Genomic DNA, 72089 nt, shown 5'->3' on the forward strand with positions numbered 1-72089 from the left:
TTTTTTTAAAGACCATCGCCATATGCGACATTGGTGATGAAGCTTAAAGGTATGTCACAAACATGAAGCATCATAAAAAACTCATTGGAATGATCAATGATGATGGACATTTTTTGACCGTCACCAAAAGTAACCAAAAAGGGAATTGGTGAGGGTCAATAAAAGATCATCACTAGAAGTGTCACCAAAGAGAGAATTAGTGATGGGCCTTTAACAAACCTCACCAAAAGTGTTACCAAAGAGAGAATTAGTGATGGACCTTTGATGACCCTCACCAAAATTGTCATTGAAAATGGATTTGGTGACAAACTTTAAAGGACCATCACTATATACACTTACAACAATGCTTTTTAAAGACCGTCACCATATGCGACATTGGTGACGAACCTTAAAGGTTTGTCACAGGAATGAACCTCACCAATGACCTTTCTTCTTGTAGTGTATGTATAGGAAATTCCTCCCTATGTTGCTTGCGAAGTACACATTCTTCACATTCAACATGATCATTCTTCAAAACAGGAAGACCTTCAACCATTGTGTTATTTTGAAGTAGCATTAAATCATTGTGATTTAGATGTCCATACCTTTGATGCCATAAAACTACTGTTGATATTGTTTTAGATGTCAACACTGGATGAATTTTCCTAGTCACATCTAACTTATACAAGCCTCCAACTCTGGTACCTGTGGAAATAACCTTGTAGTGATCTTGAATATCTTTCACTACACACTGTGATTTAACAATGTCCACCTTCAAATGTTGGTCAGAAATAGTGGAAACATAAATTTAATTCCTTTTTATACGAGGAACATACATCACATTATGGATTTGTCTGTCTTTCCCATTAGGAAAATTCACACCTATTACTCCATAACCTTGAACTTTAAGTGATCTGTTATCTTATAGATAAACATATGCTCCATCAATTTTTCATAATATTCATCAAACCAATCCTTGTTACAAGACATATGGAGTGATGCACCAGAATCAATGAACCAATCATTCACATCATCATTTTCCAAAGATAATGCAGCATAAAAAAAAAACAATTTAGGATTTGTAAATGCATCACTGGTTGAGGTGTCTTTGTCCACAAAATTTCCATTATGCCATCTGTTTCTTTGCCTAGACTCAATATATTTCCTTTTATAAATATCTTTAGAATGATGCATAGGTTTTCCACAATAATAACAATCATCATTTCTCTTATCATGGGCTGGAAATTTAGATTGTGTCATACCTTTATGTTTTTCTTGAAGCTTGCCTCCTTTGTTCTTGTCCCATGGCTTACCTTTGTATGGATGTTTACCCTTGGATACCAATGCCAAATATGAACTACTAGAGCCCAAATTAAATATCTTCATCCTCTCCTCCTCTTGTAGAAGAATTTGTGTCAATTCATCAAATGTAGGGGGCTTCTCTCTAGCTAAAAGACTTGAAATTAAAATTTGATAATCTTGCACTAAGCCATTTAATCTGATGGTGACTAAGTTAGTACTAGACACCTTTTGAACAATATCTCCTAACTTATCACTTAAATCTTTGACTTGAGATATGAAATTACTTATATTTTCATTTTTTTCCATTTTTAGAGATAAAAGCTTAGTATTCAAAAATAAGATCTAGTTTGTATTTGTTGTTTCATACAAACCCTTTAGCATATGCCATGTTTCCTTTGATGTCTTGCAATCTCTGATGTGAGGAATAATGTTGTCCTTTATAGACATACGCAACAACACTTTTTCTTTTGTCTCTCATTTCTCCCAATTTGGAATAGAAGCTAAAACAGTGGGTTTGGGCTCATCCCCACTCACAATGGACCACAAACTATAACCTTCTAAAATAGTCAGCAACATGAATTTCCAATTCACATAATTTCCTCCATCAAGTTTGGCGGATTCATTCAAATGAGTGTCAGCTAACAAATTTGACATGATGGAAAAAAAACATTTCTCCAATCAACAAAATGAAATCAAATCCACCAAATCTAAAACTAGATGCACTAAATTTCACCAATTCCTGGAAAAATTTCACCACACATGCAGCATAAAAATCTTTACTAACTCCTTTTCACTACTAAAAATTTCCACCAACACTCCCTTTTTTTTAACACCTTTCACCACTTTAAATAAAAAAAAACAAATAATTGAAAACCTTATCACTCCTTATGATAATCTTCACATTAAAAACAAACACCCCCTTTTTAAATTTTTCTCACCACTTAAAATAAAAGCAAATATTTTAAAAACCTTATATCTCCATAAATTAAAAAAACAAACTCACTTGGTGTTTCTTTGTTTTAAATACTTCAAAGGTGGAAACCTTTTAACTCAACGTACACCGTTATTTTAAAAAGAAAGTCAAACCTTTTAAAAATAATGGAAAGAACTCTGGAAAATTGAATCACCTCCACGTTGGATCAAAATTCTTTACTTCAATGCATGATTCGGGTTGGAGCCACGTCTAAATGTGCAAATCTACTTGCAGATATGGTTGCAGTGTTCAGCTGAAACAACATAGACACTTTGCAGAGTGTTTGGTCAATTTAGTGTGTCCTAAATTGCTATTTAAAATGTCAATCCGGGAGTCGTAAACTGCTGAAGTGAAGTGCACCGTATATGCAATATAACCAATTTCTTAGTTCTTTGTTGTTTTTGAGTTTTTGGTTTGTTTTTGGGTTTATCTTCTGTCGATTTCCTAGTGTGAGATGGCGAAATTGAAAGTCAAGTATGGATGGTAATGGTGATTTCTACAATGATTTTTCAAACTTTAAAGTTCTCAAAAAGAAGGTTTCAAACTAACTGTAATGAAATCAATTCCCAAAAGAAAATAAAAATGTACCAAAACAGTGAACTAGTGACAATGGCCCAGTATCCTTACTGCTATATGAAAAGAAAATAAAACCTGAACTCAAAGCAACTCAAAGACTGAAAGAAAAGCAAACTAAATCACACTACTTCAACCCACATTCTGACCCTTCACCTTTCGACTCACTCCGGCTATAGGAAGTAATCATAAACAAGCTGAGTAATATGATATCTAAATTGCAGGAAATAAAATTGCATAAAATGAAACTAAGATTTAACTACTCATTCATATTTCAATTCCTGAAAATGACATAAGTAATTTAATCACTATCTTGCAGGAAAGTAAACTAAATCATACTACATCAACTAATATTCTGATTCCTCACTAATTGAGTCGCTTGGCTATAGGAAGGAAATCATAAACAGATGAGTAATATGATATCTAAGTTGCAGAAAAGTAAATAAGAAAAGCAAAACTGGAAGAAATGATAATGTTGGAATTAAAAATCAGTAAATGAATTAGCAGAAAGGACAAGATGATCTCATGTCAGTAGTCATTAAAACTATGTAATTTGCTCGAGCTGCCTACAAGAACCTGAAAGAGAAAATACTGATCAGCTAGCAATCATGAGAAAGCATAAAAGAAAAGATGAACAACAGTTAGTTATAAACATCAGGAAATATATACACAAGCAATTGATTATAAAAGTAGTAACATAATGAAAGAAAGCGAGAAACTATATAGTAGATACAGAGCTTTGGTGTATAGGGACCCTCTGCAACCTCAGCGAATCAATACTTAGTCACAAATTGAACTCAAGAATGATGTTTTCTCATATATTAAAGTGCAGTAAAAACGTAGAAATAGAGCATGGTACAGTGAGGCTCGTAAACACAGTCAAGATTACATATCAAAGCTAACTATCAATCGTATACTAATGCGTTATTTATAAGTGAAAATGCTATAATTGATTCCTAGATTCTACACTACCAAACAGACACGTAAATCTCCACGGCCTGAGATCTAGCGGTATGGTAATCATGATAGATAAATCCATGGAGTGGTGGCTGCTTGATTCGGTTCACGGATTGATCCACAGGTGTTAGCATACCTCAGGAAATTGAGGATCTTGCCACGCAAAACTTCACGTGGGCAAAACAGAGCCGTGCCACCGCAAAACTCTTGGTTTGACCACTCCTTTGACCGTCTTTGACCATGGCTGTTTGTGAGTGATTCGGCTGAACCAAGGGGACACGCTCCATGTACAAGCCATTTGCAGCTTGCCCATGTGGCCGGATTCTCCATTGGACACCTGTAACATAGTCTTTAACAAAATGGATGCGGAAACTTGAGCTGGCTACGGAAAGTGACAAGTTTCTGCAGCTGATTGAACGAAAATCTAAATCAAACAGCAGTCACAAACATTGTTAGGAAACCATTTTATAAGCTCTTTTTAGACTAATATGCAATGATTTGATAGCTTGGTGGATCAAGTAAATGGAAAAGAAGGCTGAAAAGGTATATAGGGAAGATGCAGGTTTGGGACTCAACACAGAGCACTCAACACAAGAGGCTTGTCGATTGCTTCTTCACAAAACTAGTGATCTCTCACAAGCTTTTGGACAACTCTTTCACATGTTGAGGTAGCTGCTGAAGCAACAAACTAGCTTGAAAATAATATAAGCCCCAACAATCACAACAACACTTGCAATATTCGTAGCAGCTCCTTCACAGCAACACAATCCCTGAAAGCCACACCGTCTGTAGACACTTTTCACAACTGCAGACTCTCTTCACTACTGCAACTCTCTGAGGAGGAGAACACTTAACACAACACACAACCGCCCTCAGGCTTTGATACCATATCAGAGAATACAATCAACACTCAAAGCTTGCACATTTCATTACTAAACGTTGCAATTTATATACATCTTCAGCCACAGATTGAACAATAACTGCGTCGAATGAGATTTATTACCTGCTGACTATAGCTGACTATGCTGACTATTGAATAGTGAGTGGTTTCGTCTGAACAGTGGCCGACACCATCGTGAGCTGTCGTGATTAATATCCTGACACAAACCTCCATCCACCTAAATATATACTCAACTAATTAATATATGAAAAATGGAAAATGTGATAGTTTGACTAATATCAACCCCATCTAATACTATTGTGGTTGTGTTAGTTCATAACTAAAATAACTTGATCGTGTTAGTTTACAAATAAATTGAGTGAAATGAAATTATAACCATGATTAACTAGTTCACCTTGCAATTGCAGAAACCAACTAACAACAAGTCAACTACTTCCAGAATTTGAAATTGTGTTCGGCATAAAATACAATGAGGAAGAGTTAAATGGAAAAAATTCCTAAGACTAGAATTTTGACAAATTAATAAGCGAGGGAAATAAAAACAATAATCATAGGGCTATCTTTACTACTTGGTTACCTTTCATAGATATCACCGTCATAGTATCCGAATCAATGGAGTGAATTACTACCACGCTAGATTTTGTCAGAGATAAGAATTTTAAAATTTTATTAGCTAAACAGTTTTATAATTTGTAAAGATATATATATATATATATATATATATATATATATATATATATATATATATATATATATATATATATATATATATATATATATATATATATATATATATATATATATGTATATATATATATATATAGGTTAGATCTATTTTAACTTCGAATCTACTAAGGGTTAAGAGGATCAAATCTCTTGAGATGTGAACATCTTTTAGAATAAAAAGAGATCTGATGTCTCTATGTACTTGGTAGATACAGAATTAAGATGGATCTAGGGTGCTATAATATATATGTTGTTGACATTAAAATATTTTATTTATAATTATGTTCTTCACATTAAATATTAAAACACGCCTCCTCATATTTTTTTTCTTGTATGAATACATTTAAACATGTTTATTATTAACCTTTCTAAAATATTACAGATCAAATCCATATTAACCATTGAAATAATTACAAATATCCCTCATACATTGAGTTAGAAAGAGTTATTAATGGAATTAGAATTGTCTTAATCTTCCTCTCTATATGTGTTTCATGTTAAAATATTTTACTCGACGTGCCTACTAAAATATTTAAATTTTTATTCGTTATTAATATTTTCAAAATATTGTATATCAACTCCATATTAAAAATAAAAATAAATTACAAATTGTAATATTCCTCCATGTGTGTAACGTTGCTTTGGTTTAGACTGAATTATATTAGTAGGAATAGTGGAAAATTCATGTAGTACATTGAATTTCTTATTCAAATAACTAATTTTATTGATAAATAAATAGATGAGAGTGAAAGTACTTGGGAATGAAACGTCTAAATATGAGATTGGGATAAATCTTCCATGATAAATATTCTAGATAGGATCTAATGGTTGGGAGAGAAAATCCATTTAATCACTTCGCTGGGGAAAGATGTTAAGTGTGGATAAGCAAAAATCGTCGCGGAAGAGAAAAGAGAACTTTTAACTTAAAGCATAGGCAAGTGGACATTGAGGACCCGTTGATGTGAAAACACACCCCCATTTTTAACTCATTTATTTTAAATAATGGGGAACTTTTCGTAAATTTTGGCTAAATCGCCTTTTAATGTTTTATTTTGGTTAAGTGTCCAACAATTTTGTTAAATTTTTATTTCCCTCAGATTCTTCTTTTTATTACTTCATTGTATTCACCCTTTCACATGCTTTCCATCAGTTCTTGTTTCATCTCATTTAGATGCACGGTTTGCAAATGGCGCTCATCCGAAGTTTGATAATTTTTACCACATAGAAAATGTATATTATTTTAATTTTTGTAAATTAATTGTAAATATTTATTTTTAGTTAATTTTTAATAATTAATTCATTTTTCACTAACGGCCCTACAAAATCGTTGCAACCAAATTGTAGAACTATTAAAATTGTGCGTTATCAGATTTCTAAAGTTAATTTAAATTTAAATTTTAATAAATGTCTCGAGATCTGAAATCCCAAAAAACTCAAGTGGTCGTAGTTTTTTAATGTTAATGAGACCTTAATATCAAGTGGTTGTATTTTATACAAGGAGAAAGGGTCCCACTTCAAGTGGCCCTCCTCCCCCCTTCACACCATATCCTCATCACCTCGGAACATTGGAATATCGTAACTTTTAAAAAAACAAAACCTTTGATGCTCCGATGGCTCAACACCTCTGATATAATAATACTCCCTCTCTCCTCGAGACCTTTTAAAATATGAGAGCTTCTGTTTATCGTAACCTTCGGTCCCTCATTCCTCCCAATCCTCCGATGCCCGATATCTCGACTCCTCCAATACACCTTATGCCTCACTCCTTCACTCCTTATCCCTCCACGTTCCCTTATAACTACCACTCCGCCTTATGCCTCCACTTTATTATATAATAATGCCTCCTTATGCCTCCCACTTATCCACCATGGCTCATATGCTAAGCCAAAGGCCACTGGGCCCATTCACTTGGGACCAATAGCCACTTGACAAGTGTCTTAATTATTTTCATTACAATATAATATTTAATTAAATAAATTATTTTTTTAATTAATCTGTGATTAAATTAATTAGTTTAAAGTTTTTTGTATTAATTAATTCTATAATTGTAATTTAATTGTATATATTTAATTAATGAAATAATTGTAGCTAATTAACGTAATTAATTAGAATTAATAATTTAGTTTAGATTAAAAATTTTAATTAAAAATTCCTAATTTTAGCCACAAATATTTTCCACAGTGTTGATATTTTTGACACTTCATCTTCGGAGAGGCATATTTGGAGATTTACTTAACCAAATCAGGCTTGCAATAGGTCGTTGGAAAACTAAGACATAGGAGAATAATATGGGATGGTCAATTTTAGTAGATTCAATCATTTAATAATCCATAAATTTAGTGGAAGACTAAGTGGTGAATTTGTAATCAAGAATTAGTTTTTCAATTTTGATTTGGGAAAATTTCATTGGAATGGAGAAACTGCTATCAATAATTTATTCCTAGCATTATTCAAAAGCTACTAAGATCTAATAGAAGCAATCACATCTTGAAATCTTTGTGGATTTTATGTATTTTTAATTTGTTGAGAAGTTGTTTTGTTTTCTATTTTGTGCACCAAATTAGTTTGAATTTCTGAATTTCAATTGGTTTGTGGCAAGAGAGTAGTTGAGGAGATGAGGAAGAGAAGATTTGGAACAATTGAATTGCTCTAGCAAGAAAGGAAAAATAATTGTGGCCAATCAAATTTGTGGAGCAAATTTATTCTTCAAACAATTATGTCATTTTCTTTTTCATTTGTAATTATAAAAATGATTTTTAGAGAATGGTTAAAGGGGGGTTCTATATCTAAAACTTGGGTAGAAAATTCTCTGCATAGAGGGATTTTTGCACTACTGTAGGGGGCAATTTTTTTGTAGAGAATTAACTAGTTTGAACCTGACTTGTGGATATTAAAACAGATGTATTTCAGCTCTGAAATTTTCATGCTATCATAAAAATTTCTGACAATTTCATGTACTCAAAGGATTTGATAATATATTTAATTCTTGTACACTACTGTCAGAGATAGAGGTTGATTGGTGGTCCGCATTTAATAAAAATTGAGACAATTTTGGATCTAGATAAGTCTGTGTTTTCTAAGATTTTCACTATTGTAAATTCATTTAATGATGATAATGATGATGATGATGATGATGATGATGATGGTTAACGTCCGCTGAGACCAAACAATGATCTATCAGACCAAAATAAACAAATTATTTATTTTTATTTAAGATTTTATTCCTATGCTCGAAAAGCTTGGAGAGAAGCCTCCCGAGCTCACTATAATTTTGACATTGTAAAAGGCTAGGAAGGTCAGTATTGTAACAAAGATTGTGATATTGAGATTTAATGTGGTTGTATGCAGGGCACTCTAAGAGGAAGTGGTTTTCATCCTCGATGCTCCTATTCCCACAAATATGGCAAATCCTTTCCAACCATGGCGTTTTAGGAACTGCCCAATGACCTGTTTCACTATGGAGCTCATGAGAATTTGTTCTAATCTTTGCTATATTAATTTTCTTCTTTGAGCTAGTTAAAATAGAGAGATACTTTTGATATTCAAGGGTGGGGTTGATGACCTTCTTATAATAACTTAATTTTCTTTTAGACGCTAAATCTTTCTCACACCACAATTTTTCTTTGAACTTAGAAGTAACAATATCTTTAATGTTATTTATGTTTTGCAAAGCATCATTCTCATTGATCTTGTTTTAATCATTTTAAAGTTGTCTTTTAATGAAGGATCTAATTGTTTTTAAGTTTAATTACGAATTCAAATAGATAAATAGAACTTACTTGTTAACTATTTAGAAAATTCTTATCAAGTTTATCTTGGTTTTAATAATGATTGTTTTATGAGAACTATTTCCTTAATGCAGTCATATATTTTTTTAGTTTGAATTCATTTTATTTGAAATTAGATTTATGTGCGCTAGAGATCTAATGACTATTCATCAGATAGCTGAATACATATACTTGCTTGAACTAGTAATATGTCTTGGAACTATTTCTTTGGCTTATTGACTTCATTTTTACTCGAAATTCAAAGTTGGTTTCAAATCCCCTTTTTACCTTGCTCTTGGTTGAGAGGGGGACTAATCCTTCTTTCAATCAGGATAGATTTAGGATTTATTTTTTGTTAATTATAGTAGATTTTCATTTAATTTTAATTATTTCATTCTAGAAGTCCTTTTACACAAGGGGAATACTTTAGAGTGGCCCAGATGAGTCAGTAATTTAGCTTAAGGATCACTTTCTTGCACGAGCTCTGCAAGAGGGAAAATATGATGTCTCTTCTATTTTAGCAAGTATTAGATATATTATAAGCCAACTTAAAAAGAGGGAGGGTAACTGGACCCAACTGAACCAGTCAAAATCTCCATTCCAAATGGAAAATGAGTTGTTTTAAGTTCCTGACCAGGTGGTATCCCTTATAATGTTGACATGGTCATTTTGGGTCATCGACATTTTTTGATGCTAGAAGGAGGGCCTAAATAAATTATATCTCTGATGATTTTGTGCTTAAGATTTTATCTTATTACTATGGCCCCATGTAAAAGACCTCCTTGGAGTTGCTTTATTGGACCTCATCCAACAACTACTCCGATAAAAGCAGTCGAGACCCTGTCTAAGGTAAAGTATAATGGTAAGACATCTTCTTTTAGTCATCTCCTTCAATTTATTTTAAGTTCCAGTAATTTAAATATTGATGGGGATAATATTTGCAGAATATTTACTCTTACCTTGACAGGTCTTGCTAAAGACTGGTGCTTACCACTTCCAGTTTCCTCCATACATAGTTGGGATGAATTTTCGAAGATTTTCCTTCATTTTTTTCAGGAATATGATTACGAAAATGTGTGTGATCAGTTAGAATAATTGCATAGGATGGAAGGTGAGACTTTGGATATGTTTTATACTAGATTTAAATTAATTTTAATGCAATTTAGGTCCAAATATTCGCCTCCTAAATTCCAATTAGTTGGATGTTTCAAACATTTAGTGTCTTTTCCCTATAATAACTATGAAGAACCAGGAAGCATATCCATTTTTGATGATGATTCAATTTCTCAAAATGACAACTCTGATTCTTCACAAATTGAAATTACAAATGCTAATCATGATGCACAAACTATTGCAATTAATTTACAATCTACTAATAATATCCACAAAAGTGTATAGTTCATTGGATGTCTATAACACATGTTCTACAAGGTATATTTTTCAAATTTTATAAGATTTGTTTTAATTTTATTATGTTATGGAAACCACAATTCTGTAGGCATTCCATTAGTCAAATGGAAATGGCATAAGATCACCCCGTCGAAAAAATCTTGGTAGTTAGGGGGCTAAAAATGTTTACTATTCTGATCAAGTGTTAGTGATTCATAGTCTCTAGTGTCTTGTACATAATTCCTCCCTTTAGGGAAGAATGTTGAAGGCAAAATATCATCCATTCAAAGAAATTTTAGGTAGGAGTGGAAATCTTCAGAGGGCTCTATTGTCTAGAAATATTTCATCCTAGCATTCCCCTTAATAGGATCATGGATGGCTTGGCACATAGGTGATGGTTGAAAGGTTCGATTTGGGGTAGATCCTTGGGTAGGGTTTGGGGATGAGTATTGTCTCTCATATGCCCTTCTCGCACAAGTCCATCCAGTTGGGATCTCTTTTTCCTCTGATATCAAAGCTCAATATCCCCAGCTGTGGGATCATCGGGGTTAGAAATTCATAGACTTTAAGAGCTATTGGGACTTGAATCTAATGAACGAGAGTCATATATTATTCCTCTTACATACAATTTTACCAATTTTTATATGAAATTGAGGACAAGTTGGTGTGGAATAAAAATATAAGTAGTGATGAATTCATTGCAAAACTCAGATACTCTTCCTACATGGAATCTCTACTCGTGGGGAATATTAGATGGTGGTGGAGCTCTCTATGGAAACTCTATGTGCTAGGAAAAGAAAGATCTCCCTATCGTTAGTGCCCAAAAAATAATCTTGTCACTTGGGATAATGTTTTGAAAAGAGGATGGATCAACTGAATCATTATCCATTGTCCAAAGCATTTGAAGAATGTATCACTCAATTATTTATTTATTTTTCCATATTCATCACAATTTGTAGTGAAGGTGATCACAAAGCTTGTGATCAGAGTCTGCTAGGCACAATCCTTATTACTATATTGTATGAAGGTATGAGAGGAGGATCACATAGCTAAATAGTTTAATGGTTTTCCATGTTTATTTACTAACATTATATGGTGGGAAAGGAGAACAAGTGTTTTCAAATTCTTTGATGTTTTGGTGGATGTTACCATGGACATTTTCAAACCTCCACATATAATTCAAGATTGACCCAACAAAAAAAGGAGGCAAGGAATCTAGTTCCACTATCTATCAATCATGGAATTCCATGGGGATATTTCAATGGTGTAATGTAGGGTCATCTTTTGTTCTATGTAGTCAAAATTGTAGTGTACATAAACAGATCTCATTACTTAGATATCATATATGCTCCTAGGGGTAGGACTAATAACCATGTTGAGTTAATTTCATTGAGAAATCTTATCTCAGTAGTCACTCTAAAAATATTAATATGCTATAAATCATGGGAGATTCCAAATTATTTATTGATTAGACCAATAAGAAAGTTCAAGTGGATAATGTATTCCTACAATCTCTTTTGCTAAATGTACAAGAGGTAATCAATTCATTTGAATGATTATCTTTCCAACATATACTTAGAGACCTGAAATCCAAAGTAGATGCTCTTTCAAAAGAAGCACTAGAGTTACCTATAAGATCTTCATGATCAGTGAGTATCTAGATGGAAAGGAGCATCAATTTATAGATTTCTGATTATAAATACTAGTCTAATTTTTAGTTTTCCTCTTTATTGAAAATTATGTATGGAATACAATATAATTTATAAGATGTTATGAATAAAGTTTTCGATAAAACCAGTAGAAAAAATCATTTCATTTGAATCTTTAAACAATAAACAAATAATAATCTACAACAATATATAACATATATATTGATCACAAATATATACTTCTTTATATATATATATATATATATATATATATATATATAGATATATATAATGAATCATAATAATGATATTAAAACAATTAATCCAATACAAAATAGGTCAAAAAAATATCATAATAAAACATCTCTCACATATTTTTCGTGAGCGACTGTCAGGCCAGGTAGTAACTCCTCAAAGCAATTCATATATTTCATTTGGGTTGGCTTTTATTATATACATGAGGTAGATATTGTTCATTTCATCTCCTAGTGACTATTCATATTCTCAATTATTTATTTACATCAATTTTAGTTATTCACCCAATCCTGATGATTAGGTGTCAACATTCCCCCCCTTAATTTGAAGGGATGTTCGTGAGTCCAAGCATCATTCTGAATCTTTCAAGCTTTTCTCTTCCAAGAACTTTGGTGAAGACATCTGCAATTTGCTCATTCGTGGAACAATGGTGGAGATGGATTGTTTTGGCCTCAACATGATGTCGAATCAAATGGTATTTAGTATTAATGTGCTTCATTCAATCATGGAACTTTGGGTTCTTGGCCAACTTTATTTCAGAGGTATTGTCAATCATGAGTGGAGTTGATTTTACTTGTTTTACCTGCAAATCTTCAAGAATTTTCCTGAGCCACACAATTTCTTTTGTTGCCTCAGCTGTTGCCACGTATTCTGCTTCTATTGTGGAATCTGTTGGAACTAATTGTTTGTGTGATCTCCAGGAGATAGCTCCTGATCCAAGACTCATAGAATATCCTAAAGTAGATACTCGAGTTTATTTGTCTCCATCGAAGTCTGAATCAGAGTATCTAGTCAAGTTGAAGTCGTCCACCTGTGTATACTTCATTCAAAAGTCTTTAGTTCCCTTCAAGTACCTTAGAACTCTTTTTACAGCAGACTAATGTCCCTCACAAGGCTTTTGCGTAAACTTGGAGAGGATTCCAACAGCAAACGAAATGTCTTGTTTGGTAGTAGTTAGATAGTTGAGACTTGCTACAAGCTGTCTATACTTTGTTGCATCCTCAATTTCTTTTCATTCAATAGATGTGAGCTTTAGGTTTTGTTCCATTGGAGTAGTAAGAGGATTGCATTTTGTCATGCCAAACCTGTTCAACAGATCTCCAATGTACTTCTTTTGAGAAAGAAATATGGACTTTGGATGTTGAGTTACTTCAATACCAAGATAGTAATGAACATAGCCAAATTAGTCATTTCAAAACTTTTCCCCAATTCCTTCTGTATGGATGCAATGTAGCTTTCATTGTTCCCTGTCATCAAAAGATCATCTACATATACCACAAGATATACAATTGTTTTGCCAATTTTCTAGAGAAATAAAGTTGCATCATCAAGATCATAATGTTTGAAATTGAGTTTTAGAAGATGCTCAGTTAGTTTTTCATACCAAGCTCATGGTGCTTGTTTGAGGCCATACAAGGATTTCACAATTTTGCATACTTTTTGTTCATGTTCTTTCATAGTAAATCCTTCAGGCTGGGACATAGAAACATTCTCTTTTAGATCTCCATTCAAGAAAGCAGTTTTTACATCCATTTGATGAACTTTCCAACCGTTCTGAGCTGATAGGGCAAAGAGTGTCTGGATGGTATCCCATTTTGTTGTGGGGGCAAAAGTCTCCTCATAATCCATCCCTTCCTTCTGTGCAAAACCTTTTGCCACAAGCTAGACTTTGTGCTTGTCAAGTGAGCCATCAACTTTATACTTGTTCTTGTAGACCCACTTGCAACCAATTGGTTTGGTTCCTAATGGAGGAACAACAACCTTCCAAGTGCCATTCTTTATGAGGGCATCATACTCCTTTCGCATCGCTTCTTTCCATTCATCATGAGAAGTAGCTTCTTTGAAGGAAGTTGGTTCAAAATCTGTAGACAAGTTCAATTCACAATCATAAGAAACATCCATATCAACAGGTGAATTAGAGTCATCTACATCACCTCCATTTTGCCGGTTTGAATTTCTAGTTCTTATCTTTCCAACCTCATCAGGATGAACACTTTCAAGTGTCTTTATCAGCCGCTTTGGGGGACCTTTCTTAGATGGTCCAAGCTGCTCCATTGATTGAGTTGGGACTGAATGAAGATTGAGTCTCCCAATTCTATCAATCACATCACTTAAGGCATCATCCATTGTTGGAGTTCCATGTGGGGGAGAGAGTTCTTCAGAAGAAGATTCCACATGTTGATCTAGTATAGGAATCCCCCCTTCAAGATGTGGAATCTGATTATCAAATTCTTGAAATGATTTTGCATTTGTGAATCTATCCAAGTGATCAAGTTGCCACTCAACAACATTGTCAGTTTTGGATGATTCAAGAAAAATTACATCTCTAGATACAACAAACTCTTTTTTTTTTTAAGTATGGGGGTTTACGCAGTGCATTATATATAATGCACTGCGTAAACCCCCATACTTAAAATCTAACAAACTTTTTATTGACTTCATTATAGATACGGTATGCTTTGGAGTTGTTTGAATACCCCAGGAAGACACACTTACGACTTCTTGCCCCAAGTTTGTTTCTATGTACCTTTGGTATCAAGGAATAACAGGTGGAACCAAAGACCCTGAAATGCTTTACTGAAGGAACGTGCCCATACCACATTTCATATGGAGTTTTGTTTCTAATAGCATTAGATGGGCATCTATTCTTTATATATGCAGCACATAGAATAGCATCAACCCAAAACATTATTTTTATATTTTTGAAGAAGAGCATGGAGCGTACCATATTTAAGATTGTCTTATTCATTCTTTCAGCTACACCATTCTGTTGGGGATTATAAGGTACAGTGATTTGATGTTTGATCCCATGTTGGCGAAGATAGTTTTCAAATTCATTTGGTGTGTATTTTTTTCCATTATCAGTGCGAATAGACCCAATATGAGATTGTGCATCATTTTCAATCCATTTATGAAAGTTCTTGAATTTTTGAAAAGCATCAGATTTGTTCTTCAATAAATAAACCCAACACATTCTGGTGTAGTCATCAATAAATGTCATCATATATTTATTTCCATTTGCAGATGAAACAGGCATTGGACCATATAAATCTGAATGAATGAGTTCAAGTTTTCTATGTGCTCTTGAATGTGAATCTTGAAAAGACTATTTGCTATGCTTTCCTAGAATGCAAGCATCACATTATTTAAATTTCCTAGGAATTGTAGGAAAACCAAGAACACCATTTTTCTTCAACAAGCGGAGGCTGTCATAGTTAAAATCTCCAAATATAGCATGACATAATAAACTTAATGGAAGTGTACCTTCTTCATAATGAGAATTGTATGAGAAATTTTGCGCACGAGCAAAGGTACCTTGAAACTTGAGAAACCTTTTTTCTTCTATTCCCCTCATGACAAGTGAGTGGTCAGATGCTTCTCTCACCTCAATTTTTCCATCAACCATATGAATGGAGTGACCTTGCTGGTAGATGTGGAGCAACGACAACAAGTTTCTCTTCAGCTGTGGGAGATATAGAACATGATGCAAAAGAAAGTCTGGAAGACTAGGAAATTTAAGCCTGATTGTGCCAAGCCCTGATGGCTTGATTTTTGATTGGTCTGCAAAGTATATTGCTCCATCAACATTGTCAGTAAATTCTTCAAAAAAATCTTTTCTATGAGTCATGTGGCAAGTTGCTCCTGAATCAAGCAACCAATCATTTTCCAAGAAGCAAGTGAAGCATTAAATAAATCTTCATTTACTCCAATATTACATTGTGCCACAACATAGTGAGCAGATTCAGGTGCTTTACCTTTATCTGTATTATTAGTTTTACCTTTGGGTTGATTTCTTTGCTGCTCAATTTTGTCCCAAGGTAACTTGCATGTAGAGGCATCATGTGATCCATTTCTTTTGCAGCGTATGCAATGCAAATCAACCTTTTCTCCTTGAGAGTGTCTGCCCCCCTGCCCCTAAAATATCTTCCCCTTCCTCTTCGACCATCTCTTCCTCTGAAAGAATCCTTAGCAGGATGCTTTTATTTATGAGCAAGGCACACAGCCTCTTCAAAAGATTCAGGGGATGTCTTCTTTCCAAAATCTTTCTCTCTTTCAAATTTTTTTTTCACAAGAGAGTCAAAGGTAGTATCTTTAAGATTTCCATTTTCTTGTAATGACTCAAGATAATTGGAGTAAGTAGGATAAAGTGCCTTGAGAAAAGCGATAAGAGGAATATCCAAATCAATCTTAGTGGCTTGGATATCATGCATTATAGACTTTACTTCGGATGCAAGAGCAAGATGATCATTATTTTGAAATTCAAGAGTGAAGAGTTTAATCATGAGTTGAACAACTTCAAGTGTAGAATGTGAGTCATAGAGTTTTTTCAACCTCTGTAAGGCTTCGAAAGCAGTTGAAAATGGCATAATATGGCGACTCACCTCTTCAATTATAGATGCTACAATTAATGCATAGGATTTGTTGTTCTTATTTTCCCAAATGGCGAGCTCTTTGTCTTAGGTAGGTTGTTCTGGTTGTTTGTCTTCGTCTCCAATACACATTCCTTTCCCAACTCATTGAAAATTAGGGTGTGTTTTATCATCCGGGACCACTCAGATAGTTCTCCTTGCGAGTGAGAGCTATTCCCACAATGGATATGATTGAATGCATAATGTAACAAAAACTTCTGCTGCAAAATTTTACTCCTAATGGGAAAAAAATATTTCTGATATGATGGGACAAAAAATTCAAATGTCAATTCACATTCATTTGGACATCATTAAGGTATAGAATATATATGGGTGGCGACAGCGTAAATATATGATGAGTAATTGTGTATATATATGGCAGCGTTAAACAACACATTCAATGTAATATGGTTGTGCATATATCACATGGGAGAGTGTATATCACATGGAAGATCATACCCTAAGGATTTTTTTTTAAGTGCAAGAGCAAAATATTTAAATCCTAACTTGCAATACCCTAAGGATTTTTTTTTAAGTGCAAGAGCAAAATGTATAAATATTAATAAAGGCAGGAACATGAGCTTGGAACTAGAAGCAGACACGCTGTCAGACAATGCAAAGACTAGGCAATGCAACGAAAAATACAATGGAAGACCTTTGAATAGCCAGCCATTAAAAAATGTTTTAAATTCCCAAAGTCTCAAGGCAGGAGCTCAGCAATAAAATACCATGGATCTACTTAAGAAATTGGAGGAAAGATGGTCTTTAAGTGTTGTTGTTGTGTGAAGGTCCCACACCATTAAAATTTCTGAACCATGTCACAGTGCTCCAAGCCGAGGTATGGAGCAGCGTAAATATCAATACCAGCCAACAATATCAAGTTGGACTAGATTCAAGTATGCCATCTCAGCACATAATTTTCCATTCCGTAATGCATAAGTTCAAAATTCCATATGCAACATATTTGCCAATAATTCACCAATCACAAGATTGAACAATTCTTCTGAGATTACCTTTTCTTTTTTTCCTTCTGCTTTGGAGGTTGAAGCACCACCATGATGGCTAAATCAAACATGAATTTTATATTCTGTTGTATTTTTGAACGACACTCTTCCCCTCGAGCAGTTGTTATAGGAACAACAGTTGTTTCGGTGTTAGAAATTCGTTCTTCCCATTGAATTTGATGGACCAAAAGGGTTTTCAATCAGGCGATATGGAATATGGCGTAGATAATGATTATGGCAGAGAGCCCAGAGAGCGTAGAAAGGAAAGGACAATTATGCACAGCCTAGGGAGCGCAGAGGGCGCAGATAATGTCAGAGATTTGCAGTGTTTAAATAGTGGCAGTGTTTAATGGGCAGCCATTGTGGAGGGGGCAGTAGACAGACTCCACAGGGGGCAGTGGACAGACTGCAAGAAAATGGCAGAAGGGAGTTACAAGACTAGAAAGAGATGCCATAAAAAGAGCTAGCTTTGCTACCATGTCAGGCTAGGCAGTAACTCCTCAAAGCAATTCATATATTTCATTTAGGTTGGTGTTTATTATATACATGAGGGAGAGACTGTTCATTTCATCTCCCGGTGACTATTCATATTCTCCATTATTTATTTACATCAATTTTAGTTATTCACCCAATCCTGATGATTAGGTGTCAACAACGACATATCAGATTAATATGTTCATAATCCCTATTTCCTTTGTATAATTGACTTCTTCCTTATTCTCCATATGGTTCTCACATAACATATAAATAGAAGGAAATGCTCTTGGCAGTAGCCCGTTCCTCCCCTACAATGGTGCAGCGAGAGAAGCATGTACTGAATTGTGCACCCGTGAAGATCCTAAGGTTGTGTTTGTAAACCTATCAAAGTGCACAAAATTTGCAATCCTTGCTCTCTTTCTTTGGTAGAGATATGGCTATGTCTTTGATCTAGCCTAACAATTGATCGCATGGTATGTTCATGATGCAAATAGTGATGTTAATGATGCAAATGTTGATGACAAGTCTCTAAATTCTAACCTAGTATATATAAACATAATATTTCAGTCTATAAATTCACCATTTAAATATTATAAAAGTAACATTTATGTGTATTAAAAGGAAGTGATAATTTAGAATATTCGTGCTAATAGGTGTATAGTACTGAATGTTAGAATGCTTTTTATAACAAATATTACATGTTCATTCTTTCTAGTTATTTTTTAATAAAAGTTGTGATTAAATTTATTCAGGTTCATTCTTTCAAGTTATTGTTTAATAAAAATTGTGATTAAATTTATTTATCTACATGTAGATTTTTTATTATTTTTATTATTTAACCTATATAGCTAACCTCCAACACTAAAAATTTGAATTATTGTCAAACTTTATTATCACATTTGTGTTTCTTACCTGCATTGTTGGCGTAAACTTATTAGCGTCCATCACCGATTTAATTTATATATTTAACCTCATTATAAAAAATGAACATGTATATCTACTTCAAACTATAAATTGTGTTGGATCGCTGGTCGTGAGGCAACAGAAGAGTGGGAATGGTATTTATGAAATCGAAACTATTTCAAAGAGTTAAAATTTGTATGAAGCATATATTTTGTACAATTTAAATGACATGTTGTTAAATAAATTTAAATGACATGTTGTTAAATGAATTTAATAGTAAAGTAGCAATATATTAATTTTTAAAATAAAATAATTTAAAATACATATTTAAATTTATTTTTATATTTTTATTATTAATATAAATATTTATTATTAATTATTGAAATAATTTTTATCAAATAAAATAAAAATATATAATTTTTGTTATTTGATATTGTAAAACTAATAGTAAAATGTGGGTGTACTAAAAAATTGTCATAAACTAATACCATAAAAATAATTGTCACTAAACTATTATGAAAATAAATGTTGGAAAAATGTCAAGAAAAATTATGGTCATATTGTAATAAAAAAATGGTGTATTCTCATAAACATTTTAAACAAATATTACGTTTTGATGAAAACATTATTATTAAAAAATCATTTAGAGAACTAATATTGCAATGCCATTGTTCAAATGAAATTACACAAACATATATGGAAAAAGGAAATCACAATATGTCACATAATATGATGAAATGCATCCACGTCACAAATTTTGTTATGACAATCCATATAACAACCATTGTTGGAAATAAAAAAGATATGAAATGAATTTGTATTAATTGAACAAAAATATCAACCCAAAAGAAATACTAAGACCGGTTTAACAAATATGGTTGAATTTACAATAAGAAAAAAAATAAGAAATGTTAATGAAATTAAGAAAATATTGAAAATATGATAAAAACATATCCCATCAAAGTGTGAAAGTAAAAAATAAGAAATAAACCAATGAGGAAAACCTCGATGGTATTATGTTGTACAATTTAAAACAATGTTGATATCTATAACCATGGTGATACACAATCTACTATGGTCAACAATAGTCATGCATGTCTACATGGTCAACCATAGTTTCCCATGCATAATGATGCTCAACCATGGTCAATATGGTCAACCTATTGGAAACCATGATTAACGTTGTGGCCTATGTTCAACCAAGGTCAACATTAATTTTCATAATCAAACATTTTCAACCATGATTCATGATGGCCAACCAAAATAAACTATAATTAGTAATAATGGCCTTTAGTTAAACAATTACAAGCATGGTGAACCACTTGCCCATATTTAACCATAGCCAACCAAGGTGAAGAATGAGAAAAATGGTCAAACCATAGTAAACCATTGATAAGATGCTCAACCATAGTCAACATGTCCATAGTTATTTATGGTCAACTATTTTCAACATGTCCAACTATAGGTAACAATGGTCAAACAATGGTCAAATCATGCTCAACCATTATCAACCATAGGCAGCATGGTGAATCATAGTATATCATAAGCAACTTTTGTTTATCATGGACAACCACAGCCACCATAGTGAATCATGGTCAACCTTATAAAACATGGTCAAATTGATGACAAAAATGAAGTGTGGTCAAACATGGTCACCAAGTTAAACATGGTCATCCATGGTCATGTTTAGTCCACCATAATCTATCATCTACGCCCTTCCTCAACCATGGTAAACCAAGGTTAACCTTAGTTGACCAAGGTCCATCTCAATCAACCATACTCAACCTTGTCAACCCTCTTCAACCATTAATGTAACCATTATTGTAAAATTAACATTAATATTAATATAACATCAATCGTGGTCAACCATGATTGACAATGGTCAACATTAGTGTAACATGAATATAACAATGTAACAATCATCAACATTAATGTAACATTGTTTGATTAATGTAACATAAATACATTGTTACATTAATGGTTGACCAAGGTCAACCATTGTCAAACTAAATCAACTCTCTTCAACCTAGACCTTAGTTAACCATGGTCATCCTCATCAACCCTCTTCAATTATGGTCAACCATCATCAACCCTTAACCATGATCAACTCTTACAACCACTTTTAACCAGTAATACTTATCCCAATTTCAAATTTTGGAAATATTTAAACATTGAACCCACAGCCCTTAGATCAAGCAATTGACATCACTTCTCTCCATAGGATTCTGTAATTGGGATAAAGATGCCTATATTTGGCTATTGGTCTTGGTCTTAATGTTGGGCGATAGAGTGATTGTGTCAGATGCCCATGTAATTAGAACTCGTCCACCGTTAAAATATAGCTTTTCTTGACTGCAAATTATCTGACAGAAGACATATAATAGAAAACAGAGTGTCGAAATTCAAATGAAGAAATAATAAATCTTATCCATAGAATAAAGCCCGCCGTATTTGTATAGTTATTGAATAATCGCAACAAAATAGCAGAAAATGAATTACTATATATATAGATTACATCTTCAAACGGTAACCACGTTGTTCAGCTTAACCACGGTGTTATAAGTGTGCAAGTACAAAGTTGTCCTCCATGATTTGTTTGTTCAACCAGATCAGAAATACTGTGTCCAGAATACAAACATCTCTGTGCTGCAGATGAGGTTTGGTATGTGTGGAGCGAAGAGAAACAGATTTGCTACACCATCATGTAATAATCACATGAAGAGAAGAAAATATGTATATTATGTAATAATTACAGGAGGAGCAGGAGATCTGTTAATTGATAAAATAAAAATTCCAAGTTAACTGATCTGCTAAAAGAATTTATTTTGAAAAGAAAACATAGCTGGTAAATTGAGTGAAACATGTAACAGAGACAGCCGGCCCAAGATTGGATGTTGAAAGCTGTTACATGAATCTCAAACCATTAAAAATAACTCATCCAACTTTTGAAAAAAAATTCTTACCAGAAAAACTTCAGATTGTTATTCTATGAATTAACAGATCTCTCTTCCTCCTGTGACTATTACATGATGGTCTAAGAATTCTGTGTGTCCTCGTTCCACCCACACAAACCTCATCAAAAGCACCAGGCTGCTGGTATCATGGCCGCGGTATTTCTTGTCTGCTTGAACAACCCCTGCAGCACACCTGAATTTTTTTCTCAGCAATATGGCCATGCAGAAGGATGAGCTTGCTCTCCTTCATATTGATCGACAGAAAATTAATTACCCATCAAAATCAAATCAAGACTACAAGAATACGATTAGCTGAATACCTTTAAAGACAGTTGCTTCCATTTATCAAAACTCTTCATGTCCAACAGAATCACAGTTTTCTGCCGATCTATCAACTGATTAGCCCACCATAGCAAGAACAGCAGAGACTCGAACCCTAAACTGCTGCCACTCTGCACAAATACGAATTCAAAGGTTGTCCAACAAAATACAAAATAATCCGAAAACAATCGAGTAAACAATTATTTTGCAGAGCACAGAGAGGGCAACAGAAGAGCATAAAAAGGCGTGTAGGTCACGTAACTGCAAAACCATAAATGGTCTGATAGTGAGGCGGTTCGTTTCTCGCATGATGGTGTACTAGAACCTATCGTACTATGTTGATTATTGTATTATTAGATGTTCTGTGGCGATTGTTAATTTGATCTTCATGTTCGTCCAAATGGGATCATTTGTTAATCCAATTGCATAAATAGCTTCTAGATCCGTAAGGTTTAACGAGGTATGGCATTCCGTTAATGATTAATAGTTTGATTGTCTGAGTTTTTTTAATAAGTGATTTTTATAATCATATTTATAATAATAATCCGAAGAATATTTAAAATTTGCTCAATTAGATTAGTAAATGGGTTGATTTTCATTTATTTCATTTTCATAAATTTACTAGGATAATCATGGCGTATATCAACTATATTTATGATTATTTTAATATTATAAGAAAATTAAAAACAATTATTCAGATATATTTATATATAAAATTAATATTTAACTAATGTAAATTAAAAAATAAATAAATTGATATGTGTAAATTAAATAATAAATTAAAATATAAATAAAAGATTAAATTATAAATAAAAAATAAATATTTAATGAAATATTAAATATTGAATAATACTAATCATATTTATTATAATATTAAAATTATAAAAAAAATTATAAAAAATAAAATATTTGTCATTTTGTGATGTTGGACTATGATTGACTATGATTATAAATCTCAAGAGATATATACTAAATCTAAGGATTAATATTAAACACAAGAATTAATATTATAAACCCTATGAATAATATTATACCTTAGGAATATGAACCCTTGGATTAATAAACTTAAAAGATTCATATTGTAAACCCAATTGATTAATACTAAAAAGCAAAGGGAATAACTTTAAATCAAAGGAATTAATATTATAAATCCAAGGTATATAAACCCTAAGATAAATATTATAAACCTTAAAATAAACATGGTTGACCATGGTTGATTTTAATATTGAGACAATATTTGTCACAATGCGACATTTGACCATGATTGACCATGGTTGATTTTCATATTGAGATGATCTTTGTCACTATGTGGCATTGGACCATGGTTGATTATGGTTGACAATTGTTTACCATGGTTGATTTTTATATTGAGACAATCTTTGGCAGAATGTGAAGTTGGACCATGGTTGACCATGATTATAAACCCAAGGGATTTATAAAAAACCTTAGTATTAATATTATAAACCCTAGGAATAATATTATACCCTAGGAATATGAACCCTTAGATTCATAAACCTAAGTGATTGATATCATACACCGAAGGGATTATTTAACCCAAGGTATATAAACCCTAAGATAAATAATATAAACCCTAAAATAACTATGGTTGACAATGGTTGACCATGATTAACCATGCTTGACAATGGTTGACGATGGTAGACCATGATTATAAACCCAATGAATTTATATTAAACCTAAGGATTAATATTATAAACCCTTTGAAAAATATTATACCCTAGGAATATGAACCCTTAGATTAATAAACCCAAGGGATTCATATTAAAACACCCAAGTGAATAATAAACCTAAGGAATTAAAACTAAAAATCCAAGGCATTATAAACCCAAAGGAATAATAGTAAACCTAATGGATTAATATTATAAACCCAAGGTATATAGACATTAAGATAAATATTATACACCCTAAAATTAATATGGTTGAGCATGATTTACCGTGGTCGATTTTCACATTGAGACAATCTTTGTCACAATGCGATGTTGGATCATGGTTAAACATGATTGATTTATGTATTGTGACAATCATTGTGAGAATGTGAAATTGGGTTGGGCCATGGTTGACCATGGTTGACAATCATTATAAACCCAAGGGATTATATAAAAACCTCACATTAATATTATAAATGCTATGAATAATATTATACCCAAGGGATTAAATATTATAAACCCTAAAATAAACATCGTTAACCATGGTTGATTTTCATGTTGAGACAATATTTGTCACAATGTGATGTTTGACTATGATTGGCCATGGTTGGCGATGTTTGATTTTCATATTGAGACAATCTTTGTCACAATGTGACGTTGGAACATGGTTGACCATAATTATAAACCCAAGGGACTTATATTAAACCCGAGGATTAATATTATAAAACCTATGATAATATTATACCCTAGGAATATGAACACTTAAATTAACAAACCCGAGGGATTCATATTATAAACCCAAGGGATTAATACTAAAAACCAAAGGGATTATAAATGCAACATAATAATATTGATGATGATTATTAACATACACTAAGACCAATGTGGTCTATCGGACCTCAGGAAAAGGGAGTCTAATTGTCATTCTTCAAAATCTTGTTTCTGTGATAAAGTAGTAGAGAAAGAAGCATTCCAAGATCGTTATAGTTGGGCTCGCTTTATAAATCAATAAGATTGGAGGTGTAGTTGATGATAGCGAATTGAGAGTGGATGTGGGCAAGCACTGGGCAGTCTAAAAGGAAGTGTTTTTCATCTTCAACCTTCTTAGTATAAAAAATATGACAAATTCTATCTTCCCAAGGAGTCTTACGAGTAGACCACCATCCTGCCTCACTCCGAAGCTGACGGCCTGGATGTAGGCAATATGGATAACCTTTCAAGTATGGCAGCAATTCCCTCTATATCAGGCTCAATTTCCCTTTGTCCTTATTTCATGCGTATCATTAATTAAACTAACAACTTCATGGATTTTTCTCCGACTGCCCAACCCTTGTTAAAACAGGGCTCTACTCCTATCGGAGCCGTAATTCAAAATGAATTACCCCAAACACTATCGGCGAGCTTTTTCGGTGAGGAACTCATGCAATACATTATCGCAGGTCAAAGCCTTCCCCTTTCCCTTTTCCGATACGAAAATCGGCAATCACTATCAGTGTATTCCTATCAGAAGTGCATAAGGCCTTCAGCCTTTAATCATGGACTTACACAAGAATTGGAGCCATATAACATTATCAGCTTTTCCCCATTGGAGGATGTTAAACTATCAGTGTTCAAACCATTAACACAATACATGGGAACAATGGCTCTGGTCCACATAACCTGACTCCAACCATTATAGACGCCCACCTCTATAAATATCGGCAGGTCCGCCTATTCGGCCATCACACCAATCCCATTCCTCCGATCTCCACACTTAACTCCCCTTCCTTTTCTCTGATGCGATAGTCACATATCGTTATCACGAGGCCTAAAGTGTTAACACTTGGTTTGCCACCAAGTTGCGATGTGATTGCCCTCGCGGACCCGACACCTCTTTACTCTCCTTCGTATAATGATTTCGGGTCCAGAATATCGGGGGTTCGGTAATCGTTATCGCCAGCTCTCTAGTTTGTGATATGATGGGTTCTACGGACCCGACGCCTCCTTCTGCCCCCCTATATAATATTTCGGCTCCGGAATGTCGGAGCTCACACTTCGGCAGTTCCAAAGGTAGCCACTCCTCTTACACTTCTCCGATGCAATATTTGGGTCGGACCCGATATAGCATGAACCAATCTAATAAAGTTTCAAATCTGGAATAGTGTTCCGCTTAAGGAATTATCGCGAATTCTCTGTGTAAACAGAGTTATTCATAGAACTCTGTAAAACAACACTCGGAAGCTTACGCGCACCGATATAAAGAAAACGAGCTTCAGTCAAGCATCACTTTGGGAAATACGGCGAATTCATCAATTTCGATTCACAATAAAACAAGTTAGCCGATACACACATGTATACAAATTTCCAATTAACAGAAAGCCATTAATTCAGATACACAGAGAAAGAAGTTTTTCAAGGAATAATGCTTCCAGCCGCTCCTTCTCTCTCTCTGTGCTTCACCCTCGATCGTGGTTGCTTACAATTATTTCCACCCTACTGTTTCACATCATAAACAATCACGGAACACACATTTCATACGTTCTGACATAATCAGGAAAACTCTACATATATTAATATGAAAGCACAAATTTACATTCAAGAAACTTCGGTCTCATGCACACCCACACACACAGGCCTGATTTTCCTCACTGATGGCCTCCCTTCACAGGCCAAATTCTCAACACTAGTGGCCCTCCTTTTCTTTCATGTAGGCTTATATATATATATATATATATATATATATATATATATATATATATATATATATATATATATATATATATATATATATATATATATATATATATATATATATATGAAAACATTGAACCGGATCGTTGAATGTCCGATCAATCTTGTAACAAAAGCCTAAAGCTCCACATGCATGCATACATGGCAGAAAAGCCTCCTTGAGACTTTATTCCATCTTTTCTCTGTTTTAAAACAGAAAAGCCTCCTCGGTCCACATCTATTCCTTTTATGCCTAAAAGCTCTCCCTTGCTCCTAGAATCATGGAACTACTCATGTTCTTATTTATTTATTTTGAGAGCATCTAATTAAATCACACTTAAATATTACTTTGACTTGGAACTTAGGAAACTAGTTCCTAAAATGCATGACCCCCTATGTCTACTATTTACAATGATTTTCCTTGGGCTGAATGCTCCTGCATCAGACTCCCAAAGTAGAAAATATTCATGATCTCCTGATCATGAGTCTGCTGGTATTGGTCTTCCTAGATCCCACACTTTTTTCTGCAAGTCATCATGTGCTATTGCTTGCTGCCTTTCTCTAGGTTTCCAAATCTTGTTCTGCATCCTGCCTCCAGCTATGCTTTCATACTCTGCTTTTGTCTTTCCCTTGCTGAAATTCTTCTGCTTTCTTGCTGTTGTCTACTGCCTCTGAGACACCTTCATCATCAGTCTTGTGATGCTTTCAATATCTATGTCTAGCTTACTGTTGTTGTCCCCAATTTCTGTTTATTCAGCTGTTGTAGCTGCTTTTGCTGTGACTATTGTTACTGCTCTTCTTGTTGCCAACATTGATGTTGCTGCTGTCAATGTTGCCTCAGCTGTCATCTCCCCGATGGTTGATAACATTGGTTTTACTCCTGCAGATGTCACCCCACATGTTGCTTCAGTTGCCACCATAGATGTTGCTAACATTGATGTTGCTGCCTCCCAAACTTCCTGTCCCTCTGCAACATTCTTTGGCTCATCCCTTGCAAATTTATCTTCAGAAAATAAATTATCATTTAATTCTCTTCCTGTAGTAACATATCCATTTATCTGTGTTTGTATAATAGTAAGCAAAATCAATTTTAACAAACTAGTATTTGCTCCTTTTTCAACTTCAGGCAAATTTATTCTCGTATCTGCAAATTCTTCTTCAGGTTCAAATGTCTCCAGCAAAAATTTCAGCCATTTCTTCTCAAGCATTTCATCAACATGCTGCAAATTAGTTCCGGCATAACCTTCATCTTTCCCTTCGACAATCTTCAGTAATTGTCCATCATCATCTTGATTGATTCTGGCAATCAAATCAAGTTCTTCAAACACTGTAGCCTCATCCTCTATCACTGTAGAAGTTCCAAAATTCTTCCCCACAGTTCTCTCTTGGCTATTTAGACAAGCCAACTCTTTATTGTCACCCATGGAAACAAGTTTCTGCATATGAGACATGATTGTCTCATCTTCTTTCTGCAATAGTTCTTCTTCCCTCAAGACAATTCCAAGTGATGGACTGTCTTCTGCATCACCTGTATACACAACCAAATTGTCAGTGTCAAAATCATAAGACCCAATGGTCTCACTTGTTGATTTAGTCACCAAGTTTCCTCTCTGTAGCTTCAAGTCTTCTTCAGGACTCAGAAAATTTTTACTGGCTTTCTCCTCAGCTTCCTCTGGCAATACTTCAGTATGTTGCTTTGAGTTCCTTTCCAACTCCTTTGTCAGCACATCAGTATGCTGATTTACATTCACCATGAGACTATCAACTAGTCTCTCCTTATTTCCATCTTCTGCTTCATGATTGTCATTCATGAAATCTTTCTTATCTTGCTTCTTCAGCAAATTATCCTGTGTGTAAGTTCTTTGCCTCTCCAACTCTCTTTTATGGAGATCTAGTTTCCTATACAATTCAAAAACTTCATTAGGAGTAGAACTTGGAAACTTCACACGATTTTCCATACCTTCCCTAGTGCTTGACCAATCATCAGCTGGTCCTTCTCTTTCTGCATCAACATCCTGATCAGACTCCTTTGTCTTCATGGTTGCCTGAGATCTTGCTATCTCAGCATTGATCTGAATAGACTTCAGATTCAATTCTCTCTCCTGCTCTTTAACAAACTTTAAAGCTTGCTCATCTCCTTGTACTATACCTGCAAACATACACAACTTATTAGTTTTAAAACCGCAAGACTTTTCAGTCTCAACTGTCTCCTCCAACACTTCCCTTTGAATAGATCTGCGTGTCGAATCTTCAAATTCCATATGTGGTTCAAGAACTCTAAGTCCCTCTTTCAATAAGGCAATCTCACTTTGCCTCAACTTCACCTGCAATGGTTGCCAAATTACTTTCTTTCCCTTCAGTGCAAAGATCCATCCTCCTTTTTGATTTTCCTACTCTTGCAGCCATTCTTGTAGTACCTGCAATTGTATCTTCATTACTGCAATTTCTCTTTCTCTGACTTTATCAATCATCTCACCTCTGTGGCATTCCTCTGAACCTCTTCTCTGATCCTCCATGATCATCTTCTCCATGAGTTTCTCACTCACCACGAGTTGCAATAGCCTCTGCAACAGCAAGCTCTCCTACTGCCACTTACCTCACCAATCCACTTCACTGGACCCAGTCTTTTGGTAAGTACTGGTTCACTACCTCTGGAACCTCTTGAGCACTCTCCTCTGCTCTCTCTAGGATGTCTCTTCAACTCACATCCTCTTCAGAACATTGTAATTTTTCTCCTTTAATCCAGCGTTTAGCTGAATGTCAGATTCACTGCCACCATTTTTGTCTGCAACCACACCTTAATCACAAATTTCAAATTAGAAAAATCATCTCACCTTTAAGATCCTGCATCATCTTGTCCTCCATTCATTTCTTTTGTACTTTGAATGGCTTATCCTTTGGTTGGTTTCTAAAGTCCTTTCTCCTTCAAAACTTGCATTAAGCAATCTTTTTTTCTCTTTCCTTTAAGGAATTATCTATTCATGTTTCCTCCAAGCCTCTGTTGGAACTGCTACAATCTCCTACTGTAGTCCTTTATCATTCAGCACATTACCTTTTCCTGTGTGCAAGTTTTTTTCAAAGAAATCTTCCCGCTTTATTTCTGTTCTGATAGTAATGCTGCTTTGACCTCAATTATTCTCTTTTACCAACTTCTGCTCTCTAGAATCCTTCTCCCCGTAGGAAACTAACCTGGCTCAGATACCACTAATGATGGCCTGGGTGTAGGCAATATGGATAACCTTTCAAGTCTGGCAGCAATTCCCTCTATATCAGGCTCAATTTCCCTTTGTCCTTATTTCATGCGTATTAGTCATTAAACTAACAGCTTCATGGATTTTTCTCCAACTGTCCAACCCTTGTTAAAATAGGGCTCTACTCCTATCGGAGCCGTAATTCAAAACGAATTACCCCAAACACTATCGGTGGGCTTTTTCGGTGAGGAACTCATGCAATACACTATCGCAGGTCAAAGCCTTCCCCTTTCCCTTTTCCGATATGAAAATCGGCGATCACTATCAGTGTATTCCTATCGGAAGCGCATAAGGCCTTTAGCCTTTAATCATGGACTTACACAAGAATTGGAGCCATAAAACATTATCGGTTTTTCCCCATCGGAGGATGTTAAACTATCGGCATTCAAACCATTCACACAATACATGGGAACAATGGCTCTGGTCCACATAACTGGACTCCAACCATTATAGATGCCCAGCTCTATTAATATCGGCGGGTCCGCCTATTCGGCCATCGCAACAATCCCATTCCTCCGATCTCCACACTTAACTCCCCTTCCTTTTTCTCTGATGCGATTGTCGCATATCGCTATCGCGAGGTCTAAAGCGTTAACACTTGGTTTGCCACCAAGTTACGATGTGATCGCCCTCGCGGACTCGACACCTATTTACGCTCCTTCCTATAATGATTTCGTGTCCGGAATATCGGGGGTTCGGTAATCGTTATCGCGAGCTCTCCGGTTTGTGATATCACGGGTTCTGTGGACCCGACGCCTCCTTCTGCCCCCCTATATAATATTTCGGCTCCGGAATGTCGGAGCTCACACTTCGGTAGTTCCAAAGGCAGCCACTCCTCTTACACTTCTCCGATGCAATATTTGGGTCGGACCCGATATAGCGTGAACCAATATAATAAAGTTTCAAATCGGGAACAATGTTCCACTTAAGGAATTATCACGAATTCTCTGTGTAAACAGAGTTATTCATAGAACTCTGTAAAACAACATTCGGAAGCTTACGCGCACCGATATAAAGAAAACGAACTTCAGTCAAGCATCACTTTGGGAAATAAGGCGAATTCATCAATTTCGATTCACAATAAAACAAGTTAGCCGATACACACATGTATACAAATTTCCAATTAACAGAAAGCCACTAACTCAGATACACAGAGAAAGAAGTTTTTCAAGGAATAATGCTTCCAGTCGCTCCTTCTCTCTCTCTGTGCTTCACCCTCGATCGTGGTTGCTTACAATTATTTCCACCCTACTGTTTCACATCATAAACAATCACGGAAAACGCATTTCATACATTCTGACATAATCAGGAAAACTCTGCATATATTAATATGAAAGCACAAATTTACATTCGAGAAACTTCGGTCTCATGCACACCCACACACACAGGCCTGATTTTCCTCACTAATGGCCTCTCTTCAAAGGCCAAATTCTCAACACTAGTGGCCCTCCTTTTCTTGCCTGTAGGCTTACATATATATATGAAAACATTGAACCAAATCGTTGAAGGTCCGATCAATCCTCTAACAAAAGCCTAAAGCTCTACATGCATGCATACATGGCAGAAAAGCCTCCTTGAAACTTTATTCCATCTTTTCTCTGTTTTAAAACAGAAAAGCCTCCTCGGTCCACATATATTCCTTTTATGCCTAAAAGCTCCCCCTTGCTCCTAGAATCATGGAACTACTCATGTTCTTATTTATTTATTTTGAGAGCATCGAATTAAATCACACTTAAATATTACTTTGACTTGGAACTTAAGAAACTAGTTCCTAAAATGCATGACCCCCTATGTCTACTATTTATAATCTTTCCTTGGGCTGAATGCTCCTACATCAGAAGCTCATGAGAGTTAGTTCTAATCCTAGCAATGTTCATTTTTTTCTTAGTGCTAGTCACCATAGAGAGATAATTATGGCTATCAAAGGTGGGGTTGATCACCTCCTTATAGTACATTAGCTTCCGTTTACCCTCCAGCTACTTATCATCCCACATCTTGTCCTTAAAACTGGAGGTAAGAGTATCTTTGATATTGTCCTTGCCTACCATGATGATCTCCTACCTAATACCCCAAAGGTTGAGCCATGACTGAGCATCCTGATGCCACCTGCGCTTGAGGCAAAGGTGGGGGTTTTGACTAAAGTTAGAAGCAATTTTTGGGAGCCTCTTGGATTCCATATTGTGAAGCTTCTTCTTATACATCAAATATCTAAACATAGCTACACTTTCAATGGGGGACATTCCAACTTCGATCCCTTGATCTTGAGGTTATAGGTTATGAATTTCTTTTAGATCATCTCAATCTTTCTCCACAACTCCCTAGATATATTGCACCCCCAAACTTCACATCCATATAAGATAATAGGGGTGACGAGAGTCTCAAAGAGGAACCTTTTTTTACTCCAAATGTAAATATCGACTCACTTAAAGTTGTTTTCAAGCTCATAATAAACTTTCCAACCTCCAATAATTCTTTTCTCGATGCTATAATTCCAATTGAGCTGATAAGGAAAGTCAATACCAAAATGTTTATAAGAAGAATCCTGTTCAAGACAATGGTTATCATAGACGAAACTACCATGGGTGATCTTTTTGGATTTAATGATCATGATTTTAGTCTTGTAAGTATTAATTTTCATACCCATCTTGGAAAAATAGACATGAATAGTCTTAAGCTGCTTGTCTAGGTCATCATGGCTCCTTGAAAGAATAATGATATCATCAACATAAAGGAGAAGAGTAATGATAATACCAAGGGATTAATATTATAAACTCGACTTATATAAACCCTATGATAAATATTATAAACCCTAAAATAAATATGGTTGAACTTGGTTTAACATAGTTGACTTTCATATTGAGATAATCTTTGTCACGAGGCGACATTGGACCATGGTTGATTTTCATATTGAGACAATCTTTGTCACAATGTGACATTGGACCATGGTTGACCATGTTTGATTTTGATATTCACACAATCTTTGTCACAATGTGACATTGGACCATGGTTGACCATGATTATTAACCCAAAATATTTATATTAAACCATAGGATTAATATTATAAACTCTATGAATAATATTATACCCTAGGAAAATGAACCCTTAGATTAATAAACTCAAGGGATTTCTATTATAAATCCAAGGGAATAATAAACCCACGAGAATAATATTAAAGCCAAGGGATTAATATTATAAACTCAAGTTATATAAAACCTAAGATAATTATCATAAATGCTAAAATAAACATGGTTGACCATGGTTTCTTTTCATATTGAGACAATCTTTGTCACTATGCGATGTTGAACCATGGTTGATGATAATTGATTTTCTTATCGAGACAATCTTTGTCACAATGCGATGTTGGACCATGTTTGACCATGGCTGATTTTCATAATGAGAGAATATTTGTCCCAATATGACGTTGGACCAATGGTTGACCATGGTTGATTTTCATATTGAGACAATCTTTGTCACGATGCGATGCTAGACCATGTTTGACCATGGCTGATTTTCATATTGAGAGAATCTTTGTCCCAATGTGACATTGGACCATGGTTGACCATGGTCAACCATGATTTATTTCCATATCAAGAAAATCCTATGATAAATCCTAAAAGAAATATTATAATCCAAGGTATATAAACCCTATGCTAAATATTATAAATGCTAAAATAAACATAGTTGACCATGACTCAGTTCATATTGAGAAAAACTTTGTCACAATTATTTTCACAAAATATGAAAATTATTTTCACAAAATTTATTTTACTTTAAATGCACATTAAATTTACTTTGATTATACATCAAATTTATTTTAATTTGATTTCACCTATAAAATCAAATTAAAATAAATTTTATATTTATTTTTTTGTTATAATTAATTTTGTTTATGTTTATAGTTAAAGGGTTTAATATATTTGTATTTATATTATGTTTGTATTATAATTAATTATGTCAATATTTATGTTTATATAATGATCATAATTAATTATATTTTTACTAATCTATGAAGGCTCTAGAAAATTCAAATTTCAAATTTCCCAAGGTGTAATTTTTTTTCCAATTTTTAGACTCAATAATTTTTATATCTAAAATTGAAATATATAAAAGCTAATTTCTATCTCCATTTAACAACTATTTAATTTATATAACTAAACTAATAACCTAATATAAAAAAATTATAAATAAAATTAATGTATTAATATATAATACACTAGCCCTATAAAAATGCTATAAATATATATCGTAATTAACACAATTATATAATCGTACACAATTAACTAATTTAAAACTGCCCAATAAAAATATAGTTTAAAATTCACATAATCACTTAACAAACTTATATAAACGCTGCCCACATTGAACACAATTAACAAAATTATCACTTTACACAAAGATCTATATATAGTTAAAAACTCACATAATCGAGACAAACTTATATAAGAACTGCACATATTGAAGAGAATTATATCTTTACCTAAAAATTTGTATATGATTAATAATTCTTCTTAATATTGAAGTTTTTGATATTATTAACTCAAAGAATTAATATTTTTATTTTTATCTTCTACTAAATCGGGTGGGTCTAACCTCTTTTGATAAACCTTTTTCTTTTTCATTTATCTTTGTGCTTAATTCAATTTTAAAACTTTCTATGATATAATTAATATTTACATGTATATATAGTATGACTAATTATTTATATAGATTAAAAAAATATTAAATATTTTTTAAATTTTATAGAAATAGAATTTTATATTAAGAAAATAAATATAAATATATAAATAAATGAGTATTTTTATAATAAATAAATAATAATTTTTGTATAAAGTGATTTTGTATTTATTCTATTGGTAATTATAAAACCATTAATTCTCTATATTTAGTGTTTCTTTAAGTATTTATGAAAATGCTTATTTCCATCAAATTGATAATCTCAAGTGCATTGTTCTTTCTAATTGACCAATTAGATTAAATGCTTCAATACAAATTACTTTACCCTGGTTCACATTTATAATTTGGCGATCTCAAGTGCATTGTTCTTTCTAATTGACCAAATAGATAGATTAAATGCTTGAGTACAAATTACTTTACCCTCATTCACATTTATAATATTTAGTATATTGTTAATAAGCAAATCATTTATCACTCTTTTAATAAATTGCATTCATAATGTAAATATCATAAAAGAAAATTTTAAATATATATATATATATATATATATATATATATATATATATATATTAAAATTAAAATTATTGATATAATGAACTTTTAAATTAATATTAATATTAATATTATAATTTAAATTTTTAAATTAATAAACTTTTATATTAATAATAATATCGATATCAAAATGTAAATTATCAAATCTATGACATCATATATATCTATTTTCAAATATGTTTAGTTTACACATTTTTGTTTCTCGTATTTTCTGTTAAAAACAAAAGAATCAAATTTATTGAATTGAATTTGGACAACTCATAGGTGTGGAACACCACATGGAGACTGTCTTTGTAGAACACACTTTACCATTACAATCATTACATGAGAAATATATAATTTACACACAATTAGGGATGTTGAAACAACACCCTAAAAATCAAGAACAAATTCTTAATCTAAGGTTCGGTTGAAATGTCGCTCCATTAATACATTTCATCATTAATATCAACACTCCCCATTAATGGAGAAATGGATTCACACATATGCCTAATGCTTCCCTAAATAATTCAAACTTGATTCTACCAAGAGGTTTGGTAAAAATATCAGCAACATTGTCATAACTATTACAATACTCAATATGGATTTCTTTTGACTGAACTTTCTCCCTAACAAAATGAAGCTATGTATCGATATGCTTTGTGTTCTTATGAAATACTAGATTATTTTCAAGTTTGATGGAGCTCTGGTTGTCGCATTTGATCACTATTGGAACCTTCTATTCTTCTCCAACATCAAGGAGAAGTCTCCTCAACCAAACTGCTTCACATGTTGTTGCACACATAGCTTGATATTCAGCTTCCATAGAGGACAAGGATATTGTGTTCTGCTTTTTGTCGCTCCATGTAATGACCCGGATCCAATGCTAAATGCATGGCCTATTATGGATCATCTGTCATCTACATTTCCAGCCCAATCGGAGTCTGAAAAACCTATCAATTTAACATCACATGAATCAGTATAAAGACTACCAAAACCTAAATTAAAACACCTTTTTCTGCAATCCAATGGCTCTTAAGGGGCTTCGACATAAATTGGCTCAATGCACTAACTTCATAAGCCAAATTTGGCCTAGTTGTAGTCAAGTAGATTAGACTCCCAATGAGCTGTCTATATAAAGTCGCATCTGCCTCCTTAGATCCATCATCATTCTGAAGTTTTATATCCTACTATAAAGGTAGAGTTGCATCTTTGCACTGATCCATTCTGAACTTTTCCCGTAAGCTCCTGACATACTTACTCTGTGACATAAAAGTTTGTCGAGAATCCCTCCAAACATCCAAACCCAAACAATAATGTAGCTCTCCGACGTCTTTCATCTCAAATACTTTTGACATCTATTCCTTTATTTCTTTAATGAGATTATCAACATTCCCTGTATTAATTAGACCATCTACATATAAAGAAATCAAAACAATCTTTCCCTCTTTATCAAACACGGTATAAAGATTAGAGTCATTTTTACTTCTTTTATAACCATGCTGCAGGAAAAATGAATCCATTTTGTCATACCATGACCTGGGTGTCTGTTTTAGTGTCTTTCTGAATTATGTCCACGCTTCATATCTTGTTGGGCCATGGGTTTTGATGGATGCCAGATGAATGCCATTTTTATTCAATTGAATGTATGGCATGGAATTAAAACCCCCAAGCTAGTATGTGGAATTCTGTAATGTACATGTTTTCCTCGACATATTTTGAATATATATATTCTCTTTCCTTTTGATTTGAGGATGAATTTTGGTCTGCTCTTTATAACGGCATGGTTAAATCTTATGAGAATATAGACAGGGCCATTCTTGAATGGGTTGAGAAGGTTCAACTATTTCCACAACCATATTCTTCCATATAGGGTTTTCTCTAAGTCTGTCTTTAAGATGGGAGGTAAGGCTTATCCTTTCTTGACAAGGCATGTTTCTTTGCCACACAATACATCTCTGCATTATTTCATGGGATTGTACTTGAAGCAAGTTCAAATTTGTTTATGAAAATGATGTCTTCATTTAGTCTGGTGTGTCATTCAACAGGGTCTTTCCAAGAGACATATTGGTAAATATGGATAAAAATCTATAGGATAAATGTTGAATATTTGGAACTCCATGATGGACTTAGAAAAGATCCCATCATGCACCATTACATGACACCATAGTTATGCATTTTGATCTCTATACAAGGACTTCCAAACTCTTATAATTCTCTTTGTTAGGCTTATATCCTTGAATTATGATAAGCATAATGTATGATGTTTTAAATGTTTGATTTTTTGGTTCTAAATCCATATATGAAAAATAACATCACAACTTTACTTATGTTTTAATTTGTGTGAGGGTTCATGCAGGCCACACGGTCTAGAATATGGGAAATTCCTGTGAATAAAAAAATATATTATTTTGTGCATCCGGATGAATAAATTCCTCTAGAAATCCTATTTTTTCTTTTTGTTATATATCAATCAATGCTAAAGTGTTCTCAATAAATGTAGGATCAAGTAGCATAAAGTGTTCTTAGTAAGTGTAGGATCGAGTAGCATGAATATTGAAACTAGGTCAGTGTAATTTTTGAAGCTTATGGTAGGGAATCCGCATTAGTAGTTTTGATGGTTAAATTAATTATTTATTCCAAAACCTAGTGAATAGAATATCCTATGCTTATTTTCAAAGCATTCCTTAAATGATATTTAGATCTTAGAATTTGTAATAATTCATTTTATTTATTTTTTTGTGTTGAGGTGGAACGCGAGTTGTTTTATTAAACTTGTATTACCATCCCGAGGAGGTTAATAGGATCAACTACAACCTCTCTGAGATAAAGTAATAAAGCAACAACAAGAGTGTTAAATATACATTAAAACTTGAGATACATGTGCAAAGGACTTACAATTTTACAATTATATTAATCACCAATATTGCACAGTGTGGAGCTACTACTAATGTCATTTAGATATAAAGACAATATCCTCTTTGCTACCCTTCACCTCTAACACCACACTTCAAAGCTTCACTAAAATCTGGATGTCTTGCTTGATTTGTTAGAAGCTAATTATATTAATGGCCAACATCGGTAACAATAGAGGTATTGTTGGTACTAACACCAATCAGAGCCAAAGAAAGTAAGTCTCATTTTTGCTGCTTTAGATCTGTAACACCACACTTTGAAAGCTTCACTGAAATCTGGGTATCTTGCTTGCTCTTTTTTAAGCCATTCAACCAAAATACCAGCCTAGTCACTAGAAAGTAATGTCAAAACCAAGGAAATGAACACGAATCCTATGCTTTGACCCCTGCTACAGGCTACTGCACCTATGAAAGATGATACTGATGTATTCAAAACAGAAACTGCACGTGTGGAAGCCGATACCGGTGCAGTCAAAATAGAAACTACACCTGTGGAAGCCGATACCGATGTATTCAAAACAGAAACTACACCTGTGGAGGCCAATACCGATGTATTCAAAATAGAAACTACATTTGTGAAAGTCAATACCGATGTATTGAAAACATAAACTACATCTGTGGAAGCTGATACCGATGTATTCAAAACAAAAAATATATAGACCAAATTTTAATCTACTTCATAATTATTTATTGAGTAGATATATCTATAAAAAAGGTGTAAATAAACACTTAAATGTTATAGTAGTATTTAGGAAAATGACATGCATAAAAACTTAAAGATTATGATTATAACAATAAGATTGAAATAAACTCTATATCATGAAAAACTAACTCAATTACCAATTATTTTAATTGCAAACAAAACAAAATAAAACCAATATACATTTTATGCAATATTAATAATAATAATCTTATTCCATATTTTATTTAATATTAATATTAAAAATCTTATTCCATATTTTAGATATTTTTCAAACTATAAAATTTAAAAACATTCTAATTTAAAATAATATAGTAGTTCAATTGGATTTGCATGCTAGTTTCATGGTCTAACGGAATGGTTTTAGATACTAATTCTTTATGGTCTTGAATGGAAACTACTTTTCGGTGTACCAATAGCTGGACTTACTTTTTGTGGTAGGCTCCCCGGAATTTTGACTCAAAGAGATTCCTAAACCTAAATAATTAATGAGTATCAGTGCAGATCCATGTTAAATGGACTCCACAAGTTTGGTGTCTATTTCAAAAAAAGTGTCTATTTCTAAACCCTTAAAAGGTGTCTGCATTATTCACCACATTAAATGTCTCACAAAGGTCTTGCATTATACACACCACATTCACCACATTAAAGGTCTCGTCACACCTTTGGTGTCTATTTCAAAGAAATAATATTCCATATCATACACACCGCATTAAAGGTCTCCTCGTTGATCGAAACCCCCTAGGGTAACCATTTCTTTTTTGTCATATGCCATACTCCATACACTATAAATGGAATATAAACATAATTTGTGGCTTTCATTTTTTTAATTTCGTGGAGGCGAAAATTCTTGGAACTTAACGATTATTGCCGAAGGGCCAGGTTGCGTGTATGATAATACTAATAATAAACTGTCTCCATCAATGAATTCTGTACATATCCCACGTACACAAGAAAACACACAACAATCTCCTAGTTTATTAGATTCCGCATTACCATACCAGAACACAAGTATGACCCGTTGCAGGGTGGCATCACTTGCCCTCTCATACTCGTGTTAATCCATACCAGCTGTTGAATGGAGATCATCCTTCCATATAAAAAAGTCAACCATCCTCATTGCGTTCCAGCGAGAAAACTAGGGCATGTCTAATAGTTAGCCCATCTCTTTCTTGCTCGCATCGCTTGTTTTTAAAAGCCCAAGAAAATGTTCCTCGAAATCTTCCTTTTCAGTCATTCTAATTTTCTAATTTTCTAAGTAAATCACAATTTCTTTTTGCAACTAATTTTTCATTTATAATGGTAGAAGTAAATATTATTATTTTTATGGATTTTTAGGAATTTTAGATATTATAGAGAGATTGTATGTAGGGTACTAATTAAATAATAATAAAAAGTAAAAAATTATTTAGGAAGAGATGCTCTTTATTACATAAAATAAAAACTAAAAATAGAAAAAATAAAAAAATTATATTCATAATTATAATGATAATTGTTTGTAATGATAATTATTTATAATTAATAATAAAATGGACTTAGATAAATTTAAATTCGAGATCTAGTAAACATTAAGAAGGATTAAATCTCTTCATATACAATTCTCTTTTAAGTAAAAAAAAATGATCTCTCAAAATTAAAATATATTTAGGGTGATCTCTAATTCTATAATTAAATCTAATATTAATTAAATTCTAATTATTACCATCTTATTCTCTCTCAATACTTTTATAAGCCAATGTTTACCCATTCACCTTTATTATTTAAATTATTTACAATTTCTTTTTTAATCCTTCTTTATCATTCTAGTTAAAATTGGTTGAACTTCAGCTATATTATAATATATGAGCTATGCAACCCTAACGGTCAGGCGGCCATGAGTTAGGCGGCACGAGAAAACCAAAAACTACGGCAAGCGACCCACACCAAAACCAAGAACCAGCAGCAATGACAGAGGAGGAAAGGAGGGGAGAGATCCCCTCCTATCAAGATGTAGTGGCAGGCGAAGGCTAGAACACCAGCAATCAGGCAGAAGAAATAAGAAAATTGGGATCTGTCCTTGGAGCATGATGGCAGGTAGGGAGTAGAGGTATGTGTTTACCATGTGCGGCGGAGAAACCAAGATTTATAATCCCAATGATCAAACTGGAGCGATACAGAAGCTACATGAAAGATCATCCGCTAATCTGCAAATTCATCGGAGTTTGGCCAATGGAAAAGGACCTCACCAGATGGATCCAACAAAAATGGCAACCTCGAGGTTACATCAAGCTAAAGCTGGGAGCAAGAGGCTTCTTCACGGTAATCTTCTCGAACCTGCAAGATAAAGAAAAAGTGTTTGAAAATGGTCCATACTTTCATTATAATGCTGGACTATTTATGAGATACTAGGAGGAATGTTATAACCCAGATAAGGAAAAATTCTTAGCAGCCCCGGTATGGGTAAGGTTATTCAGGCTACCAATGGATTTCTGGGATCCAAAAATCCTAGAGGGTATAGGAAACACAACAGGAAGCTTTGTTAAAATAGCTGAAACTACAAAAAAGGGAAGATACACCTCATATGCTAGAATTTGTGTCTACATGAATATAGTTGACCCTATTCCAGATACAGTCGAGTTAGAGTATCATGAGGAAGTATGGCAACAAACCCTTGACTATGAGCATATTCCATTCAGATGCAGAAGATGTCATGAGTATGGACATTTGTTCAAGGAATGCCCACTCAACATAGAAGAAGAGGAGCGAAGAAACAAACAACAGAGGAAAAATCAAGAAGACAAGGAAGGGTTTTAGGAAGTAAAAAGCAAAAGACAACACACAAGAGAGAACCCTAGTGAAAGAAGGAAAGAACAAAAAACTGAGCCAAATAATACAAATAGCTTTGAAATCCTACAAGAAGAAGAAGAATATAATGAGACCCAAACAATGGATTATCAGGGATAAAAGGGAAAGGAAAGCAGCACAAGTCAAGGCAAATCACATACTAAGAGAAAGGCACAAAGTGAACCACCAAAAAAGGAGGAAAAGGAAGCAGGGGAGAAAATGGACAACACAGTAATGGAAATTGACATAAGCAGAGGAGAAGAACTAAGCTCAGAAGAAGAAGTAGTGCGGAAACATCTAGATGAATGGAGACACTTGAATGAAAGATTCATTCCAGAAGAGAAAAAAAGAATATATAGAGAAACGTTTCAACAGTACCAAGCGAAACAGGGACAGGGAAAGTTGGAAATGGTAGAACAACTAGGCCTCCAATAGGATAATACTTAAGACCATCAAAGGAAAACAAAAGGTGGGAAAAAAAGAGGCAGACGAAATACACATGAATCAATACAGACCATGGGAGAAATGTTAGTGAACACCAGGAGAGTAGTTCCGCTCTCGGCGATATTCCACCAGTCAAGCGAAGCACCCCAATGATAATCACATCCTGGAATATAAGAGGCCTTAATAGTAAAGGCAAACAAAGACACTTATCGGAAAGGTTAAGAAAAGAAAAATTCCAACTAATGTTGTTACAAAAAACAAAAATCTCAGGAAGGAAAATGGAGGAAATCCTAAACAAAATCAAACCGAAATATGAATGCATGACCATAGATGTGAAAGGCAGTGCGGGAGGCATAGCAATACTATGGAACCCTACAGAAATCACAGCAGACTACTGGATAGGTATGAAAAGAATACTCACGGGGAAGTTCCAGTTGATAGGAAATAGAGAATGGTTTCTAGTTTCGGCAGTATATGACCCTCATACACTAGTGGAAAGATGAAGCTTCCTCCTCCAACTTCAGCAGTTAGGAAACCTTCATAAAGAAAAGTTGTGGTTGATAGCAAGAGAATTTAACATGACAACATCAAAATATGAGAAGAAAGGTGGACTGCAAAGAAAAGAGCCAAAGATGGAGAGATTCAGGGACCTTCCGGCAGAACTGAAAATGGTAGATATCCCAACCATAAATGGAAAATACACATGGAACAATCGAAGAGGAGGGAGGAGACAAATAACATCAAGGCTAGACAGATTCCTAGCAACAAAACACTTCGTTGGAAACAATATTTTCTATGAAGAAACAATCCTCCTGTGTCTAGGGTCGGATCAGGCCTATCAAATTAGAAATAACTATGAACGAGCAGAACCAGAATAGATCCTTCAGGTTTGAGGCATTCTGGTTGAGAGATCCCACCTTCATAGAAAAGATGAAGAATTGGTGGAAGGAGACTGAGACTGGGATGGAAGGAAGAAATAAAATGCACACTCTCCAACTCATATTAAAATACCTAAAAGGAAGGATAAAGAAGTGGAACAGAGAAGAATTTGGAAATATTCAAAAGGAACAAGAAATGCTCTAGATAAAGATGAAAAGAATACAACATAAAATCATAGTTGAAAGGATAAGTGAAGAACTGGCAAAAGAAGAAGGACTGGTGCTAAATAAATTGGAGGAAAGAAGAAAACAAGAGGAAATCTTATGGAAAAAAAAATCGAGAATACAATGGATAAAATAAGGAGAGAGAAATAAAAAATTCTTCCATAAGGCAATGTTGCAGTATCGACAACAAAATAGAATATTCTCCCTAAAAGACAACCAAGGCAACATGCTAACACAGAAAGCTAAAATGGAGAATTTGATGGTACAACATTTTAAAGAGATTCTGATAGAACCCAATATCAGAAGGGAGGACGACATTGATAAAATCAGTCAACATATCCCCAAAATAGTGACTAGAGACCAGAACTTGGCACTCCTAAGGGTCATAACGAAAGCAGAGGTGGAGGAGGTAATAAAAAAGATGGCAAAGAATAAAGCACCTGGGCCAGATGGATTCACCTCAGAATTCTATCAAGCCACGTGGAGCTTCATGAGTCAGGATATAGTGAATGCAGTAGAAGAGTCTTGATGCACCAAAAGAATGCACCCGACCTTGAATGCTACATTCCTAGCCCTGATACCAAAGACTGAGAACTCAGAAGAACCACAAGGGTTCTGATCGATAGTTCTCTGCAACATTATATATAAAATACTAGCTACAATAATGGTGAATAGACTAAAACCAATACTACCAGAGCTGATATCCCAGGAGCAGATGGGGTTTGTCAAAGGCAGACAAATAATAGATGGCATAGTGGTAGCACAAGAAGCAATCCACTCACTGAAAAATTCAAAAACCAAAGGGATGCTGATAAAACTAGACCTAGCTAAAGCTTATGACAGACTTAGTTGGGGATACCTCCAACAAATCCTAAAGGCATACAACTTTGATGACAGGTGGATAAACTGGGTAATGTCAATGATAACTACGCCAGTTATGTTAGTACTACTAAACGGGTCACCAACAGAAGCCTTCAATCCGTCCAGAGGACTCAGGCAGGGTGACCCAATATCCCCGTTCCTGTTTACCCTTGCAACGGATGGACTAGGAAGACTAATAAAAGCTAAAGTTAATAGCGAACAATTGAAGGGATTACGACTATGGGGAAATGACCTACCTCTAACCCACCAACAATTTGTTGATGATGTTATGTTATATGGACAGGAAACACTCAAAGAAGCAAAAAAAAAATGGAAATTCTCACGAAATTCACAGGGGTCTCGAGGAAAGAGATAAGTAAAGAAAAATCTGAAATTCATTTCTTCAATACCCAAGCTTCCTCCCAAGCCTTCCTGGCAAGAACCATGGGATTTAAAGTCGGGAAATTCCCTACAAAGTACTTAGGCATCCTGTTAAATGACAAGAAAAACAAAGTTGCTAATTGGGGAACCTGTTGGCTTATATGGGCTTGACCCAGGTTCGGAAAAATTATTTAGCCAAACAAATCCTGTAGCGACCGGCCCTTTCGGCAATAGCCCGCAGAGCATGGACTGAGGTCTCACCCGAGGTAGCAGGGGAGGGTGCTGGAACTAGGTTTCCGCACCCTTGGGATGTATAGATGTGGTCTGGCGGTTTCGTGCACCATTTTACAGCTTCACGTTGTTATGTTTTGTGCAGATCTGAACCCAGAATAATCCAAGTTACTACTTATTATTACGTTGTTTATGTATTTAATCTACTTATTGTGATCTTTAAGCTAACATTTATCAGAGTTAACTAGTTCACGCACTTAGAATAGACACTGATCATGTATTTATAAGCAGATGCACATAGATCAAACAATTACAGTAAACATATAAAAACTTGATCCGCAATAATTCAGATTTGACACAGAATTTCAGGAACAACTTAGCTTTATTCAAATTATTTACCAATACATCCAGATCTTCCCCGCGCACTCAGCTGTAGGGGTCTGCGCACACAACTACGGACTCTTCTAGGCCTCTTCGTACACAGCTGCAGAGCCTCTATCCACTACCAAAACCCTTGACTCGGACATACAGACACTTCAAAACGTTGCTTCACAAAAACCCAGTACACATTAGATCCAAGATTTCATACCAAGAACTAAGCTACTTCTACCCATAGAGCCTTGCTCTATTTATACATTTCCATGGACCGCGATGCATGGGCAGGCTGACTCAACTTATATTTCTTTACATTACTTTTGGGCAGACTACCCTTTGCCTCAACTTATTATTAATCGCGCTCCGCGGATCCTGCAGAGTCTTTACCCTATATTTACCTAAAATTTCGGTCTTTGTGCCCCATGACCGTTGCGCGGGGCTTTTGCTACCCAACAGAACCCTGATGGGTGAGATTCAAAAGAGAACGCAAAACTGGACATTCAAGGCATTGAACATCCCAAGCTGCATAATCCTGCTAAAATTGGTGCTCCAATCCATACTGATCTATCAATTTACCAGCCAAGCCACACCTAAAAGAATCTACCAAAAAATGGTAGATATGTTTAAAAAGTTCATATGGCAAGGGTTGAGTAAGATAAAAAAATGGGCGCTTCTATCCTGGAGTTGGCTAAGCAAATCCCTAAAAGAAGGTGGACTAAGCCCGAGAGACCCATACATCCTGAACCAGGTAATGGGGGCAAAGTCGTGGTGGTGATGGATACAGTGAGGGGATGACCTATGGAAAAAACTATGGGAGAGAAAATACGAGATGCCCAGGTCTCCAGAAGGACAGCTGAGAAACCAAATTGAGAAGAAAGGCTCTACAATCTAGAACCTAGCAATAGCTAATAGGAATCTGATCAGGGAGCATAGCTTCTGGGAAGTAAGAGAGGGGGATAAAGCGAATTTCTAGGAAGAGGTGTGGCAACAGAGAGAAAAACTCAACCAACAGCCTCTACTCCAAGAGATCCACCAGTTCACCATCCAAACTGAGGGCGATACAATATGAAACTACTGGAGCCCAAAGTTGGATGGATATTGGAGAAAGTGGAAACAAAAGGAAAACTGGCTAGAAGCTCCTGTAATAGCTAACTGGGAAATATATGAAAAGGAAATGGCAACAAGGAAAGTAGCGGTCAAAGAAGGGACAAACACTCTAAGATGGGGAAATAGAATCAAAGGTATGTTCACAATAATAGAAGGATACCATATAAAAGTAGGATACAACGAACACCCAGAAACAAAAAAATGGGAAAGCATATGGAAAACAAAAACATGGCCAAAGGTAGCATTCTTTACCTGGTTCCTGAGCCATGGGAGAGCACTAACATGGGACCAGCTAAGGAAAAAAGGAATGCAAGGCCCATCGCGATGCGCCCTCTAATGAGAACAGGAAGAAATCATGGAGCATTTAACCAATGCTTGCAAAGTCAACAACAACCTGTGGAGATAGCATCAACAACCTTTTGAAATTAGTGACAGAGACATAAACAACATGAAAATAATGATAGAGAATTGGAGGAGCAAACCTTACCAGAATACAATTTTGAACAGGGCCTGGAAACTCTCAATAGGATTCGTTCTGTGGAACATCTTGAAAGAGCGGAACCACCTAATTTTAAAGGAGAATGGTAGAGAAAATAACAAGATATGGAACCAAATCATCCAGAATATAAGAGAGACCATTCTCACAGAGAGGTGGTACGAGGAGGATTGGAAAACTGAACAAACAGAGACAAGAATAATGACACGCCTGCAACTAAAGCCTAGTATGACGAATAAGATAGCAAGGAGACACCACACTAATGAGATGGAAGAGGTCAATCACTACATAAATCCTCAATAGGGGTTCATCAAGTTGAATTTCGATGGGGCAGCGAAAGGAAACCGAGGAGAGGCAGGGATTGGTGGAGTATTCAGAGATGACAGGGCAGCGATGCTCAGGATCTACGTGATGGACTACGACAACACAACAAACAACGAAGCAGAGCTTCATGCACTGAAAAGAGGGCTAGAAATTTCCATAAGGGAGGAATACCAAAAGATTCACGTAGAAGGAGATGTTGAAACTGGTAGTAGATATAGTCAAACTTCTATAGCAAGGAACACAAGCGGAAAAAATCAACCGTAGCTAGAGAACCACCTAGTTGGTGAAGGAGATAAGTAAACTCCTAAGAAAGGTAGCCTACATCCTTCCCACCCATGTGAGAAGGAAGGGCAACGAACTAGCAGACAGTCTGGAAAATTGGGGTTGCAAGAATGGTGGAAGAATGTTGGATGCAAGTGAGGCCAAGCTAATTCAGACAAAGGAGATGGCAAACTTAATGCAACTCCTCGAGAAAGACAACTCCATAGAAAATCTAGCGAGACCAGGGAGGCATGGCCGGGAAGGGGAAGGAAGAGGATAGGTGGGGGAAAGGACAGACGTGGAGAATGGAGTGAGTAGACAGGTAATCTCGCAAGTGACAGAGTAGGGCAAAGAAGGTACAACTCCCGAGAGTACGAGGGCAGTGATAGATGAGAATGACAGAGAGGAGGGCAGGGTAGAGAGCATGAGCATGGGAAAAATAATGATACCAAGTGGCAGAGCAAGGATAGTAGTAACATGGCAAGCACAGCTCGGAGAAAGTGAGGATTAATGAGAGGCGATGACAGAAAGGACAGAAGGGCAACATCCCGAGATGAGGGTGAAAGGATCCGTGCCAGTAACAAAGCCGAATAGGTGGCAGCAAAGATAAGGGACCAGAGGGAGAGAGGAATAAAACTTAATGAAAATAAGAATACAAAAAATTTCATGTAGATGAAGACAAGGAAAGCTAGTGAGAAGGAAGGTGGCAGAAGAGAGAAGAAGCAGGTGGAAGAAGGAAGACGAAATAGATTGGCAAGTTGGTATGTAGTCCTTTCGCTCCACATTCCTGCTAGACTCAAAAGTATTTTCAGTAGGAAAATAGGAAGACTGAGTTGGAATATGTATAAGAATATAAAAAATGATATCAGAACTTCCCGCGATAAGGGCAAAACCAATTCTGCAGAGCATCTAAATTTTTAGGATAGGGAGATTGGGAGGGAGGGTCTCGCACCCAGGAAGGGAGAGGGTCATCCTGGGAAAAATGCCTGTAGTATTTCCTGAAAGAGCGTGACCCTAGCTAGGCTTGTAGGAATGGAGGGGATCGAGCCAATAGACAAAAGGGAGGGAACTAGGAAATCCTGCAACCTAGTGGGGAGGGTAGGAGATCCGGCTCCACGAAACCTGTAGACGAGACAGGGAGACCCTGGGAAAGGTGGAAACAAAACCTGACCTCATCTACGGAGGAACCCGTGTGGTCATCTAAAATGGAAAGGCAGGGCATAGATTGCTGCCAGGGGTGGAAAAAGGGAAGAAACCCAAGAAAATACCCAACCTCGACCAAAAAAAGGATCGACTCTAAACCTCATCCAACCAAAATCCCGAAGGCAGCAAATACACGAAAGTGAAAGAAAATGAGCAATTGGAAAATTTCTTTGGTTCAATATTATAACTCTGATAAATGCATCGATTTTGCGATAGGTAAATTAACATACTGGGGAAAGTATAGTGAACAGAATAGAGAACACCAGGAAAAATATAGCTGCAGCCAGGAAGGGAGCAAAATGGCCCCTAGGAGAGGAAAGAGAGTAACCAAGACGGAATAAGGAACAAGTGGACAGACCAGGAAAAGAGGTAGGAAACCAGGTAGTGAACATATGAAGACAATCCTCGATGCCTACATCGCAGGGAATCCGCCGGACATTAGAGCCCAGATCGTGAGTTGGGAGAGGGAACTGAATGACAGTATCAAGCACCAGGACATCCCCATGGAAGAATGGGAAAGCATGGTGCCAGACCCCGGGAACACTCATGGGAGGCATTCCCTTTTCAGGCAAACCATACAATAGTACTGGGTAATGAAGAACGTGGTGGCATGGGCCATGACCCTACACCGAGAGAAAATTGCGGGAGAAGAAGCAGAGACACAGGAAAAGAAGAAGGAAAAGGACCCATTCACGGTAGAACTACTCAGGAAGATAGCAAAAATTCAGATACAAACCTATAAAAATAACCTGGCCCTGGGTAGAATTGAACAGACTCTGAAAGACCTGAAGTGGAGAATTGAGCAGCGAAGCGAGATTCCAAGATCCAGTGCCAAGGCACCAACGCCAGTAATATCCTCGGATGAGGAGTGAAGCAATGAACGAGTTTGATATCAACAATGATCTCTTTTTGATGAAATGTATTTACATGTTTAATTTTCTTTCTAGGAAGAGTAGTATTAACAGTCAAAATAGTAATGGTAGATGGATAGTAATAAATATATTTAAATTTTGGACAGGGTTTAAAGTTGGCAAGTGGTTATCTGGTTTCCTTTAGGCAGGTAAACCACCTAGAGCAAATGGTTGTCAAAATTTTCGAAAATAGAATATAAATAGGGGACTGTAAAATTTACAAAAATAAAATATAAAATTGGTTGAACTTCCCCCTTTTTTTAACTCCATAAAATTTCTTTTATTAATGATAATTACTTAATTCTAATTTATGTTATTTTAATTAATAATTTATTTTTTTAATTTTTATTTATTTTTATTAATAATAATTACTTAACTATAATTTATGTTATTTTATTTAATATATATATATATATATATATATATATATATATATATATATATATATATATATATATATATATATTTTAATTTTTAATTAATTTAATAATTCAGTATTATTCTATTTAATATTTTAATATATTAAATTAATCTTTATTTCTTTAATATTAACATTTTTTCATCCATTATTTTTATTTTGTTTTCTCTCACTAACTATCCCTAACTCCAATTTCCTCAATAATTTTATTAGATAACTTATTATTAGTGTATAAAATCATTAAAGTTGTCATTTACCTTAATCAAATCTTTTCAAAATTAATAATTATTAGTAGTAAATTGTTATTATAATATTTTAATTTTCAACTTTTATATTCTTGTTTTAAGTATTAGTGAGATATTATTATGAAATTATTTTGTGAAAATAGGTAAGGTGTCCATAAAAAATTATCCAACACCTCAAATAAATTATAAATTAAACCAACATCATATAGTTTTTCTTAATTTACCTCATTTCTTAAAAATGTTATAAATCTATTAATTATGAAGTGAGAGTTTTTTGTGAGAATGAAACAGACTAAGTGATTGCACTTCATTTTGTGTGACAAATTAGCCTGGTGAAATGTAATTATCTATATTATTCTTGCAACAAGCAAAGGTATAGCCTATTAATATGTTGACCTTTAAATTAATTTATTGGTGACCAAATATTTTTAAACAATATGTAAAGTGGATATTAGACATCATTATTTCACTTTTAGCATTATGAACTTTTACATGAATCGTAATTAACCATACCTAAGATCCTGTGGTTGCATATGTGATATAACATGCTCTGTGTCCGGATCCTTGTTTTAAGCTTTTTCAAAAGCTCCTTTTAATATAAAATTAGATATCATGTCTTCTATTTGATATTTTTAATATAATAGGAGAGAATTTTATCTTTTTATAAATATTAAAATTGAAAATTAAGACATATTTTATAAGTATGAAATTCAAATCATTCAAAAGTTATCCATGGTTATCGTTTTGCGAGAATGAGCCGTGTTAAATATTTAATACTTTATTTATTTAATTAAAACTAATTGCCATGAGCTGGACATTTGAAGAAAGTTTTTCCCCGTCTTTTATGAAATTTTAAAGTAGTTGTGTTGGGTATTTAATATTTAAGTTATTAAATTGTAATCCACGTAGTCTAATGAGGTTTCAAATTTGTTTGGAAAATAATGGAGTTTTTTAAAACTTTTATCAAATTTGGAAGAAATTTTGGGAAATCTTGGTCAAGTTTCAAGATTTAGGGTGCCACAATGTTTTTTACTATGCTCATTCCATTTCCACCATAAAAAACACGACTGCACTCATATCAGATTTGTTGAGAAAAAAATGTCAGATTAGGAAATACTATTTTGGATTATAATTTTTGGTATTCAATATTTAGATCTTTTAATAAGATTTTTATTTATTTATTTATTATTTTTTAATAATATTGAAATTTCAAACTTATTATTTTAAAATTGGTTACACTAACTTATAAACAAAACATATTTTTTCACTAGAATCCAAAAAAACAATTTCAAGAAAGAATGTGAACTTTTGATATTTAAATTGCACTTTTTAATGCATAAATGGATTTGACATCCTCTGAGGTGTTTGGATTCTACAAATTAAACAACTTAAACTCAAGCTTATAAAAATCTCTGCCGATGTTTAGTTAAAATTAATCAGAAAAAAATATCATAAAAAAAGTCCTTTTAAAATAGATTATATTACTTTTGTAACAAAGAAATTTTATTATTTTCTATATTTTTAAAATATTTTTGATGAAAAGTTGATTAATTAGTAAAATTATAAATTTCAAATATTAAAATTAAAAAAAAAATTATTGCAAAAAAAATAATTTAATATCAAAATTTTTTGAAATAACAAAATTTCATTATCAAAATTGTAACTTTTGGTTATTGAATTATATTAATTAATTTATAAAAACATTACAATACAAATAATTTATTACAATAAGTTTTTAGAATTAACTTAATTGATTAATAAATACCAAATCTATTCAACAATAGCATATATACCACTTCTATGATTATGATTGTCATTAAACACTAAATTAATTTTGTGTAAAAATAATTAATTTAATTTTAATATATATATCTATATCTATATCTATATCTATATCTATATCTATATCTATATCTATATATATATATATATATATATATATATATATATATATATATATATATATATATAGATAATTTTGAGTAATAGAAATATTTTTGGAAGAAATCACATTAGAAAAATTCGGTCGACATTTTTCCAACCAACCAATGTGGTTCACAAGTTGAAGGATCAAATCATAGTTGTAAGTTAAATAGGGAGATAAGCCTTCTAACGGCTAAAAGGAAACAACTATAAAACAACTATATTTGACTAGGTTAGGAATACTAAGAAAAATATTACATTGAGAGAAAATTTTTAATTAAAAATATTTAAACTAGTCTGATTTGATTTGATTTTTATTTATTTATTCATAAATAAATCTTTTATATATCTCTCTCTCTCTCTCTATATATATATATATATATTAGATTCAAACTAATGGTCAAAGGGAAAATAAAATAAAATAATTAATAGTTATATTATCAATCAAATAACTAACTAACTTAGTTGTCAAATGAACATTTTTTATTATAATTTATTATAATTTATATTAATTTGGAAGGAATGGAGATTAAAAATAAATAAATAAATACATGAAAATGATACTAATACTACTACTAATAATAATAAAGGATTAAATATATATTTTTAACGAATAATAAAATAAATATACCTAATTAAAACAACATAAAATAATATATACTAAAAGACCATAAGAGCATGAAGGGAATGAAAATATAGAAAAAAGAGGATAAAAAAGGAACCACGGGGAATTGGGAGGGAAAAAGAAAAGGAAACTAGGAGGAGAGGGAACCCAACAACTACCAATCTTCCAACCATCATCCCTATTAAGAATGCTAGGCCTCTTCTCAATTTCTATGGATTCTCTAAATTTATAGTGATAGAAATGACAAACTTTCGCAATGACTTTAGCCTCCTTAATACAAATATGATGTTTTGTCTTCTCTAAGTGCTCTATTAATGCTCAAGAGCGAGTCCTATTGTGCTTAATATCAGCTACGTGTTCCTTAATCATTTGATTAATGGACCTTCCCGTTTCACCAATGTAAGAGGCTCCACAAGAACACGGGATGATATAAACACCTTTCATATCCTTCGGGTCCACCAGGTCTTTTCTATGAGAGTTACCATAACTTATATTATCATGAAATTTTCTGAGTCAATAAAAATGTACTAAAATATATAGATTATATAAATGATATATATATATATATATATATATATAATAAAAAAATATAGTTTAATTTTGTTTTAATGTTCATGAGAAATTTAAATATTTAAAGTGATAAAAATGAGTTTATTTTTGAGAGAATGTTTTTTTTACAATGAACTCAATACACAAGATAGACAATAACATTGAAATTAAATATTATGATTTAAAGAAAGTCCATTGTTCATATACTAGAAAAAACTGAGAATTTTACTAGTGCAACATTTCTTCCACCTATTAAGTCATTAGGTCATTTTTTTAATGGGATTTCAACTTGGTAGTAACCTCAAATTGAGCAATAAAATGAGATTCAAGTACCTCATTAATCCAAAAACCATGAATAACATCATATTACTTGGTACTTAACGAGATACTACTAAAAGCGTCTTAATGAGGAAAAGAGAATAGTATAACCAATATAAGGGACATGTAATTTATTTAGTGCTCCACCGAGAGTCTACACATGTCCATTCTGAGATAATACATACAAAATATGCTACTATATTTAAAAATAATAATCAATATGCAATTAGTATTACACAAATTAGGATTATTTAGATGTTTCAAATTAGACATTTTTGTGATTGTGTAAGACACTTGGTTTTACCACATTAAATAAAAGTATGCAAATGTTTCAATTTAATAACACCGTGATCTTACATTATGGTTGTTCTACCTTGAAAACTTTGTGATGTTAAATTATGATTGTTTTACTTTGAAAACTTTGTGATTTTGTAAAATGATTTGGAGAAAAGAATATTAGTTATGAAACAAGGAACTTTAAAAAAATGATTAATTGAAGGCTAATACAATCAAACTCAACCCTTTTCACATAACATTTAAAACTATGGCTTATACTTTGCCCATTATTATGAAAAGATGATTAACTAAAGGTTAATACAATCAAACTCAAAGCTTTGCACAAAAAAATAAAAACTAAGGCTTATACTTTGCCCATTATTTATTGTTTTAAACTCTAATTCAGCTATATTTAAACTAAGGGTTTCATCTATATTTAAACTAAGGTAGAGTATATGTAATGTAGCCCATGTTCAAATGTGGCTATTGGTTCATACCTTTCAAAATTCAATAATTAAGCTAAGCGGCAGGGAACACTAGCTATGCAGCCTTGGAATTCTGAATTTATAGTAAGAAACCAAACACCTTGTGTGATGGGACTTTATAATTAACAAGTCAAGCAGTTTAAACATTAATGAAGTTGTATAATGCAGCAAGTTGTTTGGCGAGGACTTCGATTCTAGCATCTACCTATCCTAAGCGTAACTAAGAAAGAGGATCCATATATAGAACATCATACCATTCCTTTTGTCAATTTCTTCATTTACTATGAACCCTAATCAAAATGTTAGTATATCTGTTTTGTTTAAAATTGTATAGAGGAAGAGGAATTGTATGTTAATAAAACAAAGTTTCCTGTAACAATAACACGCTTTCTAATCATTGTTTCTGTTAGACCTCACTTTGGACAAAGATAATTCCATGTCATTTGTGTACAATATGCAATGTTTTATTATAATCAATCTCACTAATAAGGACTCTCTTCTTATGAGGAAAAAACCCTGATGCGTCTTTCTCTCATCATATTATATGAATGAAATCATAGAAAATATAGATAAAAAAGAGCAACTATGTAGCGACAGTCCCTGCCGATATCAAACAAAATTGATTTGGTTTTTAGATATTCCTATCAAACAAAGTTCATTTTCTTATCAATTTTAATGTTTACAAAAATTCATTTGCTTATCAGTTTTAATGTTTACATAATATATAATGTTTATGTAGGTGGAACATCAAAGAATAAAACATTGGATGGCCAGTGGGATTGGGATTTGTTCATGAGCCCTTACCTTACACGTAGAGCAGGAACTCACTTTATGTCATCTCAAACCCTCTCTCTACATATGCCTTGCATGATTACTAAGATGTTGGAAAAGCATATACCATTGGAGAATATAGCCTAGCTGCTTTTCTTTACAAATATATCTCTCTTGCCTTTGATAGAAGGGGTAGGTGAGTGAAATAAAAGAGACTGAGCTCAAAGTCCGTTACCGCATTGGTATAGTTTCTGCTGCCACTTGCCTGATTGGAAGAAAGGTCGAAGCCTTTAATGCATTAAATAAGTGATTTTACTTCAGAAAAATGCTACGACGATACACGGTGGATGCATATAACTCTCACTTGTTATGGATCTCGTTTGTTGACAATGCATAAAACTGTAGATTTAGAGTACAAGAGTTCACATAAATTACATATGTTGAATTATTGGTGCAATGAATAATGCTTATGTCTAGTTATATCGAAATTATAAGAATGCCATTAATACTATATTTTTATTTATGAAATGATATTTACATGTATCAAAGACTTTTCTAAAACAATTGATTTTGTTGGAGTAATAAATATGTCATTCGAGGTAGGTTGCCTAAAGTGGACCTTTCAAATTTTTAATTCACACGAGTTTGATAAGTGAATGTGATTTCCTATTGGGTTCTAATCACCCACCTATTATGGATCAGTCTGTGCGCAATTAATTGTTATCAACAAACTGATGAGTAGATTGAGCCTTTGTGAAAATGTGCTAGCGTGATTTGCTTAATTTATTAGTTTATATATGATCAGTGGAATGGCAGATCTTAGTCATTAACACTATTATTATTCATTACATCAAAACAATAACATATTACATCAAAACAATAACATTTATCTCACTTCCTAGGTAAGGGATGATGACTATCTATTATTGATCCTTGTTTCATGCAATTTGATCAAAGTAAAGCATGTTTCCTTTTAATGAAATCTATTATGTTTCTTCTCTTAGTATGAAACACAAACCTATTATGTTTCTCCTATTTCACTACCCTTTTTTCTTTGCATCATTTCCCTTTGTGTCATGCCATGTCTCAAATTTTCTACACACCACAACTACAATGAAAAATGTATTAAATATTTTAGCATGTATCCATTTAATAATCAATGAAGAGAAAAAGTGTTCAATTAATAAATTGCAAATTGGTCATCAATTCATAAAATTTATCAGAAAATTGATGGATAGGATGAATTGTTGTGATAATGTGCTGGTGGATTTGCTCAACTTGTTAGTTTATATAGTAGTGCAACACCCGATGGTAAATAACTCACACTGTTATTATTTGTTACATCAAAATTATAGCATTTTTCTTAGGGCCTAGTTTTATGGATTATAGCATTGATCATTGCTTCATGCAAGTTGATGAAAGTCATTAATAGGATTTTTGTAAAGGAAATATACTCTTAGCATGATTCATTGTTAATTGGACAATTTAGACTTTGACAACATATTTTAGTGACGGTCAAGCTAGCATCAACACAACACATGGAGGGCCATGATATACGCCAAGTAAAGTAGAATCTATAAACACTCCAATCCTTAGTCTCGGATGGGGTCGCCTTTACAACATATCCAAGGAAAAACACTTCTTTGAACTCATGAACAAGGAAGAAGAGGCTCGAATGAATGGAGGATATTTTTGCTTTGATGACAATTCTAATCCTTTCACTATGAACCTAAAAAAAATCCTTGGAATAACATGCAGATGAAATGAAAGCAACACACTATTACATACCCGATGGTGAGTTTCAAGGTCATAGGGAGGTTATTCTTCCAAATTCACTAGGACTTGAACTTGTCTTGTTCTCTTCTAACATGCCATGTGTGTCGTTTAATCACAGAAAGAAGGGAACAAAAAGAAGGGAAGCTAATGATTGGCTTGATATTCTTTTAGGCTTGCTTTATATTATGCCAACCTCACCATTAAACCACCCATTCATTATTTTTATATATCATCATTATAAAACAAAACAATTTCCTCTTATTTTTAGGGCATCGTGTGTGAATCTTGATTTTTTCGGACATATGTCAAGGGGGTTTCCCAAAGTTAATTTTTAAGGAGAATTGTAGGGAGGGACTTCTTAGTGTATGTTGTGCTCTTTTTGTTGCCAGGTCATACAAATTCAGGTTTAGGGCTCTTACCAATGGTCTAATCCGGTGTTGGAGAGATAGGAAATGATGTAATTCCCATTCCAAGGTAATTCTTTTGCTGCCCACTCTGTCATGGCTTTCGAATCTATATATATATATATATATATATATATATATATATATATATATATATATATATATATATATATATATATATATATATATATATCTAGGTAAACATTTGGCATTAATTTCAGAAATAATCACCTAACATAGTTAAAAATGTACCTTTTCTTGTATTCAATGTTTCATGAAATGTGCAATCTGGTCAATTATCTGAAGAAATATTCTACAAATGATAATACAAATTTAATATTTGTAGATACTACGAAATTTAGTAGATTATTTCTTCTATGGATCGATGAGGTCTCTTATGGATGGTGTCCGGAAATTTAATTACCAGTTGAAGGGAACTAAATGACGATCAACCAGATGACCTCATTCGTGAAGGTTGAATGCAGGTAAAACATTATAATTTAAGTTATGATTGTGCAGGTAAAATAACATTGAGCATAAATTTGATTGATGCTTGCATTATTTTCCATAGATAATGGACGTCTTCCAAGACTCTAGCAGTTTCCTTCTCTAATATATTACATATCAAAGGTTTTATTGTTTTGTGAGGAGAAGTTAGGAAATCATGAGCTTTTAAGGGCCTTTAAAACTTCCAATTGGACACTTCCAATGATGTCGGTGTCTCTCCTTGCCACTGGCTAGAAACACAAAAGAAATTAAAAAAATTAATGAAAATCAATAAAATAAATAATAAAATGACACGGTGTTGTAATTTTCCATCTCGGAACACAAATAAAATAAATAATAAACATAAAATAAAAAACAAAAACTACCAGCGACACAAAAGAAGTTAAAGAAATTAATGAAAATCAATAAAATAAATAATAAAATGAGACAGTGTTGTGATTTTTCACGTAGCTAAGAACACAAAAAAAAAAAAAAAAACGTAGGGTAGGTAGGCAAGGGTTGCATGTAGCCCAAGTGCCCCCACCCCTACTTAGCCAAGCATCTAAACATGTCATTTGTTTCATTTATTGGCATGGAGTGCATCATATCGCTTTTAGACCTAAATCAATTTGGGACTCGAAAGCGCTGGAATTGAAACAAAATCTTTCACAGGTTATGCTATGGGCTTTAGATAGAGACATTTCTCTTTTGCTACTACCTCTAATTTCATTTCCATATCATGTTTTTAATTATAAAATTTGTATGAAGACTTTTGTGCATGCTGTGTCTCTGAGGCCGATCGGAGAGCAAAAATTCACAACGGGAAAGGTTGTGAACAATATATGCGTAGCAGATTCATGCTTATGCGATCAACCATGCAAACTTCACACACATGAGTAGCAGGATCTATCTGTGGGCCACTATCTATGCATAACAAGAAGGCAGGGATTCCAACATGCAAGATGGGCAGACACACTATAGTCGGTACATTCTTCTATTGTAAACTTGAAACTATAGATGAATACGGAAGTTGGGGGAAAGAATGGAGTGCCTGAAAAACATAGCTAGAAGATCCCTGAATTGAGTGGAGCTGATCTGTCTAGTCGTCCTAGAGAATGATTAGGACGAAAGGAGATCTAAGTGAGTTATATTAAAAGAATTCGATGGAGTTTGGGTCCTCATCCCACTTGAGCATAGTGAAGTGACATGTTGCTTCCCTACAGAAGACTGCCACCTTCATAAGTTTGCATCTTTTGAACTGAGTATTCATCAATTGCAATAGCTCTAGTAAGCCCCTCTATGTCATTCTTAATAGAATAAATGTATTGGGTTGGTCATATAATATAAGGTAGTAATGTGTCTCAATGAGCATGTATCTTTTACGGTATGTGTTCTATTAGGGTGTAGATACATAACCAGATACATAACTAGCTTCAAGAATGAGATATGGGGATATACATAACTAGTATACATTATTTTAGTCATACATAAAAAATTACACTATAAGCATTACCTACGACCATATGCATGACAGAGAATGCAGTAGTTTCTCACAGGGAATGCAATAGTTTCTGACTTTCAAGACTTGTTGCTCCATTGTTCTTCTCATTGGGCTCTAACATTGCTACTAGATAGACTCATGAGGATGAGCCGAGACTTCATATTTTTTCTACTTTGTTCTGGTGCACTCATGAGGATAAGTTGAGCCTTCAAAGGAGACAAAGGGTTAAGATTCCACCCTTAGAGGGTACAAAGCAAAGCCAAGTACTGACAAATGGCTAACATGCCAATAGTTAGTTACATGACACTCTTTTGGTTCGGGTTACTAGAAGATAGGAAAGTTTGGATTATGTTTTAATTGAAAGTATTTAGAACATTAATTTTTTTAATTAATTTTAAGTTGAAACTAACATTAAAATAACACCAAATAGAAGCATAAAACTATTTATCCTAAGTTTTAATAGAAATCAAGAAAATCATGTAGTCTTTCCTGCAATAAGAGGTCGAAACTAAAACTTCGAATAAAGTTTGTTTGATAGAGTATTTTCATTAAAATGTTATTTAATTTTGAATTATGTCGAGGCTCCATATCTTGTTGGGCCATGGGTTTTGATGGATGCTAGATGAAAGTGATTTTTATTCAAGTGAATGTATGGCATGGAATTAAAAACCGTAAGCTAGTATGTGGAATTATGTAATGTACATGTTTTCCTCAACATATTTTGAATATATATATTTTCTCTTTCCTTTTGATTTCACGATGAATTTTGGTCTGATCTTTGTAATGGAATGATTGAATCTTATAAGAAGATATACAAGGACATTCTTGAATGGGTTTAGAAGGTTTAAATACTGTAATAACCATCTTCTTCCATATAGGGTTTTATGTAAGTCTGTCTTTAGGATGGGAGCTAAGACTTATCCTTTCTAGACAGAGCATGTTTCTTTTCCACACAACACAAATCTGCATTATTTTCATAGGATTGTACTTGAGGCAAGTTAAACTATGTTTATGAAAATGATGTCTTCATCTAGTCTAGTGGGCCAAATAGGGAAAACAACCTATAGGGTAAATGTTGAATATTTGGAGCTTGATGATGGACTTAGAAAAGATCCCATCATGCACCATTATATGACACCATAGTTATGCATTTTGATCACTATACAAGGTCTTCCAAACTCTTATAATTCTATTGGATATACATTCATTCATAGCAATATACAAATTCAAACAACCTTCACCTTGGTTCCCGCCATTCTAAATCTTCATCAATCCAATCATCATAGATTTTTCTTATTTTCGGAGGTAATGTATTCACCCTTATCTTCCTACTATGATTCCTGTGTATTAGTTAAAATGAAAACTTTTCCTAATTGGTTTCGAAAGGACAAATCATTCCACTAATAGTTACATTCGACCAGTGGGTGATCCATTGATGTTCATCCATCCATCCATTATAGGTTCTTCAATGTTCTATGTTTCCAAAGTACTTGATTGATGCCCCCTCCCTCCTGGATATAGAGGCACTACTGGAATCAACGGATAGGAATCCACCTCAGTGGGCTATAGCTCCCCCAACAATTTCTTACTCAAGGAACATAGACAATTTATCAATTTATTAGATTTGTAATGAATTATCCAAGGAGTTATAAAAGGAAAAAAACACTATATGGGTTAAAAAGGAGGCCATTTCCATGTCGCTAAACCCTTATTAGTTTGTTGTGCCTGACTTGGGTTGTGTAAAGGTTGCATATTTTTCCCAAGTGGACCAAGAGATGTAGTCTGTGAAACTACTGATGACAATGGATTATTTGTGGGAGGCCTATATCAACCATTTGAAACTATTGACCCATCATGTCAAGAAGAAACCAGATTATTTGTGGGAGGCCTATATTGACCATTTCAAACTATTAGGCCATCAAGTCAAGAAGAAGCAATAAAAATACCCATGCCATATCCACCATTAGATGGAACCTAGGTCTTGAACCCAAGGGAAAACCATTAGTGTTCCCATTATTAATATTGCCATTTGTGTTGTCTATTATTGTCTGATTAGAATCTGTGGAAATTGACACTTCTCCCTATGGTGGAGGAGGATCCAAAGGATGAACATATTGTGCAGTTGCTACAGAGCGTGTTGAAAAGTATGAGGTAGTAAGTGTTGTGAAAAATTAGCATTGTGAAAAAGTAGTATTGTAATAAGAGAATGAAAATGATCCCTCTTCAAAAGCCGATGAATAGTGATTGGAAAATAATTTGACCAATGAGTTGTTGGAACATGATATAGAAGAGGAGTGGAGAAATCCAAAAGAAGACAACCCAATTGTTGAAATGGATAAGTTTATGGCTTCAAATTGCGGCATCGGTGTTGGCTTGGTGACGCCTCACCCAGGTTCAGTGTCAGTTAGCCAAACAAATCCCTACACTACTGGCCCTCTCGGCATCAACTTGCGGAGCTCATACCGTAGTCTCACCCGAAGTAGTATGGGGGGATGCTGGAACCAAGTTTCTGTACCCTGAGATGGTTGTGATGTCGGTTTATTCCTTTTGTTCTTGCTTTCACACAGGTCGTTAAGTTCTAGGGCTCTATTTGTCTAGCCCTTTACTCCGACCTTCAATACGTCCGCGAAGGGGTACGATTGGCCTTTGTGCAGCCCTAACCTGTGGTTTAGGTACTTTCGTGCTGCTAGGCAGTGTATCGTGCAGATTCCCTAATTATCTTAAGTGTCTTACTTGTCTTATTAAACAATCACAGTTAGTGCCACGTAAACAGATATTGTTACTTGCGTTCAATTAACCAATGTAATTACATATATTTGCGCATCACATAAGCATTATAAATTAAACTCATATACAATATGACGTGATCCATTAACAAGAAACAAAGACACAGAAATTGTAGAATGCTTCTCTTTATTGATATCTTCAAATGAATACAGACTCTATCTGCCCTATGCACATAGCTGCAGGGGTCTGAGCACTCAGCTACAGAGCCTCTACCTACACTAAGACCTGAAACTTATACACCTCTCCTTATAGCTCAAACTTCTTCTACGAATTCTCATTACTCAAAACCTTACTTAGAGCTTACTTACTTAGCTTTTTTTATACAATCCCATGGTCCGTGGACCATGGGTAGATATTTACAGCTGACTTTGATTTACAAAATAAGAGAGGATAACCCTTTATGACTCATGATACCTTTGCGCTCTGCGACCACAAAATGCAGAGACTTTACAATTTTATTACAAAATTCGACCCAAAACATGGGCTTTTAGCCCCAAAACTGTCCTTGGGGGATCCCGTTCCCAACAGGCCCCCAACACAAACATTGTGACTCACCCTCGAGTCACTCGGTAGGTGGGAAGATCTTGGTTCGAAGACCTCCCAACTCGACCCTTATGACCGCAACCTGAGCAGTGCACTGTGCGACCACTTGATTCGCGTCTTCAACCATCTGCTCGGTCACTGCTCTTGAACTATTGGCCTAAATATTTTGCTGAGTTTCTTATAGAGTCACAAGATTTCCTTCAATAGAGGTTGTGACCATGTAAGCCTCATCCAGCTAGGGCTTCAATCAGGCCTTCAGCACTGCTTCCTTGTGCAGCACTGCATCCACCTGTTCTTTCAGCTGCTTGGCCTCCTGCAACTTTGCCAGTCTCTGTGTGAGCATGATGGTTCAAATTGTGCCTTTGACCTCATCATAGTTTTGTTGCAGCTTGAATGCTTCTTTCTCCAGTCATTGTACTTTAGGGTCCTCCTACAAGCTCGTCAAGACCTTCAACGATTAATAAAAAAGTTGTGTGTAGTCTGCTACTACAATGTCAACCATCGATATTGCCTTTGTGACAGCGGTCACCCACTACTCCTTTACTTTTGGTGGGGTTGAAGGCTGGGCCTTCAACTGTAACTCAATGATCTGTAGGTTCAACTCCAACTGAACCATCACCATTTCTGTACGTGTGTTGCGTAACCCTGTAGCCAGCTTGCAGACGCGCACCTCGATTGGTTCTTCCTCAGGAATGACCAACTTTGGGACCATTCGGCATGCCTCCTCAATGACCTGCATTATATGCTTATTCCGATTGGTCACCTCGGTCACAACGGCAATGGCAGAGTCTCGTTGTAGTGCCATCTGCTCATTGTTAATGCACTGCTCACTAATCACGTAGAGGGCGTGGTGCTCACGGGCCCTTAACTCCGCAATCACTCCATCCTACAAAAGGTGGAGTGCCTCGCCAAGGAGCACTACCAGATTCAACCCTACTCCCTTGAGGGTGCTGACAGTGGGCCTATCAGCTTCATTCTCCATGGTAAGGGCTCCATCACGCAGTACTATCATGTTGGAGGTCCTGGCGGGCAACATCTCGGTAGCTTCTGAAGTGCCGATAGCAAGGTTGGTGGACACCGTTCCAGATTGTGACGTGTCGATCTATAGCTCATGCAAACCTGTCTGGATAGCCCCCAAGATTATTTGTTGTTGCTGCTCAAACTGTTGTAGGGCCTCTGCAGTGACATTCCGCACCGTGTCACTGATGTCATGCAAATCGCCCTCTGTGAGGGTGATTGGGTCCAGTGATGTCTTAGTAGCCTTGGATTTCTTCCTGGACCCTCCTTTATCTTGCTCCCTTGGATGCTTGATGCGGGCAGACATCACCTATGGGTCTGCATCGTGTTTTTCTGTCTGCTCGTCCATCTCTTCCTTTGTCTCGGGTGAAGGTGACCTCGTGCCTTTGTCAGAGCCCCACTCTATTCCACCTGTGTGCTCCTTTGTCTGCTGAGCGACATCACGCTATGCCTAGGCCTTTTCAATGGCCACATTATTTCTCTTTTTGGCAAGCTATGTCATCTTGAGCTTGGCCTCCTCCTTCGTTTTTTGCACAATGGACTTGTTCCCTCCCACCGCTAGGTCTACTGTGGTGCACCATTCTATCATGTACTGCATCAATGGCATCATCCATTGTTAGGTAAGGCAAGTCATACCATTTCGGTGTAGTTTCCTTCCATTCCTTGATGGACACATGGTGAAAATCTGCCTTAAACTCTCTGTAGCCCTGCATGTTGGAAAACACCATAGGTGACAACTGTGACCTGCAATTGATGGCCATACGAATGTTCATCTTCATTAAGATCCAGAAGATCTTCTTTTCCTTGATGCGCTGCGCATCCTTGGTCACCCACAACAAAGAGTACTCCGTTGCTTCTGATAGGTTTGGTGCAACCGAAGGGAATTGGCTATCCTCCGGCAGCTCCCATGCTACCAACACAATAGACAACAAGAGCCACGTGTAGTGGGACGTCTTGCTGAGCTCCTGTGCTTTGCAGTAGTTCAAAAGGAACTCATTGCGGAGATAGTTTTGCCAATTGAACTAAACTCCTTTGGTGCACTGGGCTGGTAGCACGATGACAGGCACTGACACCTCATGAGTGTGACACTTCCTCATCACCTTCCTTGCTAGAATCTACGTAGCTAACTTTACAGCAAGGTCATAGATGCTGGATATGGCATATCAATGCAACTTCTTTCCCAACTTAAACTTATCTTTCATGGCCTCCGTGAGGGCATGTTTGCCACCTTTTCCACCAAATATCATGGCTAGATTTTCTCCTGTGTAGGGCAACCAAGTGATCCTGTGGATCAACCAGTCAATGATGGGTATTGGCTCCTCCAACCACATACACCCATCATGCACCAAGCATAGCAACTGCTTGATGACCAATACTGTAATCGGGGTGCGGTTGTAGTGTAGCACTCATAGCATGTTGAGCAAACCTACCTTGTCTACCCCTTTGAGCCACTTCCACAACTCCAATGAGGTCATTTCGGTTGTTGTATCGATGATGCGACGTATTAGATGCTTGGTCTCCATGTGTGGGAACTTCTCATGGCTGGCCAAGTCCCAGTCTTCGAGTGTTAATAGAGGAACCCACCCCAAACGCAGACCTTCAAAAACAATTTCATCCGACAGCAGAGGGGTATGCAAGGGGACCTTGCTCTCGTTGATATCTTTTGGGAACTTGGTCTTTCCTTTGCATGAAGGGACATACATAGGCAACCGAGTGATAGGGTTAACACCCTAGGTTTCATATACTAGAAAAAACTCAGAATTTTACTAGTGCAACATTTCTTCCACCTATTAAGTCATTAGGTCATTTTTTTAATGGGATTTCAACTTTGTAGTAACCTCAAATTGTGCAATAAAATGAGATTCAAGTACCTCATTAATCCAAAAACCATGAATAACACCATATTACTTGGTACTTCACCAGATATTACTTAAAAGTGTCATATAATTTCTATTTAAAAATAATAATAAATTATTGTGTGGAAAAGAGCATACTATAACCAATATAAGAGAGATGTAATTTACTTAGTGCTCCACCGAGAGTCTATACATTTCCGTTCTGAGATAATAAATAAAAAACATGTTAGCTATATTTAAAAATAACAATCAATATGCAATTAGTATTACACAAATTAGGATTATTTGGATGTTTCAAATTAGACATTTTTGTGATTGTGTAAGACACTTGGTTTTAGCACATTAAATAAAAGTATGCAAATGTTTCAATTTAATAACACCGTGATCTTACATTATGATTGTTCTACCTTGAAAACTTTGTGATCTTACATTATGATTAGTCTACTTTGAAAACTTTGTGATTTTGTAAAATGATGTGGACAAAATAATATTAGTTATGAAACAAGGAACTTAAAGAAATGATTAATTGAAGGCTAATACAATCAAACTCAACCCTTTGCACATAAAATTTAAAACTATGGCTTATAATTTGCCCATTATTATGAAAAGATGAATAAGTGAAGGTTAATACAATCAAACTCAAAGATTTGCACAAAAAAAAGGCTTATACTTTGCCTATTATTTATTGTTTTTAACTCTAATTCAGCTATATTTAAGCTAAGGGTTTCATCTATATTTAAACTAAGGAAGAGTATTTGTAATGTAGCCCATGTTCAAAATGTGGTTATTGGTTCATACCTTTCAAAATTCAATAATTAAGCCAAGCCACAAGGAACACTAACTATGTGGGCTCGTTATTCCCAATTTATAGTAAAAAACCAAACACCTTGTCTCATGGGACTTTATAATTAAGAAGTCAAGGAGTTTAAACATTAATGAAGTTGTATAGGGCGGGAAGTTGTTTGGCGAGGACTTAGTTTCTAGCATATACCTATCCTGGCGTAACTAAGAAAGAGGATCCATATATAAAACATCATACCATTCTTTTTGTCAATTTTCTTTGTTTAATATGAACCCTAATCAAAATGTTCGTAAATGTGTTTTGTTTGAAATTGCATAGAAGAAGAGGAATTGTATGTTAATAAACCAAAGTTTTTTTAACAACAACGCGCTTTCTAATCATTGTATCTGTTAGACCTCACCTTGGACAAAGATACTTCCGTGTCACTTGTGTACAAATATATGTATAATATGCAACGTTTTATTATAATCAATCTCACTAATAAGGACTCTCTTCCTATGAGGAGAAAACCCTGATGCATCTTTTGCTCATCATATTATCCGAATGAACTCATAGAAAATATAGATAAACAAGAGCAACTGCTGAGCTAGAGTCCCTGCCGATATCAAACAAAATTTATTTGGTTTTTAGATATTTGTATCAAACAAAGTTCATTTTCTTATCAATTTTAATGTTTGCATGATATAAACACAATTCATTTTCTTATCAATTTTAATGTTTACATAATATATAATGCTTATGTGCGTGGATGGTCTTGGGTGGATTATGTGGGTGGAACATCAAAGAATAGAACGTTGGATGGCCAGTGGGATTGGGATTTGTTCATGAGCCCTTACCTTACACGTAGAGCAGGAACTCACTTTATGTCATCTTAAGCCCTCTATCTACATATGCCTTGCATGATTACTAAGATGTTGGAAAAGCATATACAATTGGAGAATATGATTTCTTTACAAATTTATCTCTCTTGCCTTTGATGGAAGGCGTAGGCGAGTGAAATAAAAGAGACCGAGCTCAAAGTCTGTTACCGCATTGGTATAGTTTATGCCGCCACTTTCCTGATTAGAGGAAAGGTCGAAGCCTTTAATGCATTAAATAAGTGACTTTACTTCATACAAATGCTACTTCGATACTCGGTGGATGTATATAACTCTCACCTGTTATGGATCTCGTCTGTTCACAATATAAAATATTGTTGATTTAGAGTACAAGAGTTCACATAAATTACGTACGTTGAATTATCGGTGCAATGAATAATGCTTATGTCGAGTCATATCGAAATTACAAGAATGCCATTAATACTATATTTTTATTTATGAAATGATATTTACATGTATCAAAGACTTTTCTAAAACAATTGATTTTGTTCGAGTAATAAATATGTCGTTTGAGCTAGGTTGCCTAAAGTGGACCTTTCAAATTTTTAATTCACATGAGTTTGATAAGTGAATGTGATTTCCTATTGGGTTCTAATCACCCACCTATTATGGATCAGTCTGCGCGCAATTAATTGTTATCAGCAAACTGATGAGTAGATTGAACCTTTGTGAAAATGTGATAGCTTGATTTTCTTAATTTGTTAGTTTATATATGATTAGTGGAATGGAAGATCGTAGTCATTAACACTATTATTATTCATTACATCAAAATAATAACATTTATCTCATTTCCTAGGCAAGGGATGGTGGCTACCAATTATTGATCCTTGCTTCATGCAATTTGATCAAATTAAAACTTGTTTCCTTTTAATGAAACCTATTATGTTTCTCTTGTTTCACATTTATCTCATTTCCTAGGCAAGGGATGGTGGCTACCAATTATTGATCCTTGCTTCATGCAATTTGATCAAATTAAAACTTGTTTCCTTTTAATGAAACCTATTATGTTTCTCTTGTTTCACTACCCTCTTTCCTTTGTGTCATGCCATGTTTCAAATTTTCTACACATCAAAAAAACAATGACAAATATATTAAATATTCTGGTATGTATGCAGTTAATAATGAATGGGGAAAAAAGTGTTCAATTAATAAATTGTAAATTGGTCATCAATTCATAAAATTTATCAGAACGTTGATGGATAGAATGGATTATTGTGATAATGTGTTGGTGTATTTGTTCAACTTGTTAGTTTATATAGTAGTGCAACTCCTGATGGTAAATAACTCACATTGTTATTATTTGTTACATTAAAATTATAACATTTTTCTTAGGGCCTAGTTTTATGGATTATAGCATTGATCATTGCTTCATGCAAGTTGATAAAAGTCATTAATAGGCTTTTTGTAAAGGAAATATACTCTTATCATGATTGATTGTTAATTGGGAAGTTTAGACTTTGACAACATATTCTAATGACAGTAAAGCTAGCATCAACACAGCAGAGGGAGGGCCATGATATACGCCAAGTAAAGTAGAATCTATAAACACTCCAAGCCTGAGTATCGGATGGGGTCGAAAACACTTAACTGAACTCATGGACAAAAGAGAAGAGGCTCAAATGAATGGAGGATATTTTTGTTGCCATGACAATTGTAATCCTTTCACTATGAACCTAAAAAAATCCTTGGAATAACATGCAGATGAAATGGAAGCAACGCACTATTACATACCCCATGGTGGGGATGCACTGCATAACAACATGGACTTCCTTTGGCATAAGTTTCAAGGTCGTAGGGCAGTTATTCTTCCAAATTCACTAGGACTTGCACTTGTCTTGTTCTTTTCTAACATGCCATTTGTGTCGTTTAATCACAGAAAGAAGGGAACAAAAAGAAGGGAACTCAACGAATGGCTTAATATTCTTTCAGGCTTGCTTAATATTATGTCAACCTCATCACCCATTCATTATTTTTATATATCATCATTATAAAACAAAAAAATTTCCTCTTCTTTTTAGGGCATCCTATGTGAATCTTGATTTTTTCGGACATATGTCAAGGGGGTTTCCCGATGTTAATTTTTTAAGGATAATTGTAGGGAGCAACTTCTGAGTGTATGTTGTGCTCTTTTTGTTGCCAAGTCATACAAATTCAGGTTTAGGACTCTTACGAATGGTCTAATCTAACGTTGGAGAGATGGGAAATGACACAATGCCCATTCCAAGGTACTTCTTTTGCTGCCCTCTTTGTCATGGCTTTCGAATCTATATATCTACAGGTAAAAATTATGGCATTAATTTCAGAAATAATCACGCTAAACGAGTTAAAAATGTACATTTAATTTCTTTTCTTGTATTCAATGTTTCATGAAATGTTCAATCTGGTCAATTATCTGAAGCAATATACTACAAATGATAATACAAATTTAATATTTGTAGATACTACGAAATTCAGTAGATTATTTCTTCTATCAGTTGATGAGGTCTCTTATGGATGGTGTCCAGAAATTTAATTACCAGTTGAAGGGAACTAAATGACGATCAACCAGATGACCTGAAGGTTGAATGCAGGTAAAACATTAGAATTTAAGTTATGATTGTGCAAGTAAAATAACATTGAACATAAATTTGATTGATGCTTGCATAATTTTCCATAGATAATGGCCATCTTCCAGGACTCTGCCAGTTTCCTTCTGTAATATATGCCAGATCAAAGATTTTATTGTTTTGTGAGGAGAAGTCAAGAAATCATGAGATTTTAAGGGCCTTTAAAACTTCCAATCGGACACTTCCAATGACTTCGGTGTTGCTCATTGCCATTGGCCAAAAACACAAAAGAAATAAAAAAAATGTATGAAAATCAATAAAATAAATAATAAAATGACATGGTGTTGTAATTGTCCGGCTAGAAACACAAATAAAATAAATAATAAACATAAAATAAAAAATAAAAACTCTCAGCGACATAAAAAAATGTTAAAGAAATTAATGAAAATCAATAACATAAATAATAAAATGACACAGTGTTTCAATTTTCCAGGTAGCTAAGAACAAAAAAATAAAAATAAAAAAAAATAAAAACATGTAGGGTAGGCATGCAAGGGTTGCATGTAGCCCAAGTGCCCCCACCCCTACTTAGCCAAGCATCTAACCAAGTCATTCGTTTCATTTATTCGTATGGGCTTGCGATAGAGACATTTTTCTTTTGCTACCACCTCTAATTTCATTCCCGTATCATGTTTTTAATTATAAAATTTGTATGAAGACTTTTGTGCTTCCCATGTCTCTGAGGCCGATCGGAGAGCAGAAATGCATAATGGGAAAGGTTGTGAACAACATATGCATAGCAGAGTCATGGTTATGCGATCGACCATGCAAACTTCACACACATGAGTAGGCAGACCTATCTATGGGCCACTATCTATGCATAACAGGAAGGCATGGATTCCAACATGCAAGCTGGGCAGACACACTATAGTTGGTCCATTCTTCTATTGTAAACTTGAAACTATAGATGAATAAGGAAGCTGGGAAAGAATGGAGTGCCTGAAAAACATAGCTAGAAGATCCCTTAACTGAGTGGAGCTGATCTGTCTAGTCGTCCTAGAGAATGATTAGGCTGAAAGGAGATCTGAGTGAGTTATATTAAAATAATACCATGGAGTTTGGGTCCTCATCCTGCCTGAGCATAGTGAAGTGGCCTGTCGCTTCCCTGCAGAAGACTGCCACCTTCATGAGTTTGCATCTTCTGAATCGAGTATTAATCCATTGCAGTAGCTTTGGTAAGCCCTTCTATGCCATTCTTAACAGAATAAATGTAATGAGTTGGTCATAGAAGTTAAGGTAGTAATGTGTCTCGATGAGCATGTATATTTTATGCTATGTGTTCTATTAGGGTGTAGATACATAACCAGATACATAACTAGCTTCAAGAATGAGATATGAGGATATACATAACTAGGATACATTATTTTAGTAATACAAAAACGATTACACTATAAGCATTACCTACAACCATATGTATGACAAAGAATGTAGTAGTTTCTCACAGAGAAAGCAGTAGTTTCTCACAGATAATGCAATAGTTTCTGACTTTCAGGACTCGTTGCTCCATTCTTCTTCTCATTGGGCTATGACACTACTACTCAATGCACTCATGAGGATGAGTCGAGCCTTCATATTTTTACTACTTTGGTTTGGTGCACTCATGAGGATGAGTGGAGCCTTCAAAGGAGACAGAGGGTTAAGATTCCACCTTCAAAGGGGGCAAAGCAAAGCCAAGTACCGAGTATGATGTAACTTGACAAATGGCTAACATGGCAATAGTTAGTTACACGACATTCTTTTGGTTCGGGTTACTAGATGATAGGAAAGTTTGGATTATGTTTTAATTGAAAGTATTCAGAACATTAAATGTTTCTGAATTAATTTTAAGTTGAAACTAACATTAAAATAACACTGAATAGAAGTATAAAACTATTTATTCTAAGTTTTAATAGAAATAAATAAAATCATGTAGTCTTCCCTGCAATAAGAGGTCGAAACTGAAACTTCAGATAAAGTTTGTTTGATAGAGTATTTTTGTTAAAATGTTATTTAATTTTGGATTATGTCGAGGCTCTATATCTTGTTGGGCCATGGGTTTTGATGGATGCCAGATGAAAGTGATTTTTATTCCACTAAATGTATGGCATGGAATTAAAAACCCCAAGTTAGTACGTCGAATTATGTAATGTACATGTTTTCCTCGGCATATTTTGAATATATATATTTTCTCTTTCTTTTGATTTTAGGATGAGTTTTGGTCTGATCCTTGTAATGGAATGATTAAATCTTATGAGAAGATAGACAAGGACATTCTTGAATGGGTTTAGAAGGTTCAAATAATGTCAAAACCATCTTCTTACATATAGGGTTTTCTGTAAGT

This window comes from Pinus tabuliformis, chromosome 8, assembly GCF_031772625.1.
Source record: "Pinus tabuliformis cultivar Carrire ecotype Pingquan chromosome 8, CPIR1, whole genome shotgun sequence".
In the NCBI taxonomy this organism is placed as follows: domain Eukaryota; kingdom Viridiplantae; phylum Streptophyta; class Pinopsida; order Pinales; family Pinaceae; genus Pinus; species Pinus tabuliformis.